Below are 66,796 nucleotides of genomic sequence, written 5' to 3'. Positions count from 1 at the left end.
AAATACTTGTTTTTTCTCACGAATTCCAAACGTAACCATTTACAACTAGTTTTATTGTTAAAATAAAGGAAAAACTAATCTAAAAAATAGAAGAATGATATCCTATGGAAAGTATTTTTTGAGGATCTGTCCGTTAACAAGTAAAGATTCTCTTTTTCTTGTTAAATCCTGTAACATAAAGGTAGATGGACCTACGATTTCTGCAGTTTTGAAAGGGCCAAGCCACATTCATTGAAACTTCGTATGTTTTCCCTTTTCCTCGTGAGCCTTATCCCATTTTAAAACTAGATCCCCTATCTGAAAGTATTTTCTGGACATCATGTTTGAGTCAAAATAAGCTTTTACTAATTCTTGGTGATGCGCATGAGTTATTTCAGCCTGTTCTCTTTGCTCTTCTAGCTTAAGGATTTGCAGCTGCCTTAGTTGTAAGGAAGAAGTTGGTGTTTCGTCGATAAATTGAACTAAGGCCAAAAAGGGAATCGCTAGATGAGTTGGAAGAACCACTTCTTTCCCATAAACCAAATTAAAGGGAGAAGTGCCAATGGAGGCTTTCTGCGTTATTCAGTCTGCCCATAGAGCATATATTAAGGATTTGTGCTAATTCTTATGATTCTGGTCAATGCTTCGCTTAATGATTCTGATTAAGTTTTTATTCATTGATTCAGCTAATCCATTCCCATGTGGATAATAATTGGCAAAGTATTTAAGTTTTGAACCTCTTTTGAGTGCAAATTCAGTCATAACGATGCCAGAAAAATATGATGCATTATCAAACATTAAAGCAGAGGATAAACCAAACCTGGTGATTATGAATTGATTTATGAAATCAATGATGTGTTTGGCATTGGCTGTCTTGAGAGGAACTATTTCTACCCATTTAGTAAAATAATCTGTAGCTGTAAGGATATACCTATGCTATTTAGAAGAGTGAGGAATGATCTCACCTATTATATCCAATCCCCATTGATCAAAAGGCTGCTCAATGTTGACTGGATGAAAAGGTAATGATGGCTTCTTTTGTCTCCCAATAGCAGTTTGACAAACTTGACATTTCCTCACATAGCTATGTGCGTCTTTGAATAGTGTAGGCCAATAATATCCTGCACATAGGATTTTATGGGTTGTAGCATCTCCAACATAATCTCCACCTACTGGTCCATCATGGAGTTCCTGCAACACTTTTTCAGCTTCAGCTTTCTCAAGACATTGAAGGAGAATAGAAGCATAATTTATCCTAAAAAGTACATCATTTACAAGTTGATATTGTTTAGCCTTCAACCTTAGGGCTCTTTTCTTTGTATAATCTAAGTTTGAAGGAGAATATCCATTCTTTAGATAAAATATGATATTAGCGTATAATCATTCAATATCGTTTAGGCTTACCTCATACATTTGTGCTTCTAAAGATAGTATTTCGGAAATAAGCGATGCTCCAGCCAGCATTTTACAAAAACCTTGACCTTTTATAATATTTACTGGTTTAATCTCGACGTCATATTCTTGTAAGGCGGTAACCCAATTTGCTTTCTTTTCCACCCACATCTTTTTGTACTAAAAGATTTCTTACCGCTGGAAATGGTACTATGATTTTTGTATGGGTTTTAAGCAAGAAGGGTCTGAAATGTTTGATCGCTTTGAAGACGGCGTAAGCTTGCTTCTTGACGTCAGAATAATTTAATTCAGCCCCTTATAGATTTGAACTGAAAAAGGCAATTGGGGCTTCTGCCTTGTCTTGATTTGCTTGAGTGAGTATCGCAGCACATGATCTATCAAAGGCAAATGTATATAAAATGAAAGGGTTGGAAAAATTTGGAGTTGCTAAAGATGGGGCATTAACAATCGGTTGTTTAATCAGATTGAATGCTTCATATTTGTCTTGGCCCCATCTAAAGATTGCATTCTTTTTAATCATTGCTTGTAAGGGAGATACGATTCTTGAAAAGTCGGGAACAAATCTCTTTATAAAATTAATTTGGCCAATGAAGGATTGCATAGCTTTCTTGTTGTGAGGTAAGGGTATTTTGGAAATCTCCTTGATTCTATCGGGATCAATATGGATCCCAGATTTTGACACTATAAATCCAAGAAGTTTTCCTTCACTTAATGCAAAAAAGGACTTTTTCGGGTTAAGTGAAGTTATGTACCTTTGGCAATGTTGGAATATCTGTTTCAAATCTCTGAGATGATTACCTCGTTTTTTGGAATATACAGTTATATCATCCAATTAGATTACTACTGATTTGTTTACTAATCCCTTAAATGCGATGTCCATGGCTCTTTGAAATGTGGCACTAGCGCTGATCATACCGAAAGGCATCTTTTGATATGCATAAGTGCCCCATTTGGTTTTAAATGTATTCTTTAATTGATCATCAGGGTGGACCAAAAATTGGTTGTAGCCAGAGAAACCATCCAAAAATGACATTAATTTGATCTTACAATTGCTTGTAATATTTGCTCCATGGGAGGCAAAGGAAAATTATCCTTTTGGCAGGCTTTGTTAAGATTTCGAAAGTCAATGCAAATTGTAATATCTCCGTTTTTCTTTCTAACAGGAACCATATTGGAAACCCATTTAGAATGTCGAATGGGAAAAATGGTTTTGGCTTTCAATAACTTATTTAGCTCAGATTTGATCTGGTTTTGTAGGTTAGGATGGATCTTTCTCAGCTTTTGCTGGACAGGTTTTTCATCATCTATCATTGGGATCATATGTTGAATGATAGAAGTGTCGTAAGTCTTAAGTTCATCATAGTTCCAGGCAAAGAAACTTTTGTATTGTTTCAAGAGACGAACGTATGCTAATCTTTCTTCAGGGGCTAGGCCAAGACCTAGATTGATATTCTGCGGCTTGGTATCAGTTACTAGATTTAGTAATTCATAGTTCAGAGTTAAAGTTTGAAGTTTTGAATTGGTAGATATTTTAAATCGATCTTTCAAATCGTATAAGTCTTCCAATTTGACTACTGATTTTGGCATAACATTATTAGTGCTATCTTGTTGCAATTGTTTGTCATGTTGGTCTTCATCTATAATCTGATTATTGTAAGATCCCTCTGATGTGAGGAAGCTTACAATATCAGGATCATCATTGAAAATTCTCCAATTTGTAATGTTATCAGGAATCGAGGGTCTAAAAATTAATTCAATTGAGAATCTATCAGGGCTAAAGTCTTCTGAGGGAATAAGCTTGGAAGCTACGTTTGCCAAGAGGTCATCACTAGCATTTTGGAGTTTGGGAATTGATGAAATATTGAATGCTATAAAATGTTCAGTCAGATCTTGTACTAAAGATTGATAATGCTTCAAAAGACCTGAGAGACAATGTATAGTATTTCGTACCTGTCTGATTACAATCTCGGAATCTCCAAAAACTTGTAGATACTTGATATCTAGTCCGATTGCTTTGTATAATCCTTGGATTAAAGCCTCATATTCTGCAGTATTATTGGTACAATCGAACTCGAGTCTGCAAGTTAACATAATTTTGTTTCCCTCTAGACTAATTAATACGCATCCTGCTCCTGCTCCTTTGTTAGACTTTGAACCGTCAAAAATAACTTCCAAAATAAAGATTTATTTACAAGACTATCTATGAAATTAACACATTTAGAACTATCTATTTGAGAAAAAATTTCCACTTGAGATAAAACAAAATTTTCTAAGATGAAGTATGAGCATTAAAATTTCCTAAGAAAGAATCAACAGAATAGTTGCGAATTATATTGTTGTTGTATGCCACAGGTTCATTTTCTCCTTCCAATTCTATTTCTATGTATTTTTGATGTCTTTCTCGCTCAACCTTTATTTGATTTGGTTTGCCATTGTAAGGGAGCCACATATGCGACCAATCTATTGAAAAATATCCATGAATCTTTTTAGACCAATCCCTGCTAAGAATTAAGCCATAGAATTCTAGAATGTCTGCAACTAAAATATCGATAACTTGACATACCTTTGGATTAGATGAAAGCCTTATGGTAACTTGATTTAGTTCTCCGATTACTTCAACCTGCGACCGGTCCAGCTGAACTATACGTACTGCAAATTTTTGGGGTTGAATGTTCAACTTTGCACATATTGATTTAGGTAAGATATTGGATGAAGCTCCTGAATCAACTAAACAATTATGTAAATTTATATTGAAAATTTCATAAGTAAGAAGAAATGGCGGAGTATGAAATCTTGACCTTCCTTGAATTAGAGCGATGTTGTTAGGATCAACTTTACTAGTCATAGTATTTGGAGGTCTTCCCATATTGTGGGAAGCTTGCGAGATTACAGCGGCTGGTAGAGGTGCAACTGGTATTGCATGCAATTCTTTCAAAAGGAGCTTTTGTTGATGTTTTAACTTGCTCAATTCATAAAAAGTGATGTTAGCCCTAATCTTCTCCATGTCTTCTATGATATTATACTACATCTCATCCGAAACAATTAATGTTTTAGATGGAGTTGGTGAATCTGTTTGGACTGGGCTTGTTTGAGTCACTTTGGGCGACATTTTCTTAGCTGCAACTTTATCCTTAGTCATTGCGCTTGCGCTCTTTGGCTTAGGAGTAGGTTGAGGAGGATCGAGTTGATTTCTACTTCTAGTACTGACCAGTAATGCCTCTTGATCCTCTTCGTCTGGGAGGATAAAATCCCACATACCTTGTAATTCTACGATTTCTTCTTCATCAGTAGGCTCCTCGTTAACAATTTCCTCTTCTTCCTTTTTTGATTCAGCATTAGTAATAGCATTGGGAGGCTTTGAATCAGTTGAAGGATTTCTTCTATAACGCTTGTAAGGCTTTTTAGAAGAAGTTTCTGCTACTTGTTCTTTATGTCAACCATTTCGTTAGACATGGTTTTCAAAACTTTTTGTAGTCCCTCTAAATCAAATGGGTCTTTGGGCTGTTTTTTCTTTGGATCTTCTTTGAAAGTAACCTTCTTAGATTTACGTTCATCAACGACATTTTTCTTTTCTAAAGCTATGATGCATTTCTCTACTGCTATTGCTTCCTTCATATTTTCAGCTAAAGTTGTTTTGTTAGCTCTATCAACAAAGATTGCTATGTTTGATGGTAAAGCAGATATGTACCATTCACTTTGGACTTCTTCGCTAGGTTTGGAAGTGGTAGGAATTTTGTTCAACATTTTATTGAAACGTGAGTTAAAATCTTTGATAGGTTCCTTTGACTCAGCCCTAAGGTTAGATAGGTCATTGATTAGTGTCGCAGTGGTCCTGTCATCACTGAACTTAGTCAAAAATTGTTCTTGGAAAATATCACAACTAGTAATAGACCCAGATGGTAATAAATACCATGATTCGGCTGCTCCTTGCAAAGTGTAAGGAAAGAGCCGAACGAAAACGTCTTCATTAGTAACCCCATTGAGATTTATGGATAACATTAAGTTGCTTATGTGTTCTTCTACTATCATGCCTGCTTCAAGATTAAACTTAAGCAGCCATTTTTCAGGATGGTGTTACAGGGAAAAGTGTCTATGCAGAACTACTAATCCCACTAAGGCTGGTAGCTACCTTAGAAACGAACAAAGTAAAACTATTTTCATTTTCCTTTATGAAAGATAGATGAGAGAAGAATAAAGGAGACCAACCTCTGTCTTGTGCTTGGTTCCTTACTCGATTCCTCTCTCTTCTGATAGTTCTTTGCTACTTGCTTTCTTGTATACGCAGCATCACAAAGTACCTATAGAATCAAAGCAGCATAACACTATACGAGAACATGGATCTATTATCATAAACAATCTAGGATCAGATGTAAATTGACGATACAAATGCATAAAACATAAATCACACAAGAGTATGGAGGAAAACTTGAATAGCTTTATTGATAATCAAGAAAGAGCCAAGAGAGTTACAACCAATCGTTCTGACCCAGCATCATCCTCTTAGCAAGTGAGCCCTTCTTCACCTCATGAAAAGCTTAGATCACCCAACACTATGATGTTGCCTCAAGAAACCAACAACAATTCCTTACAAGATGCAAAATTCTGGCCTCTGGATCTCTGGGATGAGGGATACATATATAGATGTCTGCAAGGAAGATGAGCCAGCTTGTGATTTGATTAGTGTCTTCCCTCTGATAGTTCTTGATTCCACTTGGAGATTGATGATCTCTTACTCATCCCTGGTCGAATTCAGAGAGGCAAGTGTCACAGGAGAAGTTTCTGGAAGATTCCATGCTTTTCCACCTCGCGGATTGACACTGCCATTTGTCCCTTCTCGCCCATCGCACCCCATAGAAGGGATTTTTGAAATACAACGCACCTACTGTGTGTATTTAGGTGAGATGCAATGCACTTTGCCTATGGAGCAGGTGAAATGGTCCAGTTTTGACCAGTTCTAAGCAGTTTTTCAAGGAGAACTTCTGGGAGAAGCCGTAATCAGTTGACCTTGTTCTTTTAGGGGTTGGAACAACACTTTTAGGGACTTAGGAGCCCTTAGTTTATGGACATTTATGCTTGGGGTTGCAGTGCCCAAAAATGTCTATAATAGTTGCCCCCTAAAGCATGAGGTCATTAATCTTTTTTGATGTCGGGTGAAATGCTTTATCATGAGGATCCAAAGTTCTTTCAAGCTAGAAGGAGACCTGTAATAAGATACAATACAATAAATTATCTTCATAATACTTTCATGATCTAGCTGAGGCAGGCATTCCCATGCTCAGCTTTATAAATTCATTTTCATGTACATAGGATAGAGAATCGTCTGAGTGTAGACTGATGATTCTGGTAGAGCCATCATCCCTTAGATTGGACGATTATCTGTGCAGCAATGATGTACATTTGATGTCTTTATTTTCCTGAATATATATCGTAGCCCGAATGGATGAAACTAGATCCGGGGTCTTCAATCTCGTTCGATCTTGACTCAAAGTACAAGTCAATCTATGTGAGAGATGTTCTGGAGTCGAACATGGAAAGACATCGCCTGATTACCAGCGAATGATGTAAGCTGTTAACAAGCACGAGAGGAATCACCGATAATGATAATGATCCTCAAGGTACGGCAGTACAATTCACTTGGTGTGAATAAGGGACTTGGCGTCGAACACCACGCAAAATCTTTCGGTCGAAGGCCATTGATGTGAACCTGTTGCCGGAAGTGAGAAACTTGCCATTGAGGCATGCAAGCTTCGAAGTACTGAAAGGGTTGTTCCTAGATCAACTTCTTGGATAATGAGCTGATGTCGACAAGAAGAGATCCGTCATAGGAGGGCCTTAATGAATCCCACATCAATGACGTGGAATGGAGCAAACGATTTTAATGGAGGTGAAAACGATCTGGTGATATAAGGTTCAGGGTGGCAGTCATGAAAGAATGGAGCGTAAATGTATTGCAGCGGGTGAGACACAGGTGAATTTTCTGAGTGACTTCCCTTGAACATATTGGCGACACTGACATGATGGATTGGTAGCATTAACCCCAAATGTGGATGGTGTGATGTGACCATGGTGATGTGACCAGTGAATGAAACAACCCAACCCGACTTGGATGCGGAGTGAAAGTGTCATGTTCAAGAGCGACTTGATACCAACAAAGTTTCTTCAAGTTTTCTTCCCAATTTTTCCCCAGTCATTGCTGACCAGTACCTCTTTATTTTTGTCAAGCTTGAGGAGGATAACATATGCTTGTTCTATAATTTTCCCTTCAAGCAAACCCATCGCTATGTTTTAACGAGCCTAGCGATAGTGAAACTCGTTCTTGTCTGTTATGGACAAGTTTGTCACTATTAGGTTTTAACGAGTTTAACGACAAAGATAACTCGGTCCTTTTCAATTTTAGAGGGTCTGAAAAGGGACGTAAAGGAAACTCCAAAGATCCTTTTTCGTCATCTAATCCCTTAGGTTCGAAAAAGTATAAAACAATACATAAGGGATGAATTTTCAGTACTTTTAACGAGCCGAACAAAACAAGCGCTCGATCTTTTTGTGTAATAATCCTTCGGTTCCAAAAAGATTAAAATCTAGAGGAGGGATAGCACTTCCGGTCACTTTAATGAGTTGGAGAGGCCAATGGCTCAGCAAACTTTTCATATTTTATGAGTCAGTTGAAAAAATATTAAAGGAGACTCGTCTTTGAGGAACGAGTGATAAATTCGGGTAGCAGCTAATTCCAGGTAAGGTTTGGAATTTCCCAATCACGGCAGTGTTACAAGGATGGCTAATAGGATCACTCTTCGCAGCTATTCCTCAAAAGGGGTAAACAATCAAGTGGAGGTGAAGGATCGGCCAATACAAAGTGGAGGTGATGATGAGAACACGACTAAGGCTTCAAAGGCTGAAGTACTACATTCACGATGGTTATTTACCGGAAATTGGTTCATTTTTTAATGAGCTTAAATGCTAGGGGAAACATTTGCTCATTGCTTATGTTTATTTTTTAACGAGCATGAAGTCCGCGTTAAAACTACTCGATTAATCCAGTCACGTAATAAGGATGTCTCATATATAAAAACGATAATTTTTTAAAGCTTTGCCCCACATCCTTTCTTTATGCAAGTTAGGAAACGACCAATCCTACGAGTTTAAAGGGTTAGAGGACCTACAAATTTAAAAAAATAAATGGTCGCTCTTCGCTTGCATGCCAAAAGGTTCGCATGCCCCCAGGTCTAAAATAGAGTTTCAAGGTCACCGCTCAATCTACCGACAAAACATTTATTTTATCGGGAAAGGCTTACCTCTTTCAGGTTACCAAAGATTGTTCTATCTGCACCGCAAACAAAACACTTCTTAGGCGATGCCTACCGAAATAGACAAAGGCGAGTGGCACAGACACCTCCACCCACATAACTTTGACAATGGAATCTTATTCCAGTCTAACCCCCTTTTCCAATCACAGACGGGAGTGTCAGACTAGTCATATATCTGTCGCGGAAACCTATCCTATACCTGAAGTTTTCCTGCCGAAGCAGACCAGGGTGCATGCCCCCTGGGTTTCAGTCATGTCCCCCGAATCACTCGCGCTCATCAGGTGGATGGACTGGGGATTGATGAGACATTCCTTGCGTGAAAACACCATTCAGGGATGGTATATGACTATTTTCCATGTGTGGACCGAGAAATGAAAGCTGGTCTATGAGCTTGACCACTCTTCCTTCGTGCGGAAAACACATTACTCTAAAGAGTGATGAGACAATGGCTCCCATGCAATATATATAGTCTCGTCCAAGGAGTAGATTATAATCCAGGGGTCCTTGGACTACCATTACGTTCATTTGAATGGTTTTCCCTCTCAATGTTATGGGCACATTGGGAAGGATCCCTAACAGTCGACTGGTTCCTTTGTCAAAGCCTGTTAGATTCCTCATCTCAGGCAAAAGTGATGGCGAACCAAGCGCTTTCCAAGCAGTCGAGGAAAGGATACTCACAGAAGCCCTTTCATCTATGATGGTACTGGCCATAACCATTCTATATATTTGAGCAATGATTCGGAATGGTACACTAGCCGGTAAACGGGGTGTACCTAGTTGATTCCAGTCGAAGGAGACAACCAGGTTTCTTGGAGGTGGGACCGAATAGACAGCCGGATATGACTCTGATGAACTTCCTTCCTGCGGTAAAGGAACGAGTAGACTACCCCCATGTTCTTCGGAGTCTGTGCTTACAAAAAGAATTTGGACGGTGTCATCTTTGTTCTCTTCGGTGGCTGTATCATCTGAAGATGGAACCTCTGAAGGCAAGACCGAGTCAACTGCCGCCTCGACCTTTTGACTTTCGTCTGATATGGATTCAGATGGTTTTTCTTCAGTGATAGATACTTCGGCTGACCACCTGGGGGGGTCAGCCAGATTTTCAACTAGTGACGGACTTGGCAAGAGTTTCTTATATCCAAGAGGAAGTCGTAACGGTGAAACCGGACGATCATCCAAACACTTTTAGCCTCGTCTAAGAAGGGACAATGGTGTATGGCGTGATCGCCTTCACACAGTTTACAAGGAAATTTGCTTTTTCCTTTTTGTCCAGGGGCTTCACTTTCACTAGTCGATGGTGTATTTTCAACATGATCATCAGAGGTTGACGACACCGGGTTGTGCAAACGAGGAGACCAGTCCCTTAAGATCCAAGGGATGCAAGGACAATCTCTATGAAAGTGGTCTCCCTTGCAAATGACACATGGTGATTTAGGCCTGGTCAGTGCAGTGTGTGGATTTTCACTAGACAACGCTTGGTTACCCCTTTTTGCCTTTGTCTCCTTCTTCTTCTTCTCTTTCTTCTTCTTTTCCTTCTTCTTCTCAGGTACTTGATTTTTGGCTTTACTAGCCCCATCAAGCGAAGAGGAAGGAGGAGAGGAAGAATTGGACAAAGTAGAGGGTTGGGGGGTTATCCTGGAATCGTCTAGTTGTTGACTCGATTGTTTAGGAACCGCGGTGTTCTGAACGACAGAGGTTGAGAAGAGCCATACGGGCAAACCAATTGTCAATCCTGGAAGCGACAATGTGGCCATATGGGGTGCACCAACATCTCCCCAAGAGGAGAAGGGACTAGGATTTCCTCCAAGGGGAACTCCTTGGGTGGTGGACTCCATTTTCCTCAACCTAAGACCAACGTAGGAAAGGTGATGATTATTCCGTTTAAAATAAATTTTAGACGCTTTGACACAACTTGTTTTTTCAATTTTAAAGAGTCGAGAAAAAACAAAAGATGACTCTAGTTGCCTTCGATTTTTAATGAGCCTGAAGTGACAAGTGCTCAGATGGACCTTTTCCATTAAGGAGTCTGAAAAGGAACGAAAGGGACTGCTCTGGAAATCTAGACAGAGAAATTACCAAACCAATCGCAAAACTGCAGAATACTTTTTACGGTACGACAGTCAATCTTCCTGAATGTTGTGTTTAGTGCATTGCGATCAATAGGGCGGCAGACACAGCTTCCTATGGATAAAGGATTAAGCCTATTGTGGTCTCCAAAATATACTCGACGGTCCGTGGGAGCACAAGTCCATACAGACACTTATCGTCTCAAAGTGGAGGAATCACCCAATGAACAGTGAAAACAATAGTTACCAGGCTTTACGATGCCGGAATATGTCTCTAGCCTAGACTTCTAGATGTTGTGCGTTAGGTTCCAAAGCGTTGTTAGATTCATTAAATTTATTTTATAGTTGATCTTGCTTAAGAAATTTTCCTTTCAGGTTCACCGCGTGATGTAGATGTACAATTCCTAAAATGCAATCTAAGATGATAAACATTCGTCTTATCTTCTTTGTGCAATGAAAATCCTAGCTACTAAGGAAAGAGAGACAGTATTCTTTCAGCAAAGAGCATAGAGCACACACTATATGCACCATCCTAAATCAAACCAATCAAACAGTCTAAATGCAAATGCACATGCATGTATTTGTTTTCAGCCTTCTTAATGTGTGAATGATAAAAAGAAAGCTAATGCGCAAATCTGAATTATTTTTCAAAGCGACAATTACTAACAAGTTTCTTTTCAAAACAAAATGAGGACAATGGCAACACTTTGCGATTCAGAATTGAAAACCTGCTTTCGACACTAGAAAAACTACTAATTCAGATCAAATACAATAGTAACAGGGTAATCGACTATCAAGAACAATCAGATTCTCTTCTATGACTGAAAACGACACTTGCGACACTTTCAAATCAAGAAACGACAGTACAATTACATTACTTCTTTGTAAAGGAGAACTGAAAATGACTCAAAAAATACATAAAAACATTTACAGTTCTTTACACAATGGAGGCAGAATAACAGTAAGGTAAGGGGTTTCAAACAGAGGTATACTGACTACAGGCAGCAAAACTCTTGAATAGATCTGAAAGGAGTGAACACAGAAACCAAAATTTAGGAACAATGCCTAGTCTGATCAGCGCACCTGTAACACAGTGAAACTGAAATGCAACGCACCTACTACACTTAGGAAGTGCGCTGAATTTGAGATTCACATAATAGACAGTGCATTGGACCAGGGAAGAGACTTTGATTGGGTTCCAGGTCACAGTTTGCAGTTTAGTTCAGGGATTTTGGCCGAGCAAGTGGTAATCAGTAAATCAATCACAGGGGTATATCTAAGGAGGTTACTAGAGCTACCACGAGGGCAATTAGAAAGCTTGTAAATCAATTGTTTAATTTATAAACAAAACCCGGAGATTGACTGAAGCAGCGTTGATCTACTTTGCACTTGCATAGCAAATGCAGTTTGAAGGCTAGATGGCTTGACTTTAGGCTCCGTCTGTAAGTTTATAAAGTAAACAAATGTATATAAACAATCAATCTATTCGCTCCCCAGTGGAGTCGCCATTTTGTTAGAGGGAAAAGTGTCTATGCAGAACTGCTAATCCCCCTAAGGCTAGTAGCTACCTTAGAAACAAACAAAGTAAAACTATTTTTGTTTTCCTTTATGAAAGATAGATGAGAGAAGAATAAAGGAGACCAATCTCTGTCTTGCATTTGGTTCCTTACCCGATTCCTCTCTCTTCTGATAGTCCTTTGCTACTTGCTTTCTTGTATACCTAGCTTCACAGAGTACCTGTAGAATCAAAGCAGCATAACACTATACGAGAACATGAATCTATTATCATAAACAATCTAGGATCAGATGTAAATTGACCATACAAATGCATAAAACATAAATCACACAAGAGTATTTTGGAAAACTTGAATAGCTTTATTGATAATCAAGAAAGAGCCAAGAGAGTTACAACCAATCGTTCTGACCCAGCATCATCCTCTCAGGAAGTGAGCCCTTCTTCACCTCAAGAAAAGCTTAGATCACCCAACACTATGATGTTGCCTCAAGAAACCAACAACAATTCCTTACAAGATGTGAAATTCCAGCCTCTGGATCTCTGGGATGAGGGATCCATATATAGATGTCCGCAAGGGAGATGAGTTAGCTTGTGATTTGATTAGTGTCTTCCCTCTGATAGTTCTTGATTCCACTTGGAGATTGATGATCTCTTACTCATCCCTGGTCAAATTCAGAGAGGCAAGTGTCACAGGAGAAGTTTCTGGAAGATTCCATGCTTTTCCACCTCGCGGATTGACACTTCCATTTGTCCCTTCTCGCCCATCGCACCCCATAGAAGGGATTTTTGAAATGCAACGCACCTACTGTGTGTATTTAGGTGAGATGCAACGCACTTTGCCTATGGAGCAGGTGAAATGGTCTAGTTTTGACCAGTTCTGAGCAGTTTTTCATGGAGAACTTCTGGGAGAAGCTGTAATCAGTTGACCTTGTTCTTTTAGGGGTTGGAACAACACTTTTAGGGACTCAGGAGCCCTTAGTTTATGGACATTTATGCTTGGGGTTGCAGTGCCCAAAAATATCTATAACAGATGGGCCAGTAATTGACTCAAGGGTGGAGGCATTAAGACTGCCCCTGGATTATTCCTTCGCATTTGGGCCATCGTTGAACTACTAACAGAGGAAAGCATAGAATATGATCCCTAGGGTTGGAAAGATGAGGATATTACAGTTCCTGATGATTGAGAAGGAGATGTCGAAGTTCCAGTGGTCTGGTGGATGATGATTTGAAGTGGAGTAGTGGATGGTTGACTTCGCGGTGGAGAGGTTGATATGGATGATGATGACGAAAGAGTCTCACTATCAAACCCTTTAGGTGATTTCCTTGCTATCTTCCTTGTAGGTAGAGGTAATTAAGTTGGTTCAATACCAAACTTTTCACTCTATAATCTGGTAAGGGGATGAGAAGGGTTATATTGCGAGGTCACACTACCTTGAGATTTTTCAGATTTTTGAGGAGATATTGAAAATCGCTAAAGTTTATGGATCAAAGATTAACCTTCAGGAGGTTTAATAGTAGATTTCTTTGAAATATTCGAGTTTGTGGCAGTGTTTGTTGTTCTATCGACTTCTCGCTCAAGATTTGAAGATTCTAAATGCGAAGGAGAAGTCGGGGGAGATGGTGAGGGCGATTTACTATAGATTTAGATTTACTTTCCATTCTTAGTTTGGAGGCTCTCCTTCTAGCACCAAATATGTTGAAGCCCCGAAAATTAGGTCTACAACAAGGGGGATACCCACCCGGTCTGGACCTTGGTTAGCAGCTCCTTTTCTGTTTGGTGTAGTCGGTCCGACTGGTGATATGGAACGAGTTTCCCAATTTATGTGTGTGTGTGTTGAGAACTGATATCTAAGTAAAATGCTTTTTATTGTAAATCTAATTTAACGACATGCAATTGTATTCTAATAAAAATAAAAATCTAATTCTAAAACTACCCCGAGATTTGATCTTTCAATTATGCGATCTAAAATAGTTTCTACAGCAATTGGTAATAAAGATCATTCAATCACTATAAGAAAAGAATTCAATAAATATGAACTGTTTCGTATAAAAAGTTAGCCGAACAATTGTGAAAAACATATCACATAATAAGTCACTCATATATTAAGCATAAATAAATAGCTATCACCATACAAAAGTGCCAAATGATAACTCAAGCATTTAAGCATTCGTACATAAATAACTGAACATGAATATCACCATAACACATAAGCAGAATTTTTTAAGAGATAAAAGTACCATTTATAACGAGTCCTACTCATGAGTTCCAACAATAATGTTTTATCTCTTCTTAATCCAACATCCACTAAGAGTACAAAAGTGCAACATCAATAGTAGATATTAAATGTAGATATCAATAAATCATGTTCCATTCATTCATCAAAACCTCCTCGTAGGGTGCAAAAGTGCATGTTCTGAGGACAAGTTTTTGATAAATTTCAGGACACTTCTCTAAATGCATGAGAAGGGTTTAAATACTACTAGCTAAATCTAAAAATAATTTATTACAAAAATGTAGGATACAATTTAAATGACCGTCCTCATTTTAGGCAAAAATAAAGCAAAAATGAATCTAAAACTAAACTAATAACTAACTATCTATGTATCTGTTCCTTGTAGTTGCAAGCGTTCAGCATTTTCTTGAGGAGAGTTGGCTAGCTGACTTCAGACTTTAGCTGTCCTATGAAAACAGAATCGGTAAGAGTTGGCACCATCTTCTCGGCAGAATTAATGATACATTTGAGAGTCATGCACTGGCTGTGTGGTTTTACCAAGTACGTCTAGTAAGAATCCCAATTCAACGTGGTTAACCTTTTGATGGACTTTGCTTTTTCTTGAGCCTTCTGTTTCCAGCTTGTCTCTAGATGCTGTACATTTGGTAGATATCCTGGAGTGGTCTCTGATATTAGATTTTCCCTGTGCAAATTTTCATTGATGCAGTCAATGATATTATTTGTTGATATGGCTGCTTCTTCTACCGATTTTTCTGCTTTCCTAATCTGTGTATCCCACTTGTTAAAGAGCATTTCTTTGTGGGTTTCATTGATTATGGGTGCACCTACCCTTTTTCCTTCTTCTGATTCCTGCCAAGCCAAATATTCAGTAACTCTTTTATCAATTAAATCATAATCATGTCACAGGTCCACGACTTGATTAGTAATCCTATCGCTCGTTTCCAAATAAGAGAGCATGCTTTCCAATTTCCTCTTCTTTCTTTGTCTTCTCACTACCGCCTTATGTTGCGGACTATAAAATACATCAAGAGGAGGAAATTCCTCTATTTTGAGTATAAGTTCAAAAGATGGGGTAATGGGAATATGTTCCATTTCTAGGACATTTCTGATTGTCCCTGTGACTATATCATTCACTATCTGTACATTGCTTTCAAGTGTCTTTGTGCTTTGTCCTTCAGTATTGATTAGGTCATTGAATGTCTCCCATTCTTTATCTAGCTCAGTTCTAATTGGTGGTGGCTGGACGATGAGAGGGGGAAGATTTACTTATGGAGAGGTCAAAACCTGTTGTTCTGGGTGCTCCTTAGACTGGGCCATATCTCTTACTGACCCTTCGCTTTTATCATGGTCGCTTTCGGAATTCTTGGAGTGTTCTGACATTTCTTTCCCAGACTTAGAATTGGACCTATCTGTGCTTGAACTTCCACTGAGATTGATACTGGGAGTTTGTTCCCATACGGGTTCCAAGCGTAATTTATCCAAAGGGATATTAGCTAACCTTCTTTCTCTGTACATTTTGAACTCTTGAAATTTTGCTGGAGGAAATCGCATTTGGGCCAAATTCAGAACTTCTTTAAGTGTACTTTTTTGTTGAAACATATCATCAAAAAGATCATCTTCTTTAGAAAACACTTTTATTTTGATTGCAGTAGTGAAATTCTTAACGATATCAGTAGGGTCGAACGGTCTTCCTGGAAATTTGAACAATCGTAAACATAACATGTTGTTTAATTCTTTGAACGTGTTAGGGTCCCACCCTAACCCCCTTATTTATGTAATGGGATCACGTCATAGTCAAGAGTCAATAAAGCCCATATTAATAATTGTAAGTGGTTAATCCGCAATTAATGACGGAACCATAGTTAGTTGCAAATGGGCCGTAGTATTAGATAGATAGTATTAATAAAACCCACGGTATTGGCCCGTGGTATTGCATGTATGAGTCATATATAAAGGATAGAGACTCCCTGCGAGGAGCATCGTGTCTTATTTTGTAGTCGAGCTCTGCTCTATTGGAGGTTGCCCCCTCAAAGAGGCAAGTGAACATTACTCTCTGAATAATAAAATCATTGCTATTCTATGTTCTGGGTATCTTTTCTTCGCATATTCTGTATTTGGGTATCATTTTGTAGGTTAAGGGCATAACAAGTGGTATCAGAGCAATTTCCAGGCCGGTGGGATCTCCATTTCTTAGCAATTATTTTTTTTTGGCTAGAGACATGTTCCGACATCTTTAAACCATGGGATCTGTCGTTAAGCGCATAAACCTGTGGATTTGGGGAGGCATGCACGCAGGAAATACAAGAGGTGGTCACATCTGTTAGACTCCCTTGTAACCCCTGTGGGTACCCCTTCGAGTAGTAGTGCATTAGACAGAACCGCGCACGGATTGTCTTCCACGTACCCTCTGGGTATATCGGAAGCCCCCTAGGCTCCCTTGAAACCTCGCCATAGATAAACCGTTGGCCGTCTTGCGGCTACAGTACATCGAGAACAACACTTGGGGAGATTACTCGCCCGTACGATAGGGCAGTCGGGTTGCACGGCTAAGGGTACGGTCGATCCTCCTTAGTTAGAGCCCTGAAACATTGGGCCGAGTACTACTGCCAGACCCTTATGTATATTGTGATCTGTAGCACCTGACACTCCTCAAGACCTTAGTTCCCTTTTCTATCGGGGGATCACACAGCATCTCTTCCAGATCCGCCTGTGCAAAGGGGTGCAGCAGCAACAGACATCAGTCCCGCCGTCTCGAGTTCGCAGATCAGCCATTTCGATCTATTAGATCCATCAGATCTGCAGAAGCAGTTTGTTCCGCCATCAGATACGCCATTCAGATCTCTCAGATCCCCAAGATCGGAGTCGTTGTGAAGGGTTCCTATACCGGGGTATAATCTTCGCAGGACTTTTGGCCGCATTGACATTTTGAGGATTTGGCCACTGCAGTATTGATAAGGAAGGAGTAAAACTCCGTTAGGAGTTTTCAAAAAAAAAAAAAAGAGCCTGGGATCTTTCAGGGTGCTTATTGGTGATCTAGCCCATCAGAATCAGGACGACGAGCTGAGCACGGTGGTACCATTCACTTCTTAGTGAAATTTTTTTTAGGCGGTTCCAATTTTCAAAAAACCCAGTTGGTGTATGGTAGAAACTAGAGCTCAAGCGATGGCCAATGAAAGGATGGATAAATTTGAAGAATCAATGCACAACCTCCACCTTCAGCTTACCGAACTATGTAACATGGTCGAGAAAATAGTCTCGAAGGGCAAGGAGCAAGCCCACGAGGACGAGTATAATGGCACTGAACACAATGAGGGTGAGGCTAGCCACTCTCCTCACGTCCGCACACCCACCCACCACCCAGTCAGCGACCTCCCAAGTTGGATATGCATAAATTTGACGTCTCTCACCCATCGGCATGGATAGCACAAATGGAGTAGTATTTCAAACTGAATCGCATCTTCGATGATGAGACTCAGCTTATGTTGGGGAGCATGTACTTGGACAATGAAAGGTGGCAATGGTGGGAATGGCATCAATGTTGCACTGGACCTTTTAAGACTTGGACCAAATTCACCAAAGCTCTTCAAGACCACTTTGACCAGGAATCATCTTTTTTGGGTTGTCTTACTAAGCTCCGACAGACTAGTACAGTGGATGAATATATTACAGCTTTTGGAGCCTTAGCCTTCCGCACTTGGGGTCTCTCAGATGTGTTCTACACGGAATGTTTTATCAGCGGTCTTAAAGAAGCTATCAAAGCACAAGTCCTACTGCACCACCCTCCCACATGGACGTAGGCTTGCAAGGTCACTCGTAACGTGGAACGTGCATTAGCAACCCAATACAGTTGCCCAAATTTCTCCGCTAAAGGTCGCCCCCCACAGGCTCACAACACGACTCAAACACTTAAGGTCCAAAAGGTGTCACCTGCGGAAATAGCCGAAAGAAGAAAGCAAGGCCTATGTTACTACTGTGATGAAAAATACTCCCCAGGTCATAAATGCAAGGAGCCCAAATTTTTTCAAATTGATGCCACTGACTACAGCTCAACAGAGGAAGATCCACCACTGGAGGAACATGAGCCGCTAGACGAAGACAACCAAAAGGACAATGTCTCTGATGAACCAGTTATTTCGTTGCATGCTTTGGCAGGATTTCTTCCCCTCAAACTCTCAAAATCAGGGGTTTTATTAAACATCGCCCGGTAGTAGTCTTGATTGATAGTGGAAGTACACATAATTTCATCCATCAAAAAGTCGCAAAAGCAGTGCATTGTTTTGTACGAGCAGTTTCTAACTTCCAAGTTCAAATTGCGGATGGAGGCACAATGAAATGTGAAGGCCACTGTGAAAATGTCAAACTTCAATTGGGGGATTATCAGTTGAAAACTCACATGTTTGCCATACACATGGAGGGTTGTGACATTGTCCTCGGCACTGAATGGCTCCGCACTCTTGGGCCAATCACAATGGATTTCCAGGAGTTATATATGAGTTTTAAGCAGAACAACTACACACATAACCTCCGTGGACTCCAGGCGGGAGCCCCCTCTATCATCAGCTCGCATAGGATGGAAAAATTGTTAAAAAAGGGCAATCATGGAGTTGTAGCTCAATTTAATTCCATCCAGGCAGTCGAAACCAAGCCTCTGCCAATTCATCCTGAGATGCAACAGATTTTAAATAACCATCTGCCAGTCTTTGACAAGCCTCATGAGCTTCCACCCTCACGAGGGGAACATGATCATAGCATCACCTTGGTTCCAGGGGCCCAACCCCCAAATGTGCGCCCATATGGATATCCGTTCACCCAAAAGAATGAAATAGAAAAAATCATCAAGGAACTTTTGGAAGCAGGTGCCATTCGTCCCAGCATTAGTCCTTATTCATCCCCAGTGGTCATGGTGCTCAAGAAAGATGGGGAGTGGCGGATGTGCCCTGACTTCAGGGCCCTCAATAAGTTGACAGTCAAAGATAAATTTCCCATCCCGGTGGTTGATGATTTTCTGGATGAACTCAATGGGGCTCAATTCTTCACTAAGCTGGATCTTCACTCAGGCTACCACCAAATTCGCATGAAGGAAGTCGACATCCCCAAGACTACTTTCCGAACTCATGAAGGCCATTATGAATTCCTGGTCATGCCATTTGGTCTTTGTAATGCCCCCTCTACTTTTCAGAGCCTTAAGAACCACATTCTCAAACCATATCTCAGGAAATTTGTCCTTGTCTTCTTCGATGACATCCTCATCTATAGTTGCACTTGGGCCGCACATCTTCAGCATGTAGATCTACTCTTGCAACTACTCCACAAGCATAAATTATTTGTCAAGATGTCCAAGTGTTCGTTTGGCATGGCAGAAGTAGAGTATTTGGGCCACATTATGGGCGTGAAGGTGTTAAGGTGGACCCCAAAAAGATCCAGGCAATGCAGGAATGGCCTCAACCTAAGACCTTGAAGAGCTTGAGAGGATTTTTGGGTCTCACAGGCTATTATCGTAATTTTTTCTGCAATTATAGTCGCATAGCAAAGCCCCTCACCCAAATCCTAAAGAAAAATTCATTCTTCTAGAATGAGGAAGCACAACAGGCCTTTAAAGCTCTAAAAAATGCCATGTGTTCCACTCCAGTCTTAGCACTACCTGACTTCACCAAATCTTTTGTCATTGAATGTGATGCTTTGGGTACAGGTATTGGGGCGGTCTTAATGTAGGAAGGGCGACCGTTGACCTTCACAAGCCAACAACTCAGTGGGAGGAATCTGGGCCAATCTACCTAAGAGAAGGAAATGATGGCCATCTTACATGCAGTCGAGACCTGGCGACCTTACTTATTGGGGCGACGTTTCCAAATCCGCACAGATCATCACAGTCTTAAATATTTTTTGGAGCAACACCTATCCTCCCCACAACAAAATAAATGGCTAGCCAAAATGCTGGGATATGATTATGAGATCATTTACAAGAAAGGGAAAGACAATAGTGTAGCAGATGCATTATCTTGCCAATTTGAGGAGGAAAGTACTCTGCTAGCAATTTCTCTCCCCATTCCAGAATGGATTGAAGAGGCTTGCAGGGAATGGTTTTCACACCCTGGGCTCTCCCAACTCATTTCTCAATTGCAGGTAGATCCAAATTCCACCAAGGGCTACTCGTGGCAGGATGATATTCTTCGCTACAAGGACAGAGTCGTAATATCACCAACATCCACCCTCAAAAGTCGCATTTTGGCAGAATTGCACTCATCTCCCATTACAGGACATTCGGGCTTTCAGAAGACGTATGCTCGCACCAGAAGATCATTTTTTTGGACAGGCATGAAAAAGGACATCCTTACTTTCGTAGCAGAATGCGATGTCTGTCAACGCCACAAAGGGGAAACCGTCAACACACCAGGCACATTACAACCATTGCCCATTCCGGCATCAATTTGGATGGAGGTTTCTATGGATTTCATTACAGGTCTTCCAAATTCAGGGAACAAGTCAGTCATCATGGTGGTTGTGGACCGACTGTCGAAGTATGCTCATTTCTGCGCCCTACCCCACCCATTTACACCAACTTTGGTTGCTCAATCTTTCATGGATCAGATCTTCAAATTGCATGGCATGCCCACTTCTATTGTGTTCGACCGCGACCCGATCTTCACCAGTAATTTTTGGTAGGGACTCTTCAGAATATAAGGCACTCAACTAAAACTCAGTACTTCCTATCATCCGCAAACAGATGGTCAAACCGAAGCCGTCAACAAATGTCTAGAAACCTACCTTAGGTGTTTCACTTCAGAAAAGCAACACCTTTGGGTACAGCGGCTACCTCTGGCTGAATGGTGGTATAACACCAACTATCATGCCACCACCAAAATGACTCCTATGAAGTAGTATATGGTCAACTCCCGCCTTCACCTACTTCGTATCTCAAGGGATGCTCAAAAGTACAAGCAGTGGATCAACTCCTACAACACAGCGCAACCATGCTCGCCCATCTTCGAGAGAATATTCATCAAGCTCAGAACTGCATGAAGCAACAGGTAGACCAGCATCGCTCAGAGCGCCAATTTCAAGAAGGGGATCATGTCTTTTTACAGCTCCAACCATATAAGCAAACATCACTCAAAGACAAGGGGTGTCAGAAACTCTCTCCCAAATTCTACGGATCATATCAAGTACTTCAACGCATTGGAGAAGTGGCCTACAAGTTGGCCTTGCCACCTACTGCAAAAATCCATCCAGTTTTCCATGTCTCATGCCTCAAGAAAGTGATTGGGAACAATTGCAGAATTCAGACCAGTCTACCTGAATTGGACGAAGAAGGGTCCATCTGGCTTCAACCTGAACAGGTCCTAGACACACGAGACAAGCAACTGTGTAGCCGCATGATTAAGGAAGTCCTCGTCAAATGGAAAGACACCTCTCTGGAAGATGCAACTTGGGAACCAGCCACTATTCTTCAGCAGTTTCCGCAGCTTCGGCCTTGAGGACAAGGCTAGTCTAAAGGGGGAGGGCATGTTAGGGTCCCACCCTAACCCCCTTATTTATGTAATGGGATCACGTCATAGTCAAGAGTCAATAAAGCCCATATTAATAATTGTAAGTGGTTAATCTGCAATTAATGACGGAACCACAGTTAGTTGCAAATGGGCCGTAGTATTAGATAGATGGTATTAATAAAACCCACGGTATTGGCCCGTGGTATTGCATGTATGAGTCATATATAAAGGATAGAGACTCCCTGCGAGGAGCATCATGTGTTATTTTGTAGTCGAGCTCTGCTCTATTGGAGGTTTCCCCCTCGAAGAGGCAAGTGAACATTACTCTCTGAATAATAAAATCATTGCTATTCTGTGTTCTGGGTATCTTTTCTTCGCATATTCTGTATTTGGGTATCATTTTGCAGGTTAAGGGCATAACAGAAGGCATGGCCTAAATCGAAAAGCGAAAAGGCCCCACAGGCCATAGGAAATTGCAGCCAAATGGCATTTTTCTTGTCCTTCAAATCTTTACTCATACCTCCTTCTCCGTAAGTCTGATAAGCAATCTCTCATGCCAGTAGTTTATCAGGAACATATAGAGGTAGGACATGAGGGGAAGCAAGACTTCCGAATACCCTGACATATGTGAAAAGTTCTTCTCCAAACAATCTCGCGACAGGGAGCATATCGACCTCTGCTTCAGGAGAAAATCTTAGAGGGTCTTTATCATACAACATTCTGTACAGAGGTAGCATGATTCCATGACAAATCTTGTAGAAATACGGAATGAAGTTGGAATCCCATAATTCTTTGTGACCAATATGAATGGGTAAGGGGCCTTGAGTAGTTCATTTCCAGCCCATTAGAGGAAACTTCAAAATATAACAGATTGCATCCATCACATAATCAGATAAGTAGAAAGGGGGATAAATCATCTGAGCGGTAGTTCTTTTGGACCGGTAATTCAAAATGGTTATGGCTAAATTGTTGGAAAATATCTTAGCCAAATCCACAATAGTAGCATTAGTGGCGACATCCAATAATGGCAGCCATTCAGATGAAAATTTGTTAACATCTGGCTTTCCAAAAAGTCTACAGAGCATAGCAGCAATAAAGCAATACAGGGAGGTGAGAGAACCAGTACTATACATACCGTGCTTATCCTTTTTTAATGGTTCGTCCCTTCTTGACCAGTGCTTGGTGCATTTTGCCAAATCTTCATTTTCTTTAGCGAACTTCTCCATGAACTGTTTGTTATAAGTCGCCTGTGGCTCTGGTAGATGATACATGAGCCTCAAATCTTGTGGAGTGAATGAGCCAATGAGTCCTTGACCCCGAGTCTTAAATTGTCTATTCGTGATATCAGCACTATCTAGTACCCATTTGACCATGTCCATGTATGGAAGAATTTTGGGCCTCGCCGCTATCTGATGCAAGAAAGAACATGCTAGTTCTGTAATAGACGCTTCAGATGACCCGTGTGAGCTAGCAGTAGCTGTAACCCCCATTACCCTGGGATTTTCTTCCTCGACTAAACTGTACATGCCTTCCCAAGTAGTACTACCAGCATCTTTGTTACAGGTGGTGTCTGTGTATAAGGGCGTCATCTCTTTATCTTCAGAACTTGGAGCTTTACCCTTCTTTCCCATAATATTCTGAACACTGCTATGTACACTTCTTTGCTTTTCGCTCCTGTAGTTTACAAATGAGGCAAGAAGAATGATAAGAAAAGGTGACGGGAAAGCTTTAAATGCCAAAAACATATAAAATATATCACCTTACGTTAAATGGCTCCTCGATCAGATCAAAACCATATTTCATTAATGATTGCCAACTAACTCATTAATTAACATTAACACGCATAACTAGGCATCATTTTATGGAAAAGGCTTTCTCGAACAACGAGCCCTGTAGATCTGCGATAAGGCAATTTTGTGATTTTCTTCGCAATATCGCAGATCACAATATCGCAAATTCATTGCGTGTGGTAATTATCTGTTACAATGTGTTTTCTGCGAAATGTGATTTGTGAGATTCGCCATTGCATATCAGCGGTTTGAGGCGTTAAAGCTTAAGTGATATTTGAGGCATGCGATGCGATGAGGGTCTTTTGATGGGTGATCTCGCATCGCGATTTCGCAATCTTAAGATTCTGCTTGTAGGAAGGCATCCTTTACCTTTTTGCGATGCGACACTTTTTATTAAGGGAATGGCTTTGTTCGAACTTATCACAAAATTCAAGCCTTTTTGGGATTTTCGTGTATTCTCCTAGGTTTTATGATAGTAAGATTTATTCAAAAAGGATACAAGTCCTAATTTATTTTTTGAATTTTATGGATAAGGGTCCCCACTTATTTAGTATTAGAAATAAATCTAAATAAGAAGGGGGGTTGTTGCTGGCCATAACAGTACTATCATTCATTTAGTTGTTTGTCCAATACATTCTAGCGTGAGTAGCTTAGTTATGTGTAACTATATTTCTTTTGTATATTCATCTATTAATTGTCAAGGTTTTATGTTGTGATTACACTTGTCTCTTCTATGTGTAGGACTTGTTCTGGAGCTGGCTTAGGGGACTTCCACCTAGCTGCATTGTGCTCTCCAGCAAATCTACACGGAGACTCGAGGTAATGAATCTGTTTTTCTTTGATAATTAATTATTGAGTATGGACATGCATGTAGCTTTGTGATAGCTACAAATAACCTTATAGTCTGCCAAGGGTCCCAGGAAGACCCTTGAGGGTTTCTTCATTCTCCATACACCGTGCATTTAATCCTATAGCAATGCATGAATTTTAGATATTTGTGTAGTGATTTTTTCTTCTTAAACTTGGCAGAAAACCATCCAAAAATAAAATAACTTGTACTCAAGTAAATAACATATCTACTATCAACTACTTCCCACCATAATTTAAGCAAGTCTTTGCATAAAAAAAATGGATAGGAATAAGATATAAAAAATATACTTACAAGAGTTATAGAAGTAAAATGTAAATGTGTAGACTGTCCAACTCAAGTTAGAAATTATGCTTTGATAAAATTTGCATAGATAATTATAAGTTACATTGATTAATGCTAAATCAATAACGGTTGATAGACAAATAATCCTATAGTCTTTCTTTAGCAATCACTAATATGCTTTGAGAAAATTTGCATAGATAATTATAAGTTACATTGATTAATGCTAAATCAATAATGGTTGATAGACAAATAATCTTATAGTCTTTCTTTAGCAATCACTAATAAATTGTGACATAAAGTGGATAAGTAAATTGCTTTCTCAAGCGAAAGAGCTTGCATAAATTTTGATGGGTAGTAACCACTAGTAATTCTACACATTTACAATTTTACTCCTACATAATTGCTGAATAAAAATTAAAGAACAGTGAGAAGTAACTCATGTAAATAAATTTTTTAACTCTTGTTCCTATCAATCTTTTATGAAAATACTTGCTTAAATTATGGTCGGAAATAATTGATGGTAGATATGTTATTTACTTTAGTATAACTTATTTTTAAGTATTTTATTTTTGGATGTTTCTCTTGTAAAGCTTAGGAATAAAAAAATCACTACACAAATATCTAAAAATTATACATGCATATTGAAACCATATCCCTTAATTATAGCATAAAATATGTAATATAGTTATCCATATGGCATTATATTGTGCAAAGGGTGCAATAAGAACTTCAATTTGTGGTGCAATCAAATGTTTGAAAAATATTTTTTTAAATAATGTTGAAAAATAAATATTTATTTTTCAAAGTTTAACATTATAATTTGCATTGGTGAATGCTAAATTAATAGTGATCAATAGACAAATATATTGTTAGAATCCTACCCTGAAGGGGCTAATAATGATTTGATAACGATATTTAAATTTTATTAATAAGCACATAGAAACATAATACTTACAATAAAGTTACAATATAACAAGTTTCTTAACCATGGATACCCAACCCAACTTTACCACGGATATTATTAACTTGTAAATAGGTTTTTCTATAATACCATGTATTATCAATACCACATGGCAAAAAGCATAACTCATTTCACAATTTAAAATATTAAAATGTCAAAAATTTTAAATGTTACATATAACATTGCTTACATAAAGTGAAAATTCTCCATCATGGGGATGGAGGGGGTGAGCATGGAGAGAGGAGGGTGAAGAGAAAGAGAGAGGGAAGGAGATAGTGAGGAGCTAGAGGATAGATAGAGAGAGTAATGGGGATAAGAGAGATAGAAAGAGGTGTAAGGAGGGGAGAGAGAAGGAGAGAGGGACGGAGATAGTGATAAAGCTAGAGGATGGAGAGAGAGAGAGTAATGAGGATAAGACAGATAGAGAGAGGTGTAAGTGAGAGGGAGAGAAGAATGAAGAGAGAGAGGAGGGGAGGGAGAGGGGAGAGGGAGAGAGAAAGAGGGAGGGAAGAACAAATAAATAGACAGATATAGGTAGAGAGAGGGAGTGACAAGGGAGACATGGAGAGAGGGGGGGACATAGAGATGGAGGGAGAGAGGGGGGAGAGAGAGAGAGAGGGAGGGAGGGAGATAGTGATAGAGTTGGAGGGTATATATATATATATACAGAGAGAGAGAGAGAGAGAGAGAGAGAGAGAGGTGGGTGGAAAGACAAAGGGAGGTGGGAGAGAAAGGGAGAGAGATATGGAATTGGAGTGGGGGAGAGAGAGAGAGAAGAACAAAGGCATAGAAAGATATAGGTGGAGAGAGAGAGGGAATGACAAGGGAGAGATGGAGAGAGAGTGAGTGAGAGAGGAGAGGAGGGAAGAGAGAGAGAAGGATAAGAGAGAGAAAGGGAGAGAAGGGAAAGAGAAAAAGGGTGACATGAAAATGGAGGGCGGAGAGAAGGGGGGAGGGAAGGGTAGAGAGAGAAGGAGATAGGGAGGGAGATAGTGATAGAGTTGGAGGGAAAAAGGAGAGAGTGATGGGGAGGAGAGAGAGGGAGGGGGGAGGGAAAGGGAGAGCGAGGAAGCAAAAGAAAGAGGACTTAAGAGAGAGATGGAGTTGTATAGGGGAGAGAGGGAGGGAAGCAGAAATACATAAAGAAAGAAAGGTGGAGAGAGAGAGGGTGATGAGGGAGAGATGGAGATAGTGTGAGGGAGAGCGAGAGATGGATCAAACCTAGATGTGATATGTGTGTATACAAAAACCAACCTATATCCATCTTAACCCCAAATTTATCAAGCGTCAAGAGGGATCAAGTCTCTTTTCATTTTAAAAGAGGTTTGTATCTCAAGAGATTTCATCCATCTCGGTGCTTGATAGATCTGAGGTTAAGATGGATCTAGGCTGGTTATTTTTTAATTGAGCCAACATATAAATGTTAAATGTTTATGTTAAATTTTAAATATTTATGCCTACACGTCTACCTCTATATCGATTTTTATTTAGGGTCGACATTGACATTAGATTAATTTTGTTAAATATTAAATTTTTTAATGATAAATGTTAAAAATTTACGCTTGACATCTACCCCATAGTGGGTTGTAGAAAGCCTCTTAGTGCAATGAAATAGGTTTTAGATGACATTTTTAATTAAGAAAATTTCTTAGATGACACTTTTAGTTAATAAAGTTTTCACTACTTATTACACAATATTATGGATAAGCTCTAGTGCAATGGGAACCATTTCAAATCTCATTTCTTAGTGAGTGAGGAAGCGCCATGGAATATTTAATTGGGTTCGCATAATATGAGAAAAACTGAACTCCTTATTTGCTACATGATTGCATCTTATTATTGTTAGTTGTAGGTATGGAAACCAAAGAAACAAAACATTATTGAGATTTTAATAATTGTTGGTTTAAATTTAGGTCTCAACAGTGTATAAAATTTTAAAATTATAGTTTTGCTAATTTTAATTTAAATAGGATATTTATATTGATTTTTTTCTTCTTTAACAAGTAATTTATTTAATAATATTATTGTTGTTATGTCTATTTTTTAACAAATAACTTTTCATAATATAATTTTTAATATAATTGTAACATTTGAAATGCTCTTTTCTTCTCTATCAATTAAAAAAAAAATCATGTTAAGGATAGTTTATCTATTAATAATTAATAATTTCTTGTAACATCCCTAAGATAACTCAATGTAAAATCAAAGAGTTACGAATCAGTTCAAAAACTAATTCTTGGTAGTTGTGACACTAAATGGGAATCCTAGGCAAGAAACAAGGAAAGTCTCCCACGGAATGGCGAATGGTATGGAAGAAAACGGTTACACGTTTGGTTTGAATCGGGTTGCCTCACAGTAACAACGGGAGGAGAGCATTCGATTCGGTTGCATGTGTTTTGATCTGCCTCCATGATATTAGAATAACTGATGGAGTGACGAGAAAAAGGAATGCGTCCTTCCTGTTTTATGGCAGATAGAATTTCTTTTGCGTGGTGGCCATTTGGTCTGGTCCATAACCCACATTCTGGGCATTTATTTTATGGACTCACTATTTCTTTCTCCTATTCATTGTCCAGGAGCTACAAGCAAGAGAGGAGCAACAGCAATTTACGTGTTTTATGCATCAAGAAGTTGGGCGTGTTTCGTGGATAGATTCCATGGATTTCACAATTTTAGAGCATCTCATGCTTTGATGTTGATTGGGCAAGAATGCACTTATTTCTCAAAAATCTTGACAGCCACTGATGCAACTAGACAGCAAAGTAGACTGCTTATTCCAATGGCTTCGGTGATGAGATGCATGTGGCCATTCTTCACTCAAAGGCAACGACAAGAAACTTGTGAAGAATCGATGCCGATATTGCCTACAATGGAGGCACTGACAATATGTGCTTTTTGGGGCAGTTGGTATTCACGATGGCGATGCAGCAAGATGGAGTGCTGACTGTGACGGTTTCCAAAGCTTCCTCTGCCTGAGCCGAAGAAACCTAAGACTATTGAAAGGCAGGGTGATTTTCTCTGGTTTTCAAGAGATTATCCAAATATATTACACCATTAGATAAGTAACTACATTCTTTATAGAGAAGAATAAGTTGTTTTTTTGGATTGTTGGAAAATATTATGTTAATGCATACAGTTAAAAAATGAATATTTTATATGTTTTCTTGGTAAAGAAAATATCAAGCATGCAATAAAAGATTAATTATTTTATATGTTTTCTTGGTAAAGAAAATATTAAATGCATGCAGTAAATGATTGATTATTTTATATGTTTTCTTGGTAAAGAAAATATGTTAATGCATGCAATTAAAGATTGAATATTTTATACGTTTTCTTGATAAGTAAAAGATTAATTATTTTATATGTTTTCTTGGTAAAGAAAATATTAAATGCATGTAGTAAATGATTGATTATTTTATATGTTTTCTTGGTAAAGAAAATATGTTAATGCATGCAGTTAAAGATTGAATATTTTATATGTTTTCTTGGTAAAGAAAATATTAAATGCATGCAGTAAAAGATTAATTATTTTATATGTTTTCTTGGTAAAGAAAATATTAAATGCATGTAGTAAATGATTGATTATTTTATATGTTTTTTTGGTAAAGAAAATATGTTAATGGATGGAGTTAAAGATTGAATATTTTATATGTTTTCTTGGTTTCTTGTTTTTATATAACAATACAAATACCTTTTATCTAAGTAAAGATAGGATGCATACTCTTATTTAACCAAGTTATTTTCTTGGGAGTGAATATAAATTAAAGAGGGTAATTGGTGAAATATTTTCATGAGTAAGAAAGGTTTTTTGAAGAAGAATACTTAATTATGAGAAAGATAATAACCTGTGCATAGATAAAATGCATATAGATAAGTCATAGGAACTTTCTTGGAAAGAATATATCTTTTTATGCATGAAAGATAAGTTAGTGGTGTTAATCCCTTTGCAAGAGTTTGCAAAAGTTACATGTTTTGATGAGTAAAGAGGTAAAGGATTTGGTTGTTGCATGTTGGGTGGTTTGATTTATTTGCATGGTTTAATGCATAAATGGTTACGGATATTATTATCTTAGTTCTTATTCGCAAAAGAAAGGTTGATTATAATACTTTGTTGAAACAAATGCATGAGTACTTTGTTATGATACTTTCATGGAAACAAATGCATAATAGCTTTGTACATAAATGATAGAGAAACTATGATGGGTTCTTGAAAAATAACTATGTGAAAAGAACACATATGCAAGAGCATAGAAACAATAGGTTATTACATGTATGAAGGAACATGGATTTGTAGAACTAATGGGTTAGATCTCTTAAAGAGAAATATGCATTAGTGTGAATAAACATTGTGGAAAGTAAAACAAGTATTTACTTGAATATATGTACTAGTTCATTATTATGACATGCTTGCTCGCGCACATGACTAGATGTTAAAAGATCACTTTTAGAGACTGGTCATTGATTGATTATATTGTAACTAATCTTGTTGCCAAAGATTGTTGACGACAACAATGACAGGAAAGGATGGTGGTTTGCGCCAAAGAAAAATGATGTTAACATTGTGGTAGGTGAAGAACTAATGGTCCACGCTCATGAGTACGAATTGCGGAATCGTACATGGATAGAAAAATCATGCCACAAAGATATAGAGAGTGGTGATTTGTAGGTAAAGGGTTTCTTGGAAAATGTAATAGCTTTTAGCTAGTTATGTGACATTTTAATGATATTTAATTGTAATAATTGATAACAATTGATAAGGGATGGAATCCCTTATAAGCCATTGAATGAGGGGTGAAAACCCTCGCGAGCGTTTAATAATAAGATTAAACGTTTGTTGATTTTCACCCTACAGGATTTCCAGGGTATATCGGTATTCAATGGTGTGATTGCTTATTGTGTCAGATTGATGGTGTTGAATCCTTGATGATGTTGATTCCTTATTTGATGTGATAATCATAATGTCAAGTTTGTGATTAATTAATATGGTTAAGAGAAAACATGAAATGGATTCAAGGTTGATGAGACAATTTATGTTAATATACTACGACAGTGGTTGACAATGGTTATGCTACTCACTGTCCTCTATTGAAATTTACTTTATGTTCTATGAACATATATGTAATGGTTAATGAGGAATGTGGAGCTGTGATTTGGATAACTACTTGTGGGTAATTTGTGTAAGAAAATTCTAACTCCCTGCTTTTACATGTGAGGTTCCGAGGTATGTTACATTTCCCTAATCACATAAGTTTCTTTCAATGAGTAATATTTTTCTTTATTTGTCTTGAAATAATTGGAACTCTGATTTTTTTATCGTTATAAACACCACAATATTTCTCACAAAATAAATTAAAACATAATTTATTAAACATCTAGAAATATAAATGGTCTCTTCCACAGTATTTAAATTGTTATAAACACCACAATATTTCTCACAAAATAAATTAAAACATAATTTATTAAACATCTAGAAATATAAATGGTCTCTTCCACAGTATTTAAATTTGTAATTGGTAAGATTCACTACCATGAATAATCCAATTAAATGAATATTTTATATCAACATGTCAACTTATTAATTTATATCTATTTACTTAACAATAATTGTCATATTTAATTCTTCATAATTAATTTGATGAGTAAGAAATTATGTTTTGAAAAAAATATTGTTAAAATTTTAAAATTTTAAAATAATCACTTTATATAAAATATATATTATTTCCAAATTACATATATAACATTTTCAATTATTTTTAAATTACATATAAAACAATAATATCATTTCCAAATTGCATATATTACATTTTAAAATATTTTAAATTACATATAAAACAATGATTTATTTTAGTGTCAACGTAGAGGAGTTCAATAAATTTAACTGGAGTAAGAAATTATGTTTTGAAAAGAATATTGTTAACATTTTAAAATTATAAAATAATAATTTTATATAAAATATTAAATTATTTCCAAATTACATAAATAACATTTTAAATCATTTTTAAATTACATATAAAACAATAATATCATTTCCAAATTGCATATATTACATTTTAAAATATTTTAAATTACATATAAAATAATAATTTATTTTTATATTATTTTTAAATTACATATAAAACAATAATTTATTTCAGTGTCAACATAAAGGAGTTCAATAAATTTAACTGGTCAATATAAAAAAGTTAAATAAATTTAATCCTCCCATATAAAATATAGAATTACCCTTCAGACTTACCCCTCAAATTTGATACTTGTTGGCCTCGGATTTGATTCTGGAGTTTCTCTTTTGTCTATGTCTCCGAGTGCTAGTTGAGCTTTTCTCTCGTCTATGTTTCCGCTTCTTCTCTCGTTTTTCTTCTCCTCGGCAGAGGAGATGATGTCTGCTGTTTATATTGCAAAATGCACACGGAATTTTTCTATTATTTTAATGCTGGGCTTATTTTTCTTTTCGTTTTGTTTTTTTTTTTTTTTTCTTTTCTATTTGTTTAATATGTTTTTTTTTTTTTTAAGTTTTATTGTTTTTTTTCATTACAAAAATAAACTAGTTGTAATCACATAGAGTCAGGTGAGGTGGTTTCAACTTGCTTTTCTGAAAACCAAATCTGTTACCTACCTAACAGCATGATAAGTTTTTTTCATATATCTATTTTTATATGTTATGCTTTTATTATTTAGAATTTTTCTATTTTTGAATTTTCTATTTGTTTCATATGTTTATTTTTTTTTGTAAGTTTGATAGATTTTTTTTTTTCATTATAAAATAAACAAGTTGTAATTACATCGAGCCAGGTGAGGTAGTTTCAACTTGTTCTTATGGAAACCAAGTCTGATAACTACCTAATAGTATTTTTAAGTCTGTTAGCCACCTACTAACATGATAAGTCTTTTTCATATATCTATTTTTATATGTTATGCTTTTATTATTTAGAATTTTTCTATTTTGGAAATTTTATTTAAATGATTAATTTTTTTGTTTTTTCTATTTGTTTTGTGTATTTGTATGAGTTACAGAAAGGTTTTATTGTTTGGAATTTTTCTATTTTCATAATTGTATTTAAATGATTGATTTTTTTTTGTTTTTTCCATTTTTGTTACGCAGTGTTACATAAACGTTGGGATTTTTCCTTTTTTAAATGATTAATTTTTGTGTTATTTTCATTTGTTTCATCTGTGTTTGTATGTATAAAAATATCTATATTTTTATATAATTTTACAAAAAGTTTATATATATTTTATTATGATGTTAAATAAAATTATTATTATTATTTTTTAAAATTGTCTTAAAAGATAGAGTGTAAATAAGTTTTAGTAGTCAAATTATTATATATTTATAAATTTTGTCAGACAAAAAAGAAAGTGTAGTATATTGATGTCACAAATTATCTAGGATTGCAGTTATTTTTCTTGGGAAAAAAATTTAAAAAGTCTGAATGCTAGAGTGTTTGAATCAATTGGCGGAAATGGATTCACCACCATCAAAAATCCCTAGAGCACCTAAAATCCTGAAATTTAACAGTTATAACTCAAATTTGTAGAAATTTCTACATGATTTTCCCATAATTTTGTAAATTTTTTTCTTATTTTCAATACTAAATCGTAAATTTTTTTAAACTATGTTAAAAAAATATGGATCGTTGAAATCTTCTGGGGTTTAAAGGAAAGGTTGCCGTTTTATAGAGTTTACATGCTTGAGATGATCGACTTCAGTGATCCCTATTTTAACTTGGAAGACATAGTTTGTTGTTTTGCAGGGCACCTGCATTTAATTCCCTAAGATGCATTTCATTCTGTGAATTTCTGAATCTCTAATGTCGCTGGTTTCATCTTTCAGGGAAGTTGAAAAGATCAGAATCTGTTGGTTTCATCTTTCAGGGAAGTTGAAAAGATCAGAATCTATTTCCAACAGCATGAAGCTCACGAACAGGTGGCCCAGATGGCCCATTCCATGCCACCTGAGAGGGTTGAGATCTTTACATCTCTAGAGTGGGCAGAGCAAAATATACTGATTCATTTAAAGCCGGTTGAAAAGTCTTGGGAGCCACAAGACTTTTTGCCTGATCCTTCTTCAGAGGGCTTCATTGACCAACTTATAGAGTTGCGGGAGCGGTCCAATGAATTACCGGATGACTATTTAGTTTGTCTAGTGGAAAACATGATTACTGAAGAAGCATTGCTTAATTATCAGACTCAGGTTAACTCATATGATGGTGTAAGAGATGAAACTGGTGCCAGTCTCACTTCATGGGTAACATGGACACGTATGTGGACAGCCGAGGAGAATAGACATGGTGATCTTCTTTATAAATATCTTTACTTGTCTGGCAGAGTGGACATGACACAGATTGAAAAAACCATACAGTATCTTATGGGGTTTGGAATGGCCCAGTGTCTCAACGTTGAAACCATTTTGTCAGTATTTTATTATGCTTACTCTGGGTAGCAACCAGATGTGGGATTCAACAAATATATATTAATTTTTATCTTGATGATAGATTTTAGAAATATTTTGAGATTTTAGAGAAATGAATTAGACCAAATAATCGATTTTGCTTATGTCTATCAGACGTGTAATATGTTGAGTTTGAGAATAAACTCAAGAATTACATTCTGGAATAAACTCAAAAATTACATGTTAGAAGCTTTGTGCGGGATATTTTAGTTTTGAATGAGAATTTCTTGACATTAGCATTTTTTACTGTTCAGTATCCAGGTACAGAAAATAGTCTTTATCTTGGATTCATATACACTTCCTTCCAAGAAAGAGCAACATTCATATTACATGGCAACACTGCAAGATTTGCTAAAGGATATGGTGACCTGAATTTGGCCCAAATATGTGGAACTATTGCTGCTGACGAGAAGCGCCATGAGACTGCATACACAAAGATTGTTGAAAAATTGTTTGAGATTGATCCTGACACCACAATGCTAGCTTTTGAAGATTTGATGCAGAAAAATGTTATATGATGCAGAAAAATGTTATAATGCCTGCCCATTGGATATATGATGGGCAGGATAGTAATCTGTTTAACCATTTTTTTTCCTGTTGCTCAGAGATTAGGTGTGTATACAGCAGGGGACTATGCTGACATCTTGGAATTCTTGGTTGAGAGATGGAATGTGAAAAAAATTAGGTGGTCCTTCTGGTAAAGGAAGGAAGGCTCAGGATTATGTTTGCATGTTGGCACCTCGTATCAGAAATATAGGAGAGCGAACTCGACAAAGGACAAAACAAGGACGAAGGTGTGGTTTTAGTTGGATATTCAACAAATAAGTCTTGCTCTAGAAACTTTCATGTCCTTCATCTTAGGACAACTGTTGTAGAACGTTCTCTATGTGTCTGTGTACTTTGTAATAAAGGTCTGTGTGTGTCTGTGAAATGATAATCTCTGTACAGGAAGCCAGAGACCTTAGTGGATTTGTTGGATTGATAGCGTTACTGGATTGGAAAATGCGAGTTGCACACATCAGCATGGGAGGTGTAAAGGAAAAATTAGGACGGCTAATTTTTCTCCATATTGGCCAAAATGTAAAACGTGCTCTGTGGAATTGTTTTTAACGTGATTTTTTAGAAATTTTTTAGGTGGATTTTTCTGATTTATTTTTTCTAAAATCTCGTAGGAATTTATTGAAATGACAAGTTTGATAGGTACTCATGGACAATCCAAGTGCCTAAGGTTTTTTTACTGTGCTGAATCCATATATACAATAAAAAAACAAGTTTAAATAACACAAATCAAAATTTCACTTTAATTTTTTATGCCAAATACCACACCAAAAAAATGCAAAAAAAAAAATAACAACTATAATAATAACTTCCTCTTGTTTGAGTAGCTGTCTTCTGAGCCCTTTTTGCCGCTGTCGCTTGCATCGGTATGATGGAGCATAAGAATCCAGTATCTCATGGATGGAGACTGGAGTAGTTGTCTGTAATTTGTATTATATGTAATCAGTTAGTGTTCTTTCTAACACTATGATTCAAACATTGGCCAAGGTCATATATCAAACTCTAGGCACCACCCTTAAAATTTCCATGTCTTGATACGTCATTGATGTTATTCATTCAAATAATCATTTTCTTAGGATGTGATGGTAATGGATCATATCAAAGCCGCTAGTTCAATTTTACTATCAATATGTGTGGAACATAAATAAATGCGGCAGTGCACAAGAATTTGAGTTGGATTTTTTGGTAAGCCAACACCAAGACTATGTGGAATTTATATATATGTTATAATTATGATAAGATCTTGTTATGTGAATGAATGAAGATAAAAATTAGAATTTTAATTTTAATTTTAATTTTATAATTTATTGCCAAAATTTATTTTAAATAAATGGGTATTAATGGAAATATCTTACATGACTATTTTCCATGGGATTGTACTCAATTTCCATGGGATTGTATGGACCAAACAATTTTATGTTTTCAAGAATGGAAGTTGAACCATAAATGTTTATAAGTATGAAGATGAGAGGTTTAAAAGTGGTTTCCTATCATGTGATTTATCTGATCAGCATTTAGCCCTATATTAATGAGGAGTGGAAAGAGAAGAAATAAAGAAAACAGCCTTGCTTTTTTAAGTGGTACAAATTAGAATGCAACATCATCATAAATAAAAACAAAAACATAAAAGAACAAAGAAGAGGCAAAAATAAAGTGGAAAGTTGATGAAGAACTATCTACACAACAAAAAAACTAAAGTCAAATCTTAAGCAAATAGAGCAAGCGGTTGAGCAAGACATAAAAAGGGAGAAGTTAGTAGAAGAGACCTACTAGGATTACATTTTAGTTAGTAGTTCATGAGGACCTAAGATCTGGAAATCATTAGCCCTCCTATATTCATTATTAGGGGCATATATGACCACTTTTCATTTGCTACTAGACATTCCCTATCATTTAGCACATTTTCTATTTTTAAGGTTTTTTTATTTTTAGCATGTCTATTAAGTGGGAATCCCACCTAGCATGACATGTGGTGTAGAATCGTCACTAGTTGGAGGATTAGATGACCATTTACACTTCATTAATGTGAATTCCACCATCCATAGGCCTCCCTATTGTGGATGGGAAATTCATCCCTATATTTTAGCAATTAGCCACCATTTTTCTCTATACTCCCCTTGTTAGTTGAATTTTAGTCCTATTTTGGAGTTTAAATGAGTTTAATTCATTGTTTTTTGCATATGAGGTTATACATTAGTTAAATTGGTTTATAACTCCATTTATTTACAACTCACTCTATTATTGGATATTTTGCTAATTTTGGGTCTCTTGGTTTAATTTTGAGTTACTTGCCAAGTAGCAGAATAACTTCTCTAGTGAATTGAGTGAGTGCTCTTGGAATCCCAACATAATTCAAATTGGTTCATCCTCTTAAAGACTCTTTATATTGTTCTCATCTTCAACAATAATGTAAAATTGGGTTTGATGTGTAATTCAAATTATCTCCTTGGTTCATTAGTCAATTTCTTAGCAGTTTTGTTCTATGAATCCTTCATGTTTTCCAATTAGCTACTCTATTATTTTACACTTAGAATGTTTCATTATGTGTAAAATCCAACAAGAATGAAGCAAACAAGAAGTTGAGGTAAAAAAAAAAAAGTAGATGAGGAAGAGGAAGCAAAGAGATTGGAAATAGAAGAAGAAGACATGAAAAGGAAGGTTGAAGTAAATGTTGAGACAGAAAGGTAAGGAATAGAGGAAGAAAAATAAAGAAAGACAAAGAAGAAAAATGAAATAGTAAAATAATATAGGGGATCATCAGAACACACGTAAATACTCCTAAAATCCCTTCTTGGATGTCTTAAAGTATACCAGTATAGATCCATCTTAACCAAGGATCTAGCAAGTCCCAAGAGGGATCAAATCTCTTGATGTGAAAATCACTTTTAGAGTGCAAAACTTGTAAAAGGATTGGACATGGAGAGATATGATCCCTATGGATGTTTGGGAAATCTCCTTGGACACTTGGATTGTATAGACTACATAGCTTAAATTTAGAATTCCAACAAATATTATTGAAAACAAAAAGAATACAAAAATATATGAATATTTAATTAATGACTCACATTTATTTTTTAATTATTATTTATTTTTTCAATAAATTAATATTATATTAAGAACTTAATTAATTATGTATCTCCCTTTTATTATTTTTATTAAGAAATATTTCAATTTCTTAACTTTCAATTACTTCTTTTCCTTATTCATAGAAATATCTTATTATGCTCAATATTAAAATAATTTTATTTTTTTAAATAAATTAGTTAACATAGATAACTTTTCTCTAAAGTTGAAATAAAATAATGTTACTTCACATGGACATTGAAATATTTGAGAGCGAGTGAAATATTTTTGCCACATCTCCTTCTTATTAGATTGTAATACCAATAACAAACCTAGAGAACATCGGGTTATTGATATTTTATAATTCTTTTAATCAACACTAACAAAAATGTATATTCATTTTTTTTAAATAAAATAAACTTTGCTTATTTATTTTTAGATAATATTTTATTTTTATTTTAAAAGGGACATGTGTCAACTCTACATTTAGCAAGGACATAATCACACATCACCCTCATACTCATATTGGGTTGTAGAATGTGTCTTGGTGTAATTAATTATAGGACGAGATATGCCACTTCCTAGGCCCATTCATGAGGTTGCTAATTTGTAGATGTATTTTTCAACAAGAAAGAAAAAAATAGATAGTCAAGTGAACATTTTTCTCTCTACTCCCCTTGTTAGTTGAATTTTAGTCCTGTTTTGGAGTTTAAATAAGTTTAATGCGTTCTCTTTTGAATATGAGGATATAAATTAGTTAAACTAATTTATAACTTCATTTAGTTTCAATTCACTCAATTATTGGATATTTTCTAATTCTGGGTCTCTTGGTCTAATTTTGAGTTACTTGCCGAATAGAAAAATTGCTTTTGTAGTGAATTGAGTGCATGCTCTCGGAATCCCACCATAATTCAAATTGGTTCTTCCTCCTAAAGAGTATTTATATTGTTCTCATCTTCAAAAATAATGTAACATCAAGTTTGATGTGTAATTCAAATTATCTCCTTGGTTCATTAGTCAATTTCTTAGCAGTTTTTTCCATGAGTCTTTCATGTTTTGCAAATAGCTTGTCTAGTATTTTTTCACACTTAGAATGTTTCATTGTGCTTAAAATCCAACAAGGTCGAAACAAAGTAGAAGTTGAGGTAGAAAAAATAAATAAAAGTAGAGGAGGAAGAGGAAGCAAAGAGATTGGAAATAAAAGAAGACGAAATGAGAAAGAAGGTTGAAGTAAATGTTGAGATAGAAAGGAAAAGAATAAAGGAATAAAAATAAATAAATACAAAGAAGAACAATGAAATAGTAAAATATTACAGGGGGGTCATTGGAACAACATGTACATACTCCCAAAAGATTTTCCAAGATGCCTTCAAATATACTAGGATAGATCCATCTTAACCAAGGATCTAGCAAGTGCCAAGAGGGATCAAATCTCATGATGTGCAAATCACTTTTAGAGTGAAAAACTTGGAAAAAGTTTTGCACATTGAGAGATATGATCCCTATGGATGCTTTGAAAATCTCCTTAGACATTTGGATTGTATAGACTACATTGCTTAAACTTACAATTCCAACAAATATTATTGAAAATAAAAATAATAGAAAAAAATATACTTGAAAACGGGCCAGAATATGGAATCGTAAGATTACTTGAAATCTTATAACCATGGGAATTTAATTTTTTTAATTACTTTATATAACATATACGTTGTTTTTTTAACCATATATAATATATACATAGTTGAAATTAAAATATTTGATTTATAAAGCACATTATCCACATTAAAGCAGTTTTTTTGTCAATGTATTTCAAATACATATCTTCCTCTGCCTGAGCCGAAGAAACCTAAGACTATTGAAAGGCAGGGTGATTTTCTCTGGTTTTCAAGAGATTATCCAAATATATTACACCATTAGATAAGTAACTGCATTCCTTATAGAGAAGAATAAGTTGTTTTTTGGATTGTTGGAAAATATTATGTTAATGCATGCAGTTAAAGAATGAATATTTTATATGTTTTCTTGGTAAAGAAAATATCAAGCATGCAATAAAAGATTAATTATTTTATATGTTTTCTTGGTAAAGAAAATATTAAATGCATGCAGTAAATGATTGATTATTTTATATGTTTTCTTGGTAAAGAAAATATGTTAATGCATGCAATTAAAGATTGAATATTTTATACGTTTTCTTGATAAGTAAAAGATTAATTATTTTATATGTTTTCTTGGTAAAGAAAATATTAAATGCATGCAATAAATGATTGATTATTTTATATGTTTTTTTAGTAAAGAAAATATGTTAATGCATGTAGTTAAAGATTGAATATTTTATGTGTTTTCTTGGTAAAGAAAATATTAAATGCATGCAGTAAAAGATTAATTATTTTATATGTTTTCTTGGTAAAGAAAATATTGAATGCATGTAGTAAATGATTGATTATTTTATATGTTTTCTTGGTAAAGAAAATATGTTAATGGATGGAGTTAAAGATTGAATATTTTATATGTTTTCTTGGTTTCTTGTTTTTATATAACAATACAAATACCTTTTATCTAAGTAAAGATAGGATGCATACTCTTATTTAACCAAGTTATTTTCTTGGGAGTGAATATAAATTAAAGAGGGTAATTGGTGAAATATTTTCATGAGTAAGAAAGGTTTTTTGAAGAAGAATACTTAATTATGAGAAAGATAATAACCTGTGCATAGATAAAATGCATATAGATAAGTCATAGGAACTTTCTTGGAAAGAATATATCTTTTTATGCATGAAAGATAAGTTAGTGGTGTTAATCCCTTTGCAAGAGTTTGCAAAAGTTACATGTTTTGATGAGTAAAGAGGTAAAGGATTTGGTTGTTGCATGTTGGGTGGTTTGATTTATTTGCATGGTTTAATGCATAAATGGTTACGGATATTATTATCTTAGTTCTTATTCGCAAAAGAAAGGTTGATTATAATACTTTGTTGAAACAAATGCATGAGTACTTTGTTATGATACTTTCATGGAAACAAATGCATAATAGCTTTGTACATAAATGATAGAGAAACTATGATGGGTTCTTGAAAAATAACTATGTGAAAAGAACACATATGCAAGAGCATAGAAACAATAGGTTATTACATGTATGAAGGAACATGGATTTGTAGAACTAATGGGTTAGATCTCTTAAAGAGAAATATGCATTAGTGTGAATAAACATTGTGGAAAGTAAAACAAGTATTTACTTGAATATATGTACTAGTTCATTATTATGACATGCTTGCTCGCGCACATGACTAGATGTTAAAAGATCACTTTTAGAGACTGGTCATTGATTGATTATATTGTAACTAATCTTGTTGCCAAAGATTGTTGACGACAACAATGACAGGAAAGGATGGTGGTTTGCGCCAAAGAAAAATGATGTTAACATTGTGGTAGGTGAAGAACTAATGGTCCACGCTCATGAGTACGAATTGCGGAATCGTACATGGATAGAAAAATCATGCCACAAAGATATAGAGAGTGGTGATTTGTAGGTAAAGGGTTTCTTGGAAAATGTAATAGCTTTTAGCTAGTTATGTGACATTTTAATGATATTTAATTGTAATAATTGATAACAATGGATAAGGGATGGAATCCCTTATAATCCATTGAATGAGGGGTGAAAACCCTCGCGAGCGTTTAATAATAAGATTAAACGTTTGTTGATTTTCACCCTACAGGATTTCCAGGGTATATCGGTATTCAATGGTGTGATTGCTTATTGTGTCAGATTGATGGTGTTGAATCCTTGATGATGTTGATTCCTTATTTGATGTGATAATCATAATGTCAAGTTTGTGATTAATTAATATGGTTAAGAGAAAACATGAAATGGATTCAAGGTTGATGAGACAATTTATGTTAATATACTACGACAGTGGTTGACAATGGTTATGCTACTCACTGTCCTCTATTGAAATTTACTTTATGTTCTATGAACATATATGTAATGGTTAATGAGGAATGTGGAGCTGTGATTTGGATAACTACTTGTGGGTAATTTGTGTAAGAAAATTCTAACTCCCTGCTTTTACATGTGAGGTTCCGAGGTATGTTACATTTCCCTAATCACATAAGTTTCTTTCAATGAGTAATATTTTTCTTTATTTGTCTTGAAATAATTGGAACTCTGATTTTTTTATCGTTATAAACACCACAATATTTCTCACAAAATAAATTAAAACATAATTTATTAAACATCTAGAAATATAAATGGTCTCTTCCACAGTATTTAAATTTGTAATTGGTAAGATTCACTACCATGAATAATCCAATTAAATGAATATTTTATATCAACATGTCAACTTATTAATTTATATCTATTTACTTAACAATAATTGTCATATTTAATTCTTCATAATTAATTTGATGAGTAAGAAATTATGTTTTGAAAAAAATATTGTTAAAATTTTAAAATTTTAAAATAATCACTTTATATAAAATATATATTATTTCCAAATTACATATATAACATTTTCAATTATTTTTAAATTACATATAAAACAATAATATCATTTCCAAATTGCATATATTACATTTTAAAATATTTTAAATTACATATAAAACAATGATTTATTTTAGTGTCAACGTAGAGGAGTTCAATAAATTTAACTGGAGTAAGAAATTATGTTTTGAAAAGAATATTGTTAACATTTTAAAATTATAAAATAATAATTTTATATAAAATATTAAATTATTTCCAAATTACATAAATAACATTTTAAATCATTTTTAAATTACATATAAAACAATAATATCATTTCCAAATTGCATATATTACATTTTAAAATATTTTAAATTACATATAAAATAATAATTTATTTTTATATTATTTTTAAATTACATATAAAACAATAATTTATTTCAGTGTCAACATAAAGGAGTTCAATAAATTTAACTGGTCAATATAAAAAAGTTAAATAAATTTAATCCTCCCATATAAAATATAGAATTACCCTTCAGACTTACCCCTCAAATTTGATACTTGTTGGCCTCGGATTTGATTCTGGAGTTTCTCTTTTGTCTATGTCTCCGAGTGCTAGTTGAGCTTTTCTCTCGTCTATGTTTCCGCTTCTTCTCTCGTTTTTCTTCTCCTCGGCAGAGGAGATGATGTCTGCTGTTTATATTGCAAAATGCACACGGAATTTTTCTATTATTTTAATGCTGGGCTTATTTTTCTTTTCGTTTTGTTTTTTTTTTTTTTTTCTTTTCTATTTGTTTAATATGTTTTTTTTTTTTTTAAGTTTTATTGTTTTTTTTCATTACAAAAATAAACTAGTTGTAATCACATAGAGTCAGGTGAGGTGGTTTCAACTTGCTTTTCTGAAAACCAAATCTGTTACCTACCTAACAGCATGATAAGTTTTTTTCATATATCTATTTTTATATGTTATGCTTTTATTATTTAGAATTTTTCTATTTTTGAATTTTCTATTTGTTTCATATGTTTATTTTTTTTGTAAGTTTGATAGATTTTTTTTTTTCATTATAAAATAAACAAGTTGTAATTACATCGAGCCAGGTGAGGTAGTTTCAACTTGTTCTTATGGAAACCAAGTCTGATAACTACCTAATAGTATTTTTAAGTCTGTTAGCCACCTACTAACATGATAAGTCTTCTATTTTTATATGTTATGCTTTTATTATTTAGAATTTTTCTATTTTGGAAATTTTATTTAAATGATTAATTTTTTTGTTTTTTCTATTTGTTTTGTGTATTTGTATGAGTTACAGAAAGGTTTTATTGTTTGGAATTTTTCTATTTTCATAATTGTATTTAAATGATTGATTTTTTTTTGTTTTTTCCATTTTTGTTACGCAGTGTTACATAAACGTTGGGATTTTTCCTTTTTTAAATGATTAATTTTTGTGTTATTTTCATTTGTTTCATCTGTGTTTGGAATTTTTTCGTTTAGTCTAATCCAAATAGCTAAGTATGTATAAAAATATCTATATTTTTATATAATTTTACAAAAAGTTTATATATATTTTATTATGATGTTAAATAAAATATTATTATTATTTTTTAAAATTGTCTTAAAAGATAGAGTGTAAATAAGTTTTAGTAGTCAAATTATTATATATTTATAAATTTTCTCAGACAAAAAAGAAAGTGTAGTATATTGATGTCACAAATTATCTAGGATTGCAGTTATTTTTCTTGGGAAAAAAATTCAAAAAGTCTGAATGCTAGAGTGTTTGAATCAATTGGCGGAAATGGATTCACCACCATCAAAAATCCCTAGAGCACCTAAAATCCTGAAATTTAACAGTTATAACTCAAATTTGTAGAAATTTCTACATGATTTTCCCATAATTTTGTAAATTTTTTTCTTATTTTCAATACTAAATCGTAAATTTTTTTAAACTATGTTAAAAAAATATGGATCGTTGAAATCTTCTGGGGTTTAAAGGAATGGTTGCCGTTTTATAGAGTTTACATGCTTGAGATGATCGACTTCAGTGATCCCTATTTTAACTTGGAAGACATAGTTTGTTGTTTTGCAGGGCACCTGCATTTAATTCCCTAAGATGCATTTCATTCTGTGAATTTCTGAATCTCTAATGTCGCTGGTTTCATCTTTCAGGGAAGTTGAAAAGATCAGAATCTGTTGGTTTCATCTTTCAGGGAAGTTGAAAAGATCAGAATCTATTTCCAACAGCATGAAGCTCACGAACAGGTGGCCCAGATGGCCCATTCCATGCCACCTGAGAGGGTTGAGATCTTTACATCTCTAGAGTGGGCAGAGCAAAATATACTGATTCATTTAAAGCCGGTTGAAAAGTCTTGGGAGCCACAAGACTTTTTGCCTGATCCTTCTTCAGAGGGCTTCATTGACCAACTTAAGAGCCACAAGACTTTTTGCCTGATCCTTCTTCAGAGGGCTTCATTGACCAACTTATAGAGTTGCGGGAGCGGTCCAATGAATTACCGGATGACTATTTAGTTTGTCTAGTGGAAAACATGATTACTGAAGAAGCATTGCTTAATTATCAGACTCAGGTTAACTCATATGATGGTGTAAGAGATGAAACTGGTGCCAGTCTCACTTCATGGGTAACATGGACACGTATGTGGACAGCCGAGGAGAATAGACATGGTGATCTTCTTTATAAATATCTTTACTTGTCTGGCAGAGTGGACATGACACAGATTGAAAAAACCATACAGTATCTTATGGGGTTTGGAATGGCACAGTGTCTCAACGTTGAAACCATTTTGTCAGTATTTTATTATGCTTACTCTGGGTAGCAACCAGATGTGGGATTCAACAAATATATATTAATTTTTATCTTGATGATAGATTTTAGAAATATTTTGAGATTTTAGAGAAATGAGTTAGACCAAATAATCGATTTTGCTTATGTCTATCAGACGTGTAATATGTTGAGTTTGAGAATAAACTCAAGAATTACATTCTGGAATAAACTCAAAAATTACATGTTAGAAGCTTTGTGCGGGATATTTTAGTTTTGAATGAGAATTTCTTGACATTAGCATTTTTTACTGTTCAGTATCCAGGTACAGAAAATAGTCTTTATCTTGGATTCATATACACTTCCTTCCAAGAAAGAGCAACATTCATATTACATGGCAACACTGCAAGATTTGCTAAAGGATATGGTGACCTGAATTTGGCCCAAATATGTGGAACTATTGCTGCTGACGAGAAGCGCCATGAGACTGCATACACAAAGATTGTTGAAAAATTGTTTGAGATTGATCCTGACACCACAATGCTAGCTTTTGAAGATTTGATGCAGAAAAATGTTATATGATGCAGAAAAATGTTATAATGCCTGCCCATTGGATATATGATGGGCAGGATAGTAATCTGTTTAACCATTTTTTTTCCTGTTGCTCAGAGATTAGGTGTGTATACAGCAGGGGACTATGCTGACATCTTGGAATTCTTGGTTGAGAGATGGAATGTGAAAAAAATTAGGTGGTCCTTCTGGTAAAGGAAGGAAGGCTCAGGATTATGTTTGCATGTTGGCACCTCGTATCAGAAATATAGGAGAGCGAACTCGAGAAAGGACAAAACAAGGACGAAGGTGTGGTTTTGGTTGGATATTCAACAAATAAGTCTTGCTCTAGAAACTTTCATGTCCTTCATCTTAGGACAACTGTTGTAGAACGTTCTCTATGTGTCTGTGTACTTTGTAATAAAGGTCTGTGTGTGTCTGTGAAATGATAATCTCTGTACAGGAAGCCAGAGACCTTAGTGGATTTGTTGGATTGATAGCGTTACTGGATTGGAAAATGCGAGTTGCACACATCAGCATGGAAGGTGTAAAGGAAAAATTAGGACGGCTAATTTTTCTCCATATTGGCCAAAATGTAAAACGTGCTCTGTGGAGTTGTTTTTAATGTGATTTTTTAGAAATTTTTTAGGTGGATTTTTCTGATTTATTTTTTCTAAAATCTCGTAGGAATTTATTGAAATGACAAGTTTGATAGGTACTCATGGACAATCCAAGTGCCTAAGGTTTTTTTACTGTGCTGAATCCATATATACAATAAAAAAACAAGTTTAAATAACACAAATCAAAATTTCACTTTAATTTTTTATGCCAAATACCACACCAAAAAAATGCAAAAAAAAAAATAACAACTATAATAATAACTATTATAACTTCCTCTTGTTTGAGTAGCTGTCTTCTGAGCCCTTTTTGCCGCTGTCGCTTGCATCGGTATGATGGAGCATAAGAATCCAGTATCTCATGGATGGAGACTGGAGTAGTTGTCTGTAATTTGTATTATATGTAATCAGTTAGTGTTCTTTCTAACACTATGATTCAAACATTGGCCAAGGTCATATATCAAACTCTAGGCACCACCCTTAAAATTTCCATGTCTTGATACGTCATTGATGTTATTCATTCAAATAATCATTTTCTTAGGATGTGATGGTAATGGATCATATCAAAGCCGCTAGTTCAATTTTACTATCAATATGTGTGGAACATAAATAAATGTGGCAGTGCACAAGAATTTGAGTTGGATTTTTTGGTAAGCCAACACCAAGACTATGTGGAATTTATATATATGTTATAATTATGATAAGATCTTGTTATGTGAATGAATGAAGATAAAAATTAGAATTTTAATTTTAATTTTAATTTTAATTTTAATTTTATAATTTATTGCCAAAATTTATTTTAAATAAATGGGTATTAATGGAAATATCTTACATGACTATTTTCCATGGGATTGTACTCAATTTCCATGGGATTGTATGGACCAAACAATTTTATGTTTTCAAGAATGGAAGTTGAACCATAAATGTTTATAAGTATGAAGATGAGAGGTTTAAAAGTGGTTTCCTATCATGTGATTTATCTGATCAGCATTTAGCCCTATATTAATGAGGAGTGGAAAGAGAAGAAATAAAGAAAACAGCCTTGCTTTTTTAAGTGGTACAAATTAGAATGCAACATCATCATAAATAAAAACAAAAACATAAAAGAACAAAGAAGAGGCAAAAATAAAGTGGAAAGTTGATGAAGAACTATCTACACAACAAAAAAACTAAAGTCAAATCTTAAGCAAATAGAGCAAGCGGTTGAGCAAGACATAAAAAGGGAGAAGTTAGTAGAAGAGACCTACTGGGATTACATTTTAGTTAGTAGTTCATGAGGACCTAAGATTTGGAAATCATTAGCCCTCCTATATTCATTATTAGGGGCATATATGACCACTTTTCATTTGCTACTAGACATTCCCTATCATTTAGCACATTTTCTATTTTTAAGGTTTTTTTATTTTTAGCATGTCTATTAAGTGGGAATCCCACCTAGCATGACATGTGGTGTAGAATCGTCACTAGTTGGAGGATTAGATGACCATTTACACTTCATTAATGTGAATTCCACCATCCATAGGCCTCCCTATTGTGGATGGGAAATTCATCCCTATATTTTAGCAATTAGCCACCATTTTTCTCTCTACTCCCCTTGTTAGTTGAATTTTAGTCCTATTTTGGAGTTTAAATGAGTTTAATTCATTGTTTTTTGCATATGAGGTTATACATTAGTTAAACTGGTTTATAACTCCATTTATTTACAACTCACTCTATTATTGGATATTTTGCTAATTTTGGGTCTCTTGGTTTAATTTTGAGTTACTTGCCAAGTAGCAGAATAACTTCTCTAGTGAATTGAGTGAGTGCTCTTGGAATCCCAACATAATTCAAATTGGTTCATCCTCTTAAAGACTCTTTATATTGTTCTCATCTTCAACAATAATGTAAAATTGGGTTTGATGTGTAATTCAAATTATCTCCTTGGTTCATTAGTCAATTTCTTAGCAGTTTTGTTCTATGAATCCTTCATGTTTTCCAATTAGCTACTCTATTATTTTACACTTAGAATGTTTCATTATGTGTAAAATCCAACAAGAATGAAGCAAACAAGAAGTTGAGGTAAAAAAAAAAAGTAGATGAGGAAGAGGAAGCAAAGAGATTGGAAATAGAAGAAGAAGACATGAAAAGGAAGGTTGAAGTAAATGTTGAGACAGAAAGGTAAGGAATAGAGGAAGAAAAATAAAGAAAGACAAAGAAGAAAAATGAAATAGTAAAATAATATAGGGGATCATCAGAACACACGTAAATACTCCTAAAATCCCTTCTTGGATGTCTTAAAGTATACCAGTATAGATCCATCTTGACCAAGGATCTAGCAAGTCCCAAGAGGGATCAAATCTCTTGATGTGAAAATCACTTTTAGAGTGCAAAACTTGTAAAAGGATTGGACATGGAGAGATATGATCCCTATGGATGTTTGGGAAATCTCCTTGGACACTTGGATTGTATAGACTACATAGCTTAAATTTAGAATTCCAACAAATATTATTGAAAACAAAAAGAATACAAAAATATATGAATATTTAATTGATGACTCACATTTATTTTTTAATTATTATTTATTTTTTCAATAAATTAATATTATATTAAGAACTTAATTAATTATGTATCTCCCTTTTATTATTTTTATTAAGAAATATTTCAATTTCTTAACTTTCAATTACTTCTTTTCCTTATGCATAGAAATATCTTATTATGCTCAATATTAAAATAATTTTATTTTTTGAAATAAATAAGTTAACATAGATAACGTTTCTCTAAAGTTGAAATAAAATAATGTTACTTCACATGGACATTGAAATATTTGAGAGCGAGTGAAATATTTTTGCCACATCTCCTTCTTATTAGATTGTAATACCAATAACAAACCTAGAGAACATCGGGTTATTGATATTTTATAATTCTTTTAATCAACACTAACAAAAATGTATATTCATTTTTTTTAAATAAAATAAACGTTGCTTATTTATTTTTAGATAATATTTTATTTTTATTTTAAAAGGGACATGTGTCAACTCTACATTTAGCAAGGACATAATCACACATCACCCTCATACTCATATTGGGTTGTAGAATGTGTCTTGGTGTAATTAATTATAGGACGAGATATGCCACTTCCTAGGCCCATTCATGAGGTTGCTAATTTGTAGATGTATTTTTCAACAAGAAAGAAAAAAATAGATAGTCAAGTGAACATTTTTCTCTCTACTCCCCTTGTTAGTTGAATTTTAGTCCTGTTTTGGAGTTTAAATAAGTTTAATGCGTTCTCTTTTGAATATGAGGATATAAATTAGTTAAACTAATTTATAACTTCATTTAGTTTCAATTCACTCAATTATTGGATATTTTCTAATTCTGGGTCTCTTGGTCTAATTTTGAGTTACTTGCCGAATAGAAAAATTGCTTTTGTAGTGAATTGAGTGCATGCTCTCGGAATCCCACCATAATTCAAATTGGTTCTTCCTCCTAAAGAGTATTTATATTGTTCTCATCTTCAAAAATAATGTAACATCAAGTTTGATGTGTAATTCAAATTATCTCCTTGGTTCATTAGTCAATTTCTTAGCAGTTTTTTCCATGAGTCTTTCATGTTTTGCAAATAGCTTGTCTAGTATTTTTTCACACTTAGAATGTTTCATTGTGCTTAAAATCCAACAAGGTCGAAACAAAGTAGAAGTTGAGGTAGAAAAAATAAATAAAAGTAGAGGAGGAAGAGGAAGCAAAGAGATTGGAAATAAAAGAAGACGAAATGAGAAAGAAGGTTGAAGTAAATGTTGAGATAGAAAGGAAAAGAATAAAGGAATAAAAATAAATAAATACAAAGAAGAACAATGAAATAGTAAAATATTACAGGGGGGTCATTGGAACAACATGTACATACTCCCAAAAGATTTTCCAAGATGCCTTCAAATATACTAGGATAGATCCATCTTAACCAAGGATCTAGCAAGTGCCAAGAGGGATCAAATCTCATGATGTGCAAATCACTTTTAGAGTGAAAAACTTGGAAAAAGTTTTGCACATTGAGAGATATGATCCCTATGGATGCTTTGAAAATCTCCTTAGACATTTGGATTGTATAGACTACATTGCTTAAACTTACAATTCCAACAAATATTATTGAAAATAAAAATAATAGAAAAAAATATACTTGAAAACGGGCCAGAATATGGAATCGTAAGATTACTTGAAATCTTATAACCATGGGAATTTAATTTTTTTAATTACTTTATATAACATATACGTTGTTTTTTTAACCATATATAATATATACATAGTTGAAATTAAAATATTTGATTTATAAAGCACATTATCCACATTAAAGCAGTTTTTTTGTCAATGTATTTCAAATACATATCAGTATTACTTAAATTTATGAATATTTAATTAATGACTTATGTTTCTTTTTTAGTTATTATTTATATTTTTTGAATGAATTAAATTTATATTAAGAATTTACTTAATTGTGTATCTCCCTTTTATTATTTTTTATTATTTTTATTAAGAAATATTTCAATTCTTAACTTTCAATTAATTCTTTTCTTTATGTCTAGAAATATTTTATTATGGTCAACATTGAAATAATTTATTTTTTGAAATAAATTAGCTAACATGGATAACTTTTCTCTAACGCTGAAATAAAATAATGTCACTTCACATGGACATTGAAATATTTTTTCCAAGTCTCCTTCATATTAGATTGTAATATAACAACAAATCAAGAGAACGTAGGGTTATTGATATTTTCTAATTCCTTTAATCAACACTAACCAAATATGTATTTTCATTTTTTTAAAATACAACAAACATTGTTTATTTATTTATAGATAATATTTTATTTTTATTTTAAAGGGACATGTTTCAACTCTACATTTAGCAAGGACATAATCACACATCGCCCTCATACTGGGTTGTAGAATGTGCCTCACGGTGTAATTAATCATAGGAGGAGATATGCCACTTCCTAGGCCTATTGATGAGGTTGCTAAGTTGTAGATGTGTTTTTTCAACAATAAAGAAAAAAAAAATAGTAAGGTGAAATTTTTTCTCTGTACCCCCTTGTTAGTTGAATTTTAGTCCTATTTTGGAGTTTAAATGAATTTAATTTGTTCTTTTGTGAGTTTAAATGAATTTAATTTGTTCTTTTATGCATATGAAGTTATAAAATTGTTAAACTGATTTATAATTCCATTTATTTTCAATTCACTCAATTATTGGATTTTTTGTTAATTTTAGGTCTCTTGGTCTAATTTTGAGTTACTTGCCAAGTAGTGAATTGAGTGCATGCTCTTGAAATCCCAACATAATTCAAATTGGTTCTTCCTCCTAAAAAGTCTTTATATTCTTCTCATCTTCAATAATAATGTAACATCAACGTTGATGTGTAATTCAAATTATCTCCTTGGTTCATTAGTCAATTTCTTAGCACTTTTGTTCTATGAGTCTTGCATGTTTTCCAGGTAGTAGGTCTAGTATTTTTTCACACTTATAATCTTCCATTGTTCTTAAAATCCAAAAATACCTAAAGAAAAGAAGAAGTCGAGTTGGAAAAAATAAATAAAAGTATATGAGGAAAAGGAAGCAAAGATATTAAAAGAAGAAGAAATGAAAAAGAAGGTTGAAGTAAATATTGAGATAGAAAGGAAAAGGATAGAGGAAGAAAAATAAAGAAAGACAAAGAAGAAAAATGAAATAGTAAAATAATATAGGGGGATCAAAGCTTTTCCATGATGTCTTCAAGTATACTAATATAGATCCATCTTAACCAAGGATCTAGCAAGTGCCAAGAGGGATCAAATCTCTTGATGTGCAAATCACTTTTAGAGTGCAAAACTTGAAAAAAAATTGCACGTGGAGATATACGATCCCTATGGATCCTCTAAAAATCTCCTTGGATACTTGGATTGTATAGAATACATATCTTAAACTTACAATTCCAACAAATATTATTGAAAACAAAAATAATAGAAAAAATATTCTTGAAAGGGGGCGAAAATATGGAATAGTAAGATTACTTGAAATCTTATAACCATGGGAATTTAATTTTTTCAATTACTTTATATAACATCTACATAGCTTTCTTAAGAATATATAATATATACAAAGATGAAGTTGAAATATTATATTTATAAATAACATTATCCATATTAAAATGTTATTTTAGTTGTCAATGTATTTTAAATACATATCAATATTTTTTTTCTAAGTTATACTAATTCTATTGATGAAAAAAGATATCATACACTGAGGCCGAAGCCTGTACTTAGCCATGCCATAGGAATAGCATCAACCAGCAAAAGTCTAGATTTGAACTGCCCAGAAGGGAAACCAGTTCGTAATCAAAAAATAGTTCAGAAAATTAGCTTGTTGCCCACATAGGGGAAACCAGCAAAGCATCCAGTTTTGTATCATTGTATCTAATGAGACCAAAAATGAAAAACCCAACTGAAGATCCGAAAATCCTATGGTTTTTTGCCCAAAATCCCATTGAAAACAGAAAGCTAGAAACATAGTCCCAATGAACCTGAGACACATGGCATGCTGGGTGGAAAATTGAATGGCAGACACGTGGCACGCTGAATGGCAGCAAGGTGGCAGACAAAGAGGCTGACACACGGCAGCGAGGTAGCAGGCTAGGGACGTGGTGGCAATGGAGGGTTCTCCTCCACGGTGAAGCATCGATACTCGTCCATGTTGCCACTTACCAGTAGCGAAGCCTCCATGTCACCTGCTTGCATAGCCGATTGTTCTTCCTTGAGGAGATAGCAGTATTCGTCGATAACCCAGTTTGTTTGCGGAGCCTCGCTCACTTCCTTCCCTGCACGTTTGGTCTGCTACTCCTAGCTCTGCTCCCCTGTGCCTTGAATGCTCGTCTGTGCCAGTTCCTATTTGGCTTCGGTGTGGCTGCACCCAACTGTGGTGCACTCAATTGCCTTGGTACCTTACTCCTCAGTAGTCGTGATTCTTCCGCCAGCCTCGGTTGCATGTGCCTCAGAGCTCTGCTCTTCCTCGTGAAAGCTTATGGTTATGGTAGCTATGATGAGGGGCTTTTTCAGGGTGGATCTGAAGGTGAATTGGGCATTCTGGGAATGCAGTGGAGGAGTGGGTGGAGAGCCTCTTGGAGATGGGCCTGAAGTGGAGGGGAATCTGCTGTGAGGCGAGGCAGACGCCACCAAGTGGAGACGTCCTCGTCCACTACGCATATTAGGATAGCAACCTGGGATTTGCTTAGCCAGAGAGGAAGTGGTATCCGAGGCAGGAGAGCGTTGGGTGTGACTCAGGCTCCCACGGTTCCCACCTCTACGGCTTTGCATCCTATGTCGCACCATGCTCTCTGCAGGTGGATGCGAATTTCGACTGACATTAGGCACAAGGGAATGTAATGTCACAATGGAGCTTATGGACAATTTAGGAGAGGAATGAGCAACTAGGGCCGAAGGCATGGAAAAATGACAATCTAGGCTGTGGGTGAAATGGATGCCCGGGTCAACAACAATACAACAAAAGAGATTGCAGCGTCTCCCTGTGGTTGTGCGGGCACTGGGTGCAGTCACCGCATGAGGGCAGAGGTGTTGCAGGGGCCGAGGTTGCAGGGGTGGATAGGTAGTAGGAGAGGTGATATTCTCCTGAGAATAAATTTTTGCCTTGAGCGGAGGTTGATGGCGGTTATCAGAATGGAGGTTGCACTTACACAAGGTGCATTTATGGTAGATGTTAATGTCGTTTTTGGACCACTGTGTCGGCCTGCATGAGGCCCTGTGATCTCGCCACACGCTAACCCAGTTGGCATCCACTTCATTATCCTGAGTTGTCACCCGCATCCGGGAAAATACATATCAATATTACTTAACTCTATGAATACTTAATTTATGACTCGCATTTATTTTTTAATTATTATTTATATTTTTTGAATGAATTAATTTTATAATAATAACTTAATGAATTGTGTATCTCCCTCTTATTATCTTTTATTAGGAAATAATTCAATTTCTTAACTTTCAATTACTTCTTTTCTTTATTTATAGAAATATTTTATTATGGTCAACATTAAAATAATTTTATTTCTTGAAATAAATTAGTTAACATGGATAACTTTTCTCTAAAGTTGAAATAAAATGATCTTACTTCACATGGACATTGAAATATTTGAGAGTGACTGAAATATTTTTGCCACATCTCCTTCTTATTAGTTTGTAACATCAGCAACAAATCGAGACATTTATTGATATGTTATAATTATTTTAATAAACACTAACCAAATATGTATATTTATTTTTTTTAAATAGAAGAGATGTTGTTTATTTATTTTTAGATAATATTTTATTTTCATTTTAAAAGGGACATGTGCCAACTCTACATTTAGCAAGGACAAAATCACATCGCCCTTATACTGGGCTATAGAATGTGCCTCTTGGTGTAATTAATTATAGGAGGAGATATGCCACTTCCTAGGCCCATTAATGAGGCTGCTAATTTGCATATGTGTTTTTTCAACAATGAAGAAAAAAATATATGACAAGAGAAAGCTCACTATTCACCAAGGACTTGTAGTCACTACAAAATATACTATGTTGGATGCCAAAGAAATAGACCTAATAGCAATGACCTCTAGTAGAGAATCTTTTGAAAAAACTAATGTGTTGAAGGAATAATTGGAAATTGTAGAAAATCAAGTGAATTATTATTATAGGGAAAAGTAAAAAGATATTACCAAATTTTTGAATATGCATTTAAAATCCATGATCAAATAAACTCGCATAATACATTTCTATACAACAAGTTCAATACTTCTAAGGACACTGTTAATACTTACTTGATATTTACAATTAAACATAAAAATGGAAAAAACAACAAGAAAGAGGGTGGATTCAATTTGACATAGCAAAATAATACCAAGCTAATGTTGGGGACATTATACATAAAATTGTTCATATAAATGAAAAGGATATCTTTAAGGTTAACATTGGCTTCAAACCTTAAAATAAATATTTCCAAAATGCATTGAGGGACATTCAAGTAGAAGTTGGGGATTGTGTGAAACCAAGGCAAGTGACACAACGACTTGTAGAATTTGGGGATTGTGTGAAATCAAGGAAAGTGACACAACGACTTGTAGATAAATGTAATCACCCAATCTATGGTCTAATTGGTATTTTCTACTTTTAAGAGGAGGTTACAAAAGCTCTAGAGGATGAAATTCAAGAAGAAAAAAGATGTGAATTGATGTATCCCTAAAATATATAAAGCATGAGTAAAAGTCTATATAAAAAATTTAAGTAAAGAAAGAACTTTAATAAAATAATTTATTTCCAAAGTTAAAGAGAAGTGTATAAAAGGTGCAACGAAACATTTCCTTAATTAAAGATCAGTAGAACACATAGTAATTAAGGAGCTCACAATATTGAAAAGATGTGTGAGACTTGGAATATTATGTGAAGAAATATGTAAAAGAAAATAAATAAGATTCCAAAAGTTAGGTAGAGAATGTGGGGGTCAAGAAGTTGAAATAACTAAACTTCCTCTATCACATCTTTGTATGAATGGGATGAAAGCTACTTATAATGACTTTTTTCTTTTTAATGCATACTATTTTGTTATTAATTGAGAAGTCTATTGGCCATATTTTTCACATTGATATTGACATATGGTTTTGGTTGAGATTATTTTTTGTTGTTCACATAAATTCTTTGTTTTTTATCTAGATGTCTAATATTTTCATTATTTTCATTGTATTAGCTAATATTACACTTTCCAAATTGATTAGTTTACCCTTTTGCACTAATTACCCTACATATCATATACTTATATAAAATTCCTTCATAATTTAGTAGCTCCTTCTCTTGAAAAACTCCAAAATCTTTTGAATGAGATTCCTTGAACTCTTCAAATTCTAATTTTAACATTAAATCTACTAAACAATGCAATGCCACACAGTATTATGATTACAATTGAAACTAGGTACAACCATCTACAAGGTTAGCCAAAAATTATTTGGCTTTTATTAAATAGCTTCACGATTTACTTAAACATCTAGAAATATTGATGCCTAAATTTTATGTAAATAAATCAAGTCCCTTGAAAACCATATCAAGAAAATTATTGTAGTTGTTTTAATGATGAATTTGTAGCATGAAGATGGTGGCATGTCGTTGGTTTCTTATGCCTTTAAAAACAAAGAATCTACCTGGTACTTCAATTTACCTATTGGGGCTAACAAATTGGGCCTAAATTTGGTGATGAGAAAAACCCAACAAAACCAATATTGGAATTCTCAAGAAATAAAGTGGACAGTGAATAATGTGTTAAATATTTCATTAAAGATTGAGTGTGTTAAATATTTCATTAAAGATTCACGACCATTCTAAATAAATTCCTAATAGATTTTAAACTTGCATGGGATGTTCAACTAGAATTTTACTCTAAAACATTTCCATCACGTGTTTCTAGGTTTGTAAAAGAGTTGGGAAAACTGAGGTGGTTGAAAATTCTAAGAAACTAAGAAGGTAGAAAGGAAATGATTAATGTAAAGGTAATTTTGATGCGAGATACTAAACAAGACTATTAATACAAATAAATTACTGGTTTTAATGGTTTTAATAAACCAATATAGTTCGACTATTTTGAAGTGTAAATTACTGTGATAGTGTAAAATTTAAAAAAATATTGTTTTTCAAAAAATATGGTGAGTATCAATATTTCAATTATTGTTTAAATTTAAATTTTAAAAATTTTAAATGAATTTAATGTTTTGAGAATTTTTTTGGACAGTTGGATTGTGTAATATATATAACTTAAATTTAGAATTCTTGATGGATTTAAAAAAAAAAAACTGACTAAAAAATATACATGAAAAAGGCAAAAATATAAAAAGGTAAGAGTATTTGAAATGTTTTAACCATAGAAATTATTCTTTTTCAATTGCTATATATATATATATATATATATATAGTTGACATTAAAATATTTTACTTAATATAAATAGTGAAATACTTTTTTGTGATTGTCCATAGTAAAATGTTTTTTTTTAAATATATTTTAAATACATGTTAATATTATTTAACTTTGGATATTGACATTTTTTATTTAATAGCCTATATTATTATTATTATTAATATTTAAATGCCACATACTGTCACGATCCTATCCTAGATATATATATATAAAAAAAAAATTATTAATCTTTACATTCTCAACTTTACCATACCCCTTAATCCGCACACACTCTGCCATATCAAACCATCTACTCGGACCATCAATATCGTTAGGGAATATTCATACCAACGAAAGTCTAATCAAATGTCTGTATTATGGTTTTGTTTGTATGCATCGGATATGTTACTTGGCAACCGGATAAGTGCGCTGGCATGTTTACATTGTGACCGGAGTAATAATCCGGCGTTGAGTTGTTGAACTGCAATAAGTTTTAAGGACAGCTATTTAATGATCCTCAGTACAACTGGCCTGCCTTTCCTGCTCGGCCATGTGAACAGGCAGGGTCCCGTACCCTCATTCCTCGCGCCTTTGGTTCCCGCTTCATTTCAATGGTGAGGATCAACCGATCTGGATCCGAGGGTGGAGGTTTGCCGGAGGGTTTTAGGGTTCATATTAAGTTGCTTGAGTCTTTGCTCAACTCATTTGGACCTGGCGTCGCTCCCAGGTTTGGCTTGTCTCTATGCGCACAAGGGATTTCTCTCATTCACTCCTCCACCGAGGTTCCATCTGCTACGCAAGAGTTACTCATCTGTTTCCCTGGGATTAACCCATGCAGGTGATGGCATTCTCTCATAGTTAAATTCACGGTTTTCCTATTATGAATATTCTTTTCTTACCGGCCTCACCGTTGATTTTATGTGTGTTAATAGTTTTCATATTTCTCTGGTGCATGAAGGTGGATGCTACAGTAATGAAATCTTCCGATATGCAGGACGATGGGCCCTCGACAACCTGACCTTCTTCGCCACATATCAGGTAAGCAATTCATGCTCGATTGATTCCTGGGTGCGGTATTTGGGGGTTTCCCTTTTGACTGTTGCGGGTACGAGATTTATACATACTCATTTCCTTTTACTTGCTTTCAGATTTCTATAACTTGACTAGAAGTTACCCAGGACGGGGTCCTTGGGGTTTGCCTCCGAGGCTACTCATGGTTTTTCATATTCTCAGGCTTCGTTGTCTCGGCTTGCCCTGTTGGGTTGTGAGGAACAGCCAGTTCCCTTCAAACGGGAGGTGCCTTGCAGTCCCAGTAATTTAAATTATCTTGGTTTCCTTTCTGTATTTTATAAACCATTATCCAATTGTAATTATTTAAGAAACAGAGTAGTAAAGACTACTAGCTTGGACCGGGTCGTGGAATATGGAACCTCTCTGTTTTCCAATGAATATTATTGTTCTATTTCGAATTCGCCGTTCTTTGGAATGATTGCTTAACTCTGTAAATGTAAATGTATTTCTTGGTTTTTTCTGGAAAGTTTAATAGCAGACTAAACTTTACTCATGAGAGCCTTGGCTCTGGTACTTTGTGAACTCGACTTTCTGAAGTAATTTATGTGTTTTATAATATCATTACAGTCATATATATGTTCTCATGATTCTATGTTACGGCGGAACTGCCATTGTCTTTAAGGGAAAAAACGTAGGCTTTTTGTTCTGTTTCGACTTATTGTTCTTCTTCGAACTGCTAGGTTTCCTTACTATCAAGATGTAATAATTATGATGGAAGGGTTATGTTTATTACTGAAAATAAATGTGCAGTTATTTTCAAAAAGTAGATTTCGTTACTGCTGTCACATTTTGCTACTGTGATTATGGTGAAAACATGCAGTTTGCAACTTCGATGTTTATTAACTAATGATACAGTTAGGGTCTGGTCCATTTCTTTCTCGAACCTTCCCTTAGGATTACTACGTCTTTACTGTCTACCAATTACCTCTGTCTATATGTATTTTTTTGTCTATGTTATATATATATATTCACTCTACAGTTTGTGCAAACTGTCATATATGAAAAAATCTCGTATGGTCTCCCGAATTCCTTTAATGAACATTCACACTGTAGCCGTTAAGGTTATTAGTTTCGGTGAGTTTTTCTACCACAGTTCTGGTAATCCCGGCTCGGGACCCGCTACCTTACCCTCTGCTAAGATGAACAGACTCATAGTCATCGAAGCTTATTTATTTCCTTTATATATGTAAATTAATTCCTCAGTATTCTATACAGTGATGATTGACCTCTGTTTTGTGTTTTGAAATACCAATAACCGTAACAGAATTAGGCCCTTCTTATCAGTCATTTATTGGTACCTCTGTAATATTTGTTTTGAGCAGATAGCATTACAGCATGCATAATAACGATAAAAGAAATGTATATTTTCAAATAATTTCACAGCTATTCTACTGTATTTAGGCTACTGTAATTTTCAGTTGACAATAATATCATGGAAGTATATTCACCATTGAAAATAATTTCTCCAGAAGCTTCTACTTACCTGGTCCGCCTGGGTTTGTAGATGCGCTATAGAAGTTCACCTGTATCCTTTGTTTGCTCTTGACCACCCAACCATGAGATCCGTCGCCAGGACTGGGATCTCCCCCCGAGCTATCTTGCAGGCCCAAAGCCCTCAACAAGATGCATGCAACTTGTGCCTGGTTATCTGGTCCTTACCAGACTTAACCAATTTTTCGTTCTTTTTCTTCTGCCTGTCCTTACAGCCCAGAATTTTTGTCTCTCCCTTCCCTTTTCCCTGGAGGCCTTTCCAGTTAGGGAAGGTAGTTTGTGCAGTTTTCACAACTGATTCCCTCTTCCAACTTCCTTTCAGAAGTTGCCAGCATTTCAAGAAGTATATATTTTTTTTAATATATATTTTAATTCACAATAATAAAAATAATATGATTAAAGTTTTTAAAACAGTCTTCCAATTCTGTCTTTTACCACAGTAAAATTCCAATATTTACATTCTCCGGGGTCATCACATCTCCCCCTCCTGAGATTGGACATCGTCCCGATGTCTGATTTTCACAAACAATTCCAGGTAAGCCTTTTTTATGAGCTCTTCATCTTCCCAAGTGGCCTCATCAGGCCCATAGTGCTGCCACTACACTTTAACTTGGGTAATAGCTCGCTTCTGCAGCTGTACTTCTCTCCGGTCGAGGATGCTCAGCGGCTCGACCAGAACCTCGCCTTCTGGTTCGACCTGCAATCAGCAACATTTCCAGTCATTTTCTTTCTGAAATAAATTTTTAATTAGATCAACCAGATTTAGTTCTTACCCGTATGTCCTGCCATTTGATCACATGTTTAGGGTCGTAAATGTATTTTTTTAGTATAGAAACATGGAAGACATTGTGGATTCTAATGTGGCTTGGCAGGGCGAGTTGGTAAGCTACCAGCCCAACTCTTGCCAAGACCTGGAAAGGTCCAAAATAACGGGGTGCAAGCTTGGCACAACCACTCCATTGCAGGGTACTCTTTCTGGCTTGGATCCTCACATAAACATGGTCACCGACCTGGTATTCTTTGAACCTTCTTTTCCGATTAGCAAAGCTCTTTTGTCTGTCCTGAGCAGCCTTTAAATTAGTACGTACCCTTTTCACCATGTCCTCCATTTCTTTGAGCATTTCTGGCCCCAATCTTAATTTGTCCTCAGGTCCACCCCAGCTTGAGGGTGTACGGCATTTCCGCCCGTACAAGACCTCAAAGGGGCTCATTTGTATTGACGTGTGATACCCATTATTATATGCAAATTCAACCAAATGTAAATATTCCTCCCACTGGGTTGGTTTCTGCATTACGCATGCTCTTAACATGTCCTCCACCACTTGATTCACTCGCTCTGTTTGACCATCGGTCTGGGGATGATAGGTTGTGCTGAAATTCAGCTGTGTTCCCAGTTCTGTAAACAATGCTCTCCAAAAGGTTGACGTGAATTTTACATCACGGTCAGATATTATTGTCTTCGGAAGTCCATGCAGTTTAAACACATTCTGCATAAAAATGTGGGCAATTTGCACAGCCCTGTAGGTGGACTGCACGGGTATAAAGTGTGCTGCCTTACTCAGTTTGTCTACCACTACCATAATAGAATCATTGTTCTTCTTTGTCCGAGGCAATCCTGTTATGAAATCCATAGAAATAGTTTCCCATTTCCATTCCGGAATGGGTAAAGGTTGTAATAACCCCGCTGGGTGTAGATGCTCTGCTTTGATCTGTTGACACTCCAAACACCGTGCTAAATATTCAGCTACATTCTTTTTCATTCCTGGCCAATGGTATTCTTTTCGAAGTGCGGTGATCATTTTTTGGTACCCCGGATGTCCTGCACAGTGGTTGATGTGAAACTCATCCAAAATCAGATTTTTAAGACTGTTTTTACTAGGTACATACAACCTCTTTTCATAATGCAGCATTCCAGCATCATCTAATTCATATCCTTGCTGATTTTTTTCGCTGGAAAATTGTTGTACCTGTTGTTTTATTTGCTGGTATTCAACATCTTGATCTGCTGCTGTTTTTATCATTTCTTTCAAGGGATTCTTCCATTTACTGGACGAAATTTCATACAAACATTGCACCTTCCGACTTAATGCGTCGGCCACACGGTTTTCCTTCCCTTTCAAATGCTTAATATCAAAATCAAATCCGCTTAAAAAATCTGCCCAGCGGGCTTGCCTCGTATTTAAGGTAGGCTGGCTGAAGTAATTTGTCAGACTGTGGTGGTCTGTTAACAACAGAAATTTTCTCCCCATGAGATAATGCCGCCACATTTTCAGTGCGTGTATGACGGCTGCTAATTCTAAATCGTAGGCAGAATATTTCTGCTCATGCTCCTTTAGCTTTCTTGATTCGTAAGCGATCACTCTTCCTTCTTGCATCAACACACCGCCCACACCCTCCTTACTTGCATCAGTACATACCACGTAATCCTTATTAGGATCAGCTATACTCAAGATGGGTGCTGTGGTGAGCAAATGCTTAAGTTGCTCAAAGCTTCGCTGACACTCTGAAGTCCATTTGAATGCCCTTCCTTTTTTCTGTAAGGAGGTGATAGGGTATGCTACCCTTGAAAAACCTTCCACGAATCTTCTATAATAACCGGCTAATCCCATAAAGGACCTGATGTCTGCCACATCCTTTGGTACGGGCCATTCCATTATGGTCCTTATCTTTTCAGGGTCCACTGCAATCCCCTCTTTTGTGATTATATGGCCTAAATACTGTATTTCCTCTTTGAAGAAATCACACTTGCTGAACTTAGCATACAGCTGGTGTTCTCGGAGAGTTTGTAGTACTAACCTGAGATGCTCCTCGTGCTCCTCCTTAGAATGAGAGTATATCAGAATATCATCAATGAATATCAGCACAAATTTATCTAAAAATCGATGAAACACACTGTTCATTAAACACATAAAGGTGGCGGGTGCATTGGTTAACCCAAAAGGTAGCACTACAAACTTGTAGTGCCCATACCGTGTTCTGAAAGTTGTTTTAGCGATATCTTCCTCCTTAATCCTAATCTGGTGGTAACCTGATCGCAAATTGATCTTAGAGAACACTGTTGCACCCTTCACTTGATCAAAAAGTTCATCGATCTGAGGTAAAGGATATTTATTTTTGATTGTGAGCTTGTTCAGCTGACGATAATCTATACACATTCGAAGAGTTCCGTCTTTTTTCTTGACAAATAACACTGGGGCTCCCCATGGAGATACACTGGGGCGAATATAATTTTTGTCTAGCAGTTCTTGTAGTTGCATTTTTAATTCTGTTAACTCAGGTACGCTCATTCTATAAGGTGCTCGCGATACTGGTGCTGCCCCTGGTGTCAATTCGATGGTAAAGTCTATATCCCTTTTAGGTGGCAGCCCGGGTATCTCCTCTGGAAATACATCCGCAAATTCTTGTATTACGGGAATGTTATCCAGCGTGGCTGTTTTATCCTTTGAATTTGCATAGCCTACCTGAATGGCATAAATTTGACATCTTTTTCTGATACATTTAGCTAGTTGGGATGCAGTGATCGGCCGGACCTGCACTGGGCGCTTAATCCCTTGCATTTCCTGCTTCTCTCCAAAGTCATCTTTGTAATAAATGGTTTTCGTCTTGCAGTTTACTAGTGACCAGTGCTTTTCTAGCCAGTCCATCCCAATCAGAACATCATATGAACCAAGAGGAAGCACATTCAAATCTGCCACTACTAGCTGTCCCGCTATTGTTAAAGGGAAGTTATTAATTTTTGCCAAGACTCATCTCTTGGCCCCCGTAGCTAGCTGTACCAGCTAAGGATTCTTGAATTTTTCAGGTTGTAGCTTACATTGTTCTACTATCTTTGGGCTAATATAACTTAAAGTAGCTCCTGGATCAATTAGAACAACTATAGAAAGATCTGAAATTTTACCTTCAAATTCCACCATGGTCGGCTGGTATTCCGCCTGACGATCATCCAGGGCTGCGTTAATCCTTGGCACGCTACGTCCCACATCGCCAACGGTCGATGCCTCATGGATCTGAGATATCTGATCAGTTCCCTTCCGCTGCGGGTAATTTTTGACGTAGTGTGGTCCTCCACAACCCCAGCATTGAACTGGGGGTCTGGCTATTCCTTCGCCCTCCAGCCTGATAGACTGTTCACTCACTCTAGATTCACTGATTGGCTTGGACCTGAATGAACCTCTTTGTATAGTTCTGTTGTTCTGCCCTTTACTAATTCCCTTACCTCCACTGCTGCGACTTCCTTTACTGTTCCCAACTATTTTATTACCTCTTTTTCATTCCATCTTTTGTTTGGAGCATCTCCTTTCTGTTTATTCTGCTGGTAGCAGATTCTGGCCTTGCAGATAGCTTCATCCATCATCCTAGGATTGTCAAACTCAATCCTTTCTCGTATGTATAGGGGTAAACTACTGACAAATCTTTGCACCTTGGCTTTTTCTTCTTTAATATAGGGCACATAGCGAAGTAGGGAGGTGAAACGGTTGATAAACTCGTCCATAGTCTGTTGTCCCAACCGTAAATCATGGAATTCCCTTGCCTTTTCATCATAAAAGCGCTCGGTCAGATATCTTTCTTTGAAGTACTTCTGAAACTTCTCCCACGTTATGGTCCGTTCGCTTACCCCCTTGACGATCTTAACTTCCTCCCACCACAGGGTTGCTTTACCTTGTAACTGAAAGATGGCCAGTCGTGCCTTCAGGTTGTGGTCATATTCATACAGCTGAAAATATTTGTTCATGTTAATTAGCCATGCTTCAGCCGCTTCTTCCTGTTCCCCATCAAAGTGTGGGGGTTTAATTTTTCGAAATTATCCCTGTAGTTCCACTCTTTGACATTTTGAAGTCTGTTGTTCGGATGCATTGTCAGAATGGTCCTCCCCCTCTTCTGATTTTTCAGGCTCTGTTTGATAGTTTCGTTCTTCTCTCATCCTCTGCTGTTCCGCGCTGGGATTAGCTAGTGGTGGGTTCTGCCTGTCAGACAAACTCTTTAAAATTCTTTCTTGTTCCACCGTCAGTCGTGCATTATCCTCTCATAATCGTGCCATCTCATTCTTCAGTTCCTGGACCATCTCTAGTATTGCAAGGTTCGTGCTACATGTCTCCTCACCAAGTTGTACCCATAGCTCTGGGTTATCCCTAGGATTTACTGCAGGTTCCTGACCTGCTATTGATCTGTGCAGAGCGCTGCCAGCGCTCTGCATACTCATTGTTACTGTCTATTGTCTATTGTCTTGCTGTTGTTTTCTTTTGTCTCAACCTAAGAAATGGAACCAGAAGAGGAGTTAGTTATATTAGTTGTCCTTCTTACAAATATAATAAGATGGTTAACTGTACATTGCTTGTTTATTTTTCCTCCAGTTTTTTTTTGTTAACTTCTTTACATGTTGTTCCAGAGGTCACAGTATTGTAACCTCACTCTGATACCAATTTGTCACGATCCTACCCTAGATATATATAAAAAAAAAGATTATTAATCTTTACATTCTCAACTCTACCATACCCCTTAATCCGCACACACTCTACCATATCAAACTGTCTACTCGGACCGTCAATATCCTTAGGGAATATTTGGACCAACGAAAGTCTAATCAAATGTCTGTATTATGGTTTTGTTTGTATGCATCGGATATGTTACTTGGCAACCGGATAAGTGCGCTGGCATGTTTACATTGTGACCGGAGTAATAATCCGGCGTTGAGTTGTTGAACTGCAATAAGTTTTAAGGACAATTGTTTAATGATCCTTAGTACAACTGGCCTGCCTTTCCTGCTCGGCCATGTGAGCAGGCAGGGTCCCGTACCCTCATTCCTCGCGCCTTTGGTTCCCGCTTCATTTCAACGGTGTGGATCAACCGATCTAGATCCGAGGGTGGAGGTTTGCCGGAGGGTTTTAGGGTTCATATTAAGTTGTTTGAGTCTTCGCTCAGCTCATTTGGACCTGGCGCCGCTCCCAGGTTTGGCTTGTCTCTCTGCGCACAGGGGATTTCTCCCATTCACTCCTCCACCGAGGTTCCATCCGCTACGCAGGAGTTACTCATCCGTTTCCCCGAGATTAACCCACGCAGGTGATGGCATTCTCTCACAGTTAAATTCATGGTTTTCCTATTATGAGTATTCTTTTCTTACAAGCCTCACCGTTGATTTTATATGTGTGTTAATAGTTTTCGTATTTCTCTGGTGCATGAAGGTGGATGCTACGGTAATGAAATCTTCTGATATGCAGGACGATGGACCCTCGGCAACCCGACCTTCTTCGCCGCATATCAGGTAAGCAATTCATGCTCGATTGATTCTTGGGTGCGGTATTTGGGGTTTCCCTTTTGACTGTTGTGGCTACGAGATTTATACATACTCGTTTCCTTTTACTTGCTTTCAGATTTTCATAACTTGACCAGAAGTTACCCAGGACAGGGTCCTTGGGGTTTGCCTCCGAGGCTACTCATGTTTTTTCATATTCTCAGGCTTCGTTGTCTCGGCTTGCCCTGTTGGGTTGTGAGGAACAGTCAGTTCCCTTCAAACGGGAGGTGCCTTGGCAGTCCCAGTAATTTAAATATCTCGGTTTCCTTTCTGTATTTTATAAACCATTATCCAGTTGTAATTATTTAAGAAACAGAGTAGTAAAGACTACTAGCTTGGACCGGGTCGTGGAATATGGAACCTCTCTGTTTTCTAATGAATATTATTGTTTTATTTTGAATTCACCGTTCTCTGGAATGATTGCTTAACTCTGTAAATGTAAATTTATTTCTTGAGTTTTTTTTGGAAAGTTTAATAGCAGACTAAACTTTACTCATGAGAGCCTTGGCTCCGGTACTTTGTGAACTCGACTTTCTGAAGTAATTTATGTGTTTTATAATATCATTACAGTCATATATATGTTCTCATGATTCTATGTTACGGTGGAACTGCTGTTGTCTTTAAGGGAAAAAAACGTAGGCTTTCTA

At 35.6% G+C, this 66,796-nt stretch overlaps 2 pseudogenes; both read left to right on the top strand.

Annotated features, from left to right (window-relative positions):
- Window positions 1-28,199: 28,199 nt before the first annotated feature.
- On the top strand, window positions 28,200-35,462 carry LOC149203228 (stearoyl-[acyl-carrier-protein] 9-desaturase, chloroplastic-like; annotated as a pseudogene).
- A 2,094-nt stretch (window positions 35,463-37,556) lies between these two features.
- On the top strand, window positions 37,557-46,374 carry LOC149203227 (stearoyl-[acyl-carrier-protein] 9-desaturase, chloroplastic-like; annotated as a pseudogene).
- Window positions 46,375-66,796: the final 20,422 nt, after the last annotated feature.

The sequence above is a fragment of the Pinus tabuliformis genome, chromosome 2_1 (genome assembly GCF_031772625.1).
Source record: "Pinus tabuliformis cultivar Carrire ecotype Pingquan chromosome 2_1, CPIR1, whole genome shotgun sequence".
Lineage (NCBI taxonomy): Eukaryota > Viridiplantae > Streptophyta > Pinopsida > Pinales > Pinaceae > Pinus > Pinus tabuliformis.
Note: the sequence above shows the minus strand (reverse complement) of the source record. Positions and strands in the feature narration are given on the sequence as shown.